Source organism: Anser cygnoides, chromosome 3 (assembly GCF_040182565.1).
Source record: "Anser cygnoides isolate HZ-2024a breed goose chromosome 3, Taihu_goose_T2T_genome, whole genome shotgun sequence".
Taxonomy (NCBI): domain Eukaryota; kingdom Metazoa; phylum Chordata; class Aves; order Anseriformes; family Anatidae; genus Anser; species Anser cygnoides.
The window spans coordinates 46,826,576-46,897,468 of record NC_089875.1 but is presented as its reverse complement, the minus strand read 5'-3'; the positions used below and the strand labels follow the sequence as shown (position 1 = coordinate 46,897,468).

Here is a 70,893-nt window from a genome sequence, read left to right as displayed (position 1 = left end):
GCAGTATTTGCGTTTCCCCACGGTGGCTTAGATATACATGAGTTTAGGCAGCCATTGAGAAATTTCAAAACTTAAAGATATGTAAACTACAAAGTATCCTCTATCAGTGGGACTAGAAGCTGAGAATTTATTTGTTTACACAAAAACCTCAGGATTGTGCAAGTGTTAAGAATAGTGGCTGGATGAGGGCAGAGGGTAAAGATCTGTAGAAGAGATACTTACAGCTCCCTTAAGCTGAGCCTGTGTTGAGCCTTGAGACTGTTTTAAACCATGCCACAATATGCACAGGCTATTTCCCAAGTGGGAATTCAGTATGAATCTAGTTGTTCGTGGTAGCTTTTGAGGGAATCAGGGCTGTAATGAGACTGTTTGGTATGTAATGGTGCAGGCTGTAACTTAGCTGTCAGCCATGCAGAGTCCCTCTGTAGAGACAAAAACCCAGGCAGGAAGGCTCATCTATTTCTTGTCCTTTGCATTTCTCATGGAGAACCACAAGAGAGCATTGACTTTAGGGGCTGAAAGCATTCAGGGCTTGGTTCTGCAATGAGTGGAGCTTAAGCCTGTGTTTTGGGTTGCAAACATCCTTTTACACTTTACGTGTCAAGGTCCTGATATGGGATTTTAATTAATTATACTTTTAAATTTTCTGCCTTTCTATTTAAGCTTAGGGTGTAGGTGCAGAATTCCAATGGAGTTCAACTTTTGCTAAGACAGAGCTCCTTGGCAGCATGTGGAGTATCTTAAACCTCAGAAAAACAGATAAAATATTGCAGCCTAAGTAGTTTGCTGAAATTACAATTTGAAATGGGTAGAAGTCCTTTCATTTCAGCATTTAAACAGAAGTACATCTCTCCTAAAGATGTAATCTATGAAGCATGTCAAAGGTTTTTGACATTTGAAATTATAGCTCTTGTACTGAAGAGAGGCTGTCAATTTGTAGCTTTGTATTTTTTCTCCCTGTAAATGTGAGTAATTTCTCTTAGCCCTCAGTACATCACCAGTATATTGTTGTTTGTGGAACTGCTTGGATTTAGTAGATGAGAATCAATAAATGAACCATTTACTGACTGTGAAATTGACTTTTATAATTGAGAGACTGCTGAAAATGTATGTATACGTGAGGAAAGCAAAAATCAAGTTACATTATATTGTATGTTTGTTGCAGGACTGAAAGAAAAGTTGATCCTTTTGGATAAAAGCCCCAGAATCGCATAAAATTTTGTTGGAAGAGATCACTGGGTGTCACCTGCTCCAGCCTTCCACCCCAACAAGTGCTGTCACCAGCACTAAGTCAGATCAGCTATGAATTTGTTTAGATCAAGTCCTGAAAAACTTTCAAAGAACGAGACCACACAACCTTTCTGGTAACCTGTTCCTGTGCTGTTTAAAGCATAATTAATTAAAAGCCCTTATCAGGGTCTTGACTTGCAAAGAGTAAAAGAATGCTTGCAACACTACCCTCCCAGTAGGAAAATGTTTTCCTTTCTATAATGCAAAAGTAATTATTCATGTTTTCTACTTGTCAATTTTCAGTTTTATGCAAATATTTTTCCTCTTAGGAGGAAAAAAAGTCCCACCTGCACAGACTTCAGAGTAATAGGGGAAATCTTCTTTCCAATGTCACATATCAGGCACCTCAGCTACTCAACTCAATTAATCAGCTGGGGTCTCTAAATGCCTTGCTAATGGAGAAACAGTGGCACTTTTAGGTGGAGATCCAGAGGGACCACGCTACTTACAGCTGTCCAAAATGCTATTTCATCACTTAAGGTGGTGTAATTCTCTATCAAGTCAGCTGGAACTTTACTTAAGGTAAAGTCAAGTCAGGATGTTTTCTGCTCATTGTGTGCAACAGCTTGGAATATTTTTGAAATGAGCTAAAAAATATGATAGGATGCCTGGAACAATGTAACCTGGGCTGAAGTTAATGTTCCCATACCATGGACCACTGCAATATTTAGCTCCTGTGAAATAATGCTGGGTAGTGGGAGTTTCCTGTGGATGGTTTTGTTGATGAATCAATCCTACTCCTAAGGCAGGAAGCCCTGTTGCTGAGGCTTTTCCCAGAAACACACATACATGAGAAACATGTTCAGCTGCTAGGTGCATATAGAGAAGGCTTGCTGTTTCTCATACTTCTTGGGTACCTTACATAGCCTTTAACAGTAAGTAGTAGACAGGCTTCATAGAGAAAGAAGTGGATGGTCTACGGAATCCATTTAGAAATTTATGACAAGTAGGTGGTAATATAAGCACTTGTTAGAAATGACTGTAGGGCAAAATTAGGCTTATAGTCACAAGTCTTGCCTTAGTCTTCATTTTAAGCTTATACTTTTGAGTCTTTTTTCAGGTAATGGGCTGGTGCATATCACTGGGCTTAAGAAGCTCATTATTTGGAGGACTGGGAATTCAGATTTAGATCTAGGGTTAGGATATTTGCTATGGCAAAAGCCTGTTGTCAGTTTGTCGTGGGTTTTGTATGCTTTTCCTGTAGAGTTGCCTCGGTCTTTTTTTCTTGAGTGGAGCATTCTCATGCTCCAAATGCTATGGGATTTTATGAACTTCCTTTAAGAATTCAGAAGCACTTCTTAACTTGCTGCTCAGGTTTGATGCACTCTTCCAGTCTGGTTGAACAATTTCCGTTTGATCAGTTCTCAGGTATTGAACTTATTTGACCTCCTGCCTCAGTTACTTCGCTGGACTTGCTCAGCATACTAATTTTCCTCAGTGATTCTTCCATATTTATTCAGAGGCTGAGATTCTCACCTATGTCATGGCCAATCTTTCTTTTATCCTGCTTATCGTATCATCTTCCCCCTCCAGTCTGTGAACCATGAGTTGATAAAGAGAGAAGCTGAACATAGCAGTTATAGGTGACCTGCCAGCTTGTTCCTGGAAACCTGTTCCTCCAGCATCTGACTCCGTTTAACTAAGCCTGGACATGGTGAATTATCAAAGGGAGTTCTGCCTCTGACTTTCTGCTTTTCCCTAAGAACATTCTGTGAAAACCTATTTAGTATCATGAGGCATATAAAATGACAAACAAAGCTGTCTTCCAAAGGCTCAAAGGCTTGCCCTTAGAAGCGTGTTAGCAGAGGCCTCATGAAAATGGAAGCCAGACGTCACATTAAATGCTGCAAAGTCAGTGTGAAGATCCATATGGGTCAAAGCAGCTTCAAAAGGATGGGGGGAGGGGGGTGTTGTTAATGCATAGGTACTGTGTCATGGCATTCTGTTCGTATGTACTTACTACTTTTAGCAACACAGCAAAATTCTTTATAAACTGAACTTGTCCAATCAAGTGATCTAATTTTGATCTTAGGTAAGCTATTGAGTTTAAAAAACAATGCTGTAATCTGATGATTTGGTAACATGAAATACTACTTTGTTCATGTGTGGCTGCTAAAATTGAACTGTGTTTAGAAATGAGGCAATCAGATAACATTTTTTGATTCTGTTGCTCCCAAGGCAGAAAGTGGATTTTAATTAAAAACAACAACCAAAAAAAAAACAACAAAAAAAAAAAACACTACCTTTTATATTGGAAAGAGGGATGGAAATTCGCAAGTCTTAGGACAAGTAATTAAATGCATGGGTGGAAAGAGCTGGCTTAGTAGAACAAACTATCGGAAATAATGGTTATTAGAAAATCACTTAATAGACCTGCATATTGGAGCATGCAAAGAAGTACTAACAGTACTACGTGTCATGACATATCAGTGTTGAATTAAGAGTAGAGAAGTTACTGATGTTGGTTTAAAAAAAAAAAAACACTTCATGCAGAAAAACGGGATTTAATTGTTGTTTATTTAAGCATAATTTAACTCTTCTCATCAGGAGGACCAAATTTCAGAAACCTCTGACCAGGTCTGCTTAGCATTGTGCACTGAGGTGAACCTCAGAAAAGCAATCTTGTCTGCATTGAAAGCATACTCAGGCTCCCTGTAATCCACACTTTGACAGGAAGCATGTTGAAGTACGTCTCTCTTCCTCCTTGGCATACGACAGTTATCCTCTTGTCCCCTTGTTTTCTGCACCGTGCAGTCTTTCAGATGTTACCATGCGTGGGCACCACATAGCCACCTTCCAGGAGAGCTGCAGGGAATTGCTGCAGAGGAATAGAGAACTTCAACACTCAAAGGAGCGTTAAATGCCCAGCGCTAAAGGACATAATTTATTGTATGACTACTTCTGCTTATCCTTGTTTTCCCACAAAATAGTGAGTGAATGCTCACAGATAATTGCACCCATCCATACTCAAGATCTACTTTACTCAAATTTCCTAGTCAAGCAGACACCTAGAATTACTTTATAAGCAAATAAAATACAAATGATCTCTTCATCCCACATATAAATATATTAAAGCCTTCTGGGAAATATACAATGTGATATTTCTCTTATGCTTACTCAGATGCCCTCAGTGTGAATTTTTACTAATTACCTAGAAAGTCCACGTGCACAAACCTGCACAACATATTTGGTGTGTTTTTGATATGGAGTCCAGTATATCTAGTGAGTTTGAATTAAGTGGGTTGAACATCAATCACCAAACACACAGAGCTGTGCATGGCACTTTCTCTCTGTTCCTCTTAAAAGCAAATTGACAGGAAGCTTTGTTGCTGGCAGATGAGCTCTTACCGTCTGAGCAGAGGCACTATTGTTAGCATGAAATCATAGAGATTCCAGTAAGTTCATAAGAGGAGAGAAATCTAGGACTGTTTCAGTCTCAAAGGTCAAATATGTACTGATGTAAACCTATGTACTTTCACTAAAGTCAATGACTCTAGGCCCATTCACAATAGCTGAGCATTACTGCCTGTATGTAATTAATCTGTGTTTTTGTGTGTGTTTTCTTTTTTATTCTGCGTGACTTGGCACCCATTGAAAGGCAAAGTACATTAATAGGACTGTATGAATTGCCTGTAAAGGCAGACCTATCTTCTCAGAAGCTTCTGCCTTGCTGACGAGTGTGTAGGAGTACCATGTTGTTAGCCTAACCAAAATGATTCTTAGAGTAAACAGATCTCTCCTCTTATATTGGCCAGGGAAACACGGGATAAGAGAAACAACATATTATGAACCCCCCATTATTTTTTTACTGCTGTGGAATTTAAGCAGATCCTCAGAAGAAAATAAGGCTTTATAACGCTCAATGCATCACTTCTAGGAGAGGAGACATAGAGTTGGTCCCTGTTGCATGTTTTTCTACTTCGTATTTACCAGTACATCAGATAAAGTACAAGATCCAGTGCCCAGTCTGCCTGTTTCCTCTTAACCCAGTGAGTGGATACCTGCATCGCTGGATTACAACTTGTGCCTTGTTTCCTGCCTAACGAATCTTCCAGTCTTTTTGTAAAGTGGGAGAGGCAGAGGTGGATCGTATAACACGTACAGCCCATAGGCTAGCAGGTTGGGCACCCTGCTTGCAGGAGGTGAGAGAAATGTGCATGAATCTCTTATGAAAGAAGAAAGAATTTAATCTGTTTCTGGCAGACAGTCCTACAGAGTTGTATTTGGTACATCTTGAGATACTTGGGTAAAGTCCTATCTCTGAGGAGACAGGTGCTACAGGAAGCATTCCCTAGCCTCTTATTGCTAAGTATAGGTGTAATCTACTAACTGCAGCCATCTGGGAAGTGATGCTATTTGAAGAACTTCAAGACTCTCTAGCTCTGGAAGATGCTGTGTAAAATGAAGCACTATCCTGGTTTACATGGACTGTGCTCAATCATCCATAAACTTCATTGGCTGTTGCATGACCCTTAGGTTTTAAAGGTTCCTGGCAGCCCTTTATGTATGGATTATTTGGAATCCTCAATGAGAGCTTCTTCTCTTTTGTTTGACTACTTCAGATTTAAGTGCTGAGCTATCCTATATTTGAGTGTTGTGAACTGGAATTACCGTTTCCTTCCTAAAAACCTTAACGAGCTGAATTAGAAGAATACTGAAGTCATCACAAAGAAAAAACAAAACACAAACCCCTCCTTTGGAGACATCACATGCAATCCCAGTCAACACTGCTGAAGAAAGAGGCAAGATTGGGGGTGGGGGAGGAAAGAGGGTCTGGTAGATAGGAAGAGACGTGGAGAGCTAAACAAAGGATCAGAAGCAATATGCTTGCTATCTACAAATAAACATGCTACAAAAAGAGATTTATGTAGGTTAAAGGACAAAGATAGTGCAAGATCAAATAGCTGTGAAGTAGCCAGAGTTAAATAGAGCTGCATGAAAGAAAGCTGACAAACTGTCAGAAGAATGAGATTCTGGGGTCCCTATCAGAAAAAAGTGACCTGAGGGAAACCTAATTAAATTAAAAAAAAAAAAAAGTATCAATTTATGAAAGTGACAAATGACACCTCTCAGTCTGAAATCAGTAACCCAGGATGTCCTGTTTAGTCCCATGTCCTATGTTTATCTTTCAGTAAAAGGGTTGGTTTTTGTTAACTTTCTAGGAGGTTTATTTCCTCCTGTGCTGGAAATGGGTTACAAAATATGCATTCTGGTTGTTGTTCCAGGTGCAAACTAAAATATTTAGGTTCAGTTTATTCTATTCGCAGAGGAGTGCATGTTCATGCAGGAGGACACTGTTCTAGCAGCTGATGAGCTGGAGGAGAGGCTGTACTGCTTTCAGCCCCAGGCTGTTTGAAATGATTTTTTCACTGTCCTCTATTCCCTGTGCTCATGAAAGCACAAAGACAGTACTACCAGTTCTAAATATTCTAAATTATAACTAGAATAGTTGCTGTAACAGATAACATCCTCATTTTGTGTTCAAGATATCAAGATAGTAAGAATTTCAAGAACCAGAACTGTAAGTTGTCATTTGCCACCTGGTTTTAGAGATAAAAGCTTCATTTTTTATAGTTACAAGAATAACAGCTAACTGTCATTTTTTAAATGAGAGCTGAGATCCTTGTACATGATTCTAGAAACTGGGACTTCACAAAAATACCAAATAACATGTGAGAGAGAGAAGCCTTCCTCAGACAAGTATTTATTTTTCCAGATAAAAAACATACAGCAAAACAACCTCTCCAGAAAGTATGCTAGTGGCATGGGTATTTTTATAACCCATCCTTCCTAGCAATAGGTCTGGAGGAACAAGCAGCAACAAGGAAGTGCAATGTGAGAGGAATACCAGTTTGTTGTGGGAGCAGAGATCTGGGAGAGCAGAAGGGAGAGAAGCTTCTTCTGCATAGTCATCACTCCTGGAGTTACCCAGATTTGGCTTTTCCCAGACAGGCAGAAGAGAAGGGACTGTCCTTGAAGCTAAACACCTGACTCCTGGAAGTAGCAGCAGGAAGCAAAGAACTTTTTAGGAACTACCTATGACTTTAAATACTTGTTTTAGGAAACCAGGCACAACTACCACCAGTGCGGCCTGCAAATGAGCATTTGTACTTGAGAGCAAGCCAGGCCAGGCTGACACTCCCCAGCTTCTTGCAGCTCTAGAAGAAGCTACAAAAGAAACCCCCAGATCCAAACATCATGTTCCAGTTACCAAAAATCAGGCTGGCACTCTTGGCCATGTCCAAACAATTGAGGAGGCTGAACACAAAGTTATGTGGTCAATTAGTCAAACATAACATTGCAAGACTTCTTGACCTTTCAAAACTGGAATGAATTTGCCAAGCAGGAAAGTGTAGGAATGAAGCAGAACAAGTAATTCAGAAACCCTCTGGGTGTAATCTGCCAATGCCTTGCACCTTCAGCTTCATTTCTGGCCTCTTAGCAGAGTAATTTGTGAGTGTCAGCAGATTGCCAGCAGTGAGAGCAGAATCCTGCACAACCTGCTCTGTCACTTCTGCTTGTGTGAATTAGAAGAATGGTGTTTTATCCCCATTTTATGCTGAGAAATGTGTGTCTCCCAGTGTATCTCTGACAAGTGCTTGCTCCAGCTGGGTTATTAAATGAATGTTCACTGCAGGACTGATGCAGAGAAGTAAGGACATAAGGACAGTACAGACTGGTTCAGGCTGAGGGCCTCTCTGCCTCAATATTTGGTTTTTGACTATGCCGTAAGCAAAGGCATGGGGAGGAATCAGGTTGGTGCAAGAGCATGTGCTACTTCTCTCATGTAGTCTTCCAATATCTAGTTTTCATATAACTAGTTTCCAATATCTAGTTTTCTATTTTTTTCTTGTTTTTCTAGTTTTCTTTTCAGGTTAGTTTCCTGAATTTGATGTGGTGCAGCTCTTTGGCAGCCTTCAGCTGATCTCTTCTTCAAGTACTATGGGGTTTGCTCCCAAAACTGTATCAACATAATGATGTTATTTTTTTCTGTTTCACTCTATTTTTTTCCTAATTAATACTAATATCCGTTTTACTTTTCTGACTACTACCTCAACACACAGCCATGTGTTCATCCAACTGTTGTAACCACAGGACCTCACTGTCAAGTACGTTACCAGCTTAAAGCCCAGCTTTTTGTATGTGGAACCATGATCTGACATGTACCATGTAAGGAAAAATATGTGTGGTAGAAATCTCATGTATGGGTGGCACAACTTTTTACCATCAAGTCCTTTGAAGCCCCCTGGTCCTCCTTCAAGCTTTCCCATAGTACTGAATACATGGTTGAAAAATGGGACAAATGAAAGGGCTGAAGACTCTATGGAAGAAGAATGAAATGCAGAGGATCTTTGGTCTGGCCCACATCTCTGGCTGTTGCTGTGTGCTGGCAGCATGTCCAGCAATGGCAGGAAGCCTCTGTACTTATACCTGAACTCTTCCTGGCCTGCGCGTGACACCCTGCCCCACACCTGCCTGAAGCTGCCAATACATCTGGCCCCCAAGTAGCAATGGCTCCTGAGGCCTGTATTTTTTTTTTCTCACCTTGACCTGTATGTCCCTCTGCAATAACTGTTGCTGTTTCCTCTGGAGATAGTCGCCGTGGCCAGGTTCCCTGTGGCAATTTGGAAGCAGCAGTGCAGGCCCGGCGGCATGGGGCCTACTGGTATACCCAGGCCTGTCACAGGTTGAAGGTTTTAAGAAAGGAACGAGATGAAAGCCCAAGAATAAACCAGGCTGTCAGTCATACAAGTGTCTCCGAGGGCTTCAGAGCAAACAGCAAATTGTTATTGTTGGTCCTCCTCCACTGGTGCCATATGAGTTTTGGTTTGCCCATGGAGCAGGTGATGTTCTCCCCTGGAGCCAAACCTTGCCTGGCAAGTGAGCAGGCTGCCTGCATTTTTGTTGCTGATTGTTATTTATTTTATTTTTTTAATAGATTTCAAGTGAATCTAGCAGAATTGGCAATTAGTTTGTGTACCATCAGCATTCTCAGGATGTTAGTGCTGAAAAGCAAAATGCAGACCAATTACTGCTACATTGTCTCTGTGAAATGTTCTGCTGCACAGACAGCTTACACATAATTCACCCAAACAGCTATTTCTCCAGTCAGCCTTTTCATCTACCTATACCACTTCATGGAGGAAGGGGATAAAAGCTGCTGCCCTTTTGCTTCCTGGAAGGATTTTGCAACCAAGAGTCTGGACTGGAAACACAGATATTAATCAGCTCCCAAACACCACCCCAAAGGGTAAATCTTTGCATTCAGATATTGGCTAAAGTAGGCATAAACTGCTACCTCAGTTAGCTCTTCAAGTAGCAGCAAGAAGTGCCCTTTTGGACACTGCTCTAAGTGACAAGCAGTCATCTTTAAATTTGGGGGAAAAAAAAGGAAAAAAAGAAAAAAAGAAAAAAAAAAGAGCCACTTGAAGCTGATTTCCTTGCTGTGTCACAGGTTATGGACAAAATTCCACTCAGTTACCCTTCTGCCAGTAGGGGAATACATAAAAACTTCACCAGTCATGAGCATTACAGTAATACAGTACTATTACTGTGCATATGTATATATGTAATGTGCAGTGTATGTATATATGAGTGTAAAAACTGTGATATATGAATATGTATATCCATACATATATACTACAGCATGTGGTAGTACTGCTGCAGGATTACACTGCGCACTGGTTTTCCCCAGTTTGCACTGTTGCCGGGGTTTTGCGGAGGTAGGGGTTTTGCTGACAGTTCCACAGTGCTGGCGGGGAAGGGAGGGCAGAAATCCTCAGGCCTTTTGTTCCAGCTACATGAATTGCCTAATTTGCCTTTCATGAAAAGAAGATGAGGAGTAAGGCTGTACTCATTTACACTCAGTACAAAGACTGCCACCCAGTGCCCTTTGAGGGCAACGGGAGTCTTTCCAAGTGAACCAAAACTGGAGTTTTTTCTGTAGTTTCAGTAGTTTCAGCACAGCTAACAGAGCTGTGAAGAACAAAGAAGAACAAAGGACACCATGCATTTTTGGAATAGCATGGGAAGGTCTATGCTGAGCTGCAGACAAGCCCTGTGCTTGTCTGGAACCACACTTATTAATGTTCCTCAAATTTGGGGATTTTCTAAAGACTGCTAATCCCCCATGCCAGATCAGAGTAGTGACTCAGTAGGGAGTCCACTACTTGGTGTGTTATCAGCAGTGGTATGAAAGACACCGTGATCAGGAGTGGGAGGAGTGGGGTTGTGTCTGGAGGAAGCCTCTTCCGTCCCACTGTCAGCTCTTCTCTGAATTCCCCAAACCTAGGAAACTTGGCTATACAATTCACAGTACTGGGACATCATGCTTGCAGTTTTCCAGAGAAAAATAAAATATAAAATAAAATTAAATAGTAATGCAAAACCTGGAGATGGATTTATATTGAAAAAACATGCCTGGACAGTAATGAGGGAAGATTTGAGCTGGATGCTTAGACTGGCACCTACCTTGAAGGAGCACAATGAATATTAGATCATGACTCAGTGAAAACTTGCATCTAAATGCGCATGTGAACTTTGTGGCTTGAATTTTTCTCTGCAATAAATCAGTTTTATTTAAGTAATACACTTGTCTTCTACTTAGGCATTCAGTGGAAGGGACAGTGACAGGATGCCCTGGGACAGGCCTTTTTTAGTTGTCTGGAAAAAATATTATTGCTTACATATCCATTAAAGCAATAATTCCACATTAAGCATGTAAAAGCTCAATGATCTGTGTCCTTCTGTGTATTTACTGACCATATCTTTGCTGTGATGGCTCACTACTGACACTGCACCTTTTGCACTGAGGATAGGTGAGTATGAGTGGAGCATCCAATGCTGAGGTCGGCACCATTACTGGAAAACATCCAGCCTTTCTGGACCTGCTGCCGTTCACACGCTGCACTGACATTTTGCAGCTCCTAATATTTTGCTGCCCTGGGCAACCACCTATTATGCGGTTTTGTTGCAAAGCCATTCTACCATGGAAACACTTCCAGCCCACCAGCAACTGCAGTTTCATTAGGTCATTACAGAGATGTTAAAACACAGATTGCAGATGTATGCATTGCAACATGAAGCATGAAATAAGTACCGCTTTGCTTTGAGATTAGACTGCCATCGGTCTTGTTTATGCCAGTGGAGTCTGGCATAAGTTCCTTTGTATCATTTGAGAATTTGTGTATGCAACAACAGGTAGATCCGTATACCTGAACCCAAACTTTAATAATTGGTTATTTTCACGAAAAACAGCGGTAAGTGCTGCACAAGGCAACACAGTGCTGCCCAGAAGACCAGGGTGAGCATGCTGCATGAACTGCTGCCCTCGTGATGCCGGGAATAGGGAGTGATGTGCACGAGCTGTCACCGCATGGCTGGTGGGGACACAGCGGCATTGTTTCATCAGGCTGAAAGTCTTTGTCATGAGCCATAACGGAAGGATGACAAAGATTTGTCCCTCTGCTTTTTCATGCAGCGTGTGGCCCTTTAAAGCCATCCTTTGTGACCTCAGTGACTCAACATGAGGGACATCAGCAAAAGGGAAAGGAAATGCCAGAGCGTGACACAATTGTTTCCAGGCAAGCAGGTTCCTGGTGGAGAGCCAGGTGCTGATACCCGGACTCACACGTAAGTCGTGGAGCTGCTCGGGGTCAGGAGCTGTGCGCGGGGCCTGTGGCAAAAGCCGGCCTCTCCACATGCAAACTGAGATAGTCCGTGCATTTCTGTGAGCAGTGGTCTGGTGTTCCACTTGTGTGCAGGATATACAGTGCATCTGGAATAATTAATTTCTAAGCCTATTGTTGCTTTCTTGTGGATCAGAAGTTTGCTGCTTCTAAGGCCGGCTGACTGTATTCAATATCTCTTCCTGTTTAACTTTGTTATTCCGGCCTCCTGCCTTTTTTTAGGACCTGTCTTTTCATTTTTCCCTTGAACTAGAGAATTTGCCTAAAGTATGGATGAGTCATGGATACCGTATTTCCTCTTCTCTGCAGCACATTCACATTTTTGAGCAATTACAGCTGACAGTGATCAGCTATACTTCCAAAATATCCTTTTCAGGGAGGAAAAGGGAGGAATGGTGATGCTGAAATCGGCCTGAAAGGTAAACGACTAAAAGAGAGAGAGAGAAATAAGAGACAGAGAGTCTTAGAAGGGCAGCCAGACGTGGGCACTTACTGTGCAGCATTTTATGGCAGTGCTTCAACTGATAACGTTCCTGTAATCAGAGACACTCTGTCATACCTGTCAGCAGCCATCAGGCATACCACAGGCAGCTCTAAATACAAATATCAGAAGCAAAAAGGATAAGTAACCGGAAGGCCTATTCATTTTCCCTGCTCACAGCAAGACATATTCTGAAGGGTGGGAAGGTTAGTTTATAACAGAGGATGTAAAAGATGCTGCCAACTCTGCATTGTCCCATCAAAGCCATACAGCTTCAGCTCCGAATTGTGGCTCTTACCTCAAGGACTTTAGTAATAATAATTAATTATCATCATTGGATTCATTATAATTAATTACAATTAATTGTTAATTATGCCAATCCATATTTTTAAAGCCTTTCATTTTTCTTTCAGAGGTCAACTTTCCCATCTTGTCTTGTGTCCCAGGCTGTTTCCTTAAGTAGGTCTAGTGGTTTTGCTTCTCGTTTCTGTGGGGTTTTTTCTTTTTCTTTCTTTATTTAAAAGGTGTAGCAAATATTCCCTTCATAAAGAAATCTGCTATTGAGGTTATTAAGGGCTAAAGTTTACAGGGCAACTATAACCACTTTCTTTTCACCCCTAAATTGTAAGGCTGTATGGGGTTGATAACAGAAGTCCTTTGAGTATCAGAGAGAAAATCAGGCTTGTCATAGGCAGTCATTGACAAGAGAGGCTAATTCCAACTGTCTCTTGCCACATATCAGAGTACCTTACATAAGAGCCCATCAAGCACTCATCTGTAATAGAGAGTATTTGTGTAACGATCACCGATGCCACACTACAGTCAGCTAGAGCCCTAGAAACGGTCATCCTGACATTCAGTCATGACTGGAAGAAGATCATGTTGCAGTCCCACTACACACAGCAAGTTCTTCCAGCAAATCTTTTGTAACTTTAGCACAAGGTGGGCTCCATAGCTGCTGTTTTGAAGAAGCATGTGTGGGAAGGAGTCTGCTCTAAGCATCTACCTCTGGAAGAGTTCTCGGCACAGCTGAAGAGTGCAGCTAGGAAGCTGAAATCTGCATAACTGTCCTGCTTCCTGGTTATTGCTTCATTCCTGATGTACTGCATCATCTTTCCTGACAGTAAACAGTGCTGTCAGTTTTTCTGTCTACTTCCAGGGAGTGTATAGGACAGACAGGACAGGAGAGTGCCAGCGCTCAGGTGCTGTATTTTGGGAGGCTGGTCCTCTGGAAGTCTGCTTGGTGAGGGACTCTCTGGGAAGGACAGGACAGTAGCTGAGGGTGAGGTACTCATTAGCCATAAAAAGTCCCTCTATTTATGTGCTTACTCGTCTGAAGGTCTACTGATAAATCTCAGAATATTGGATGGGAAACTGACTATTTATTGTGTGTTTTTCTTGATATAGCTAGAGCCTTACTTCCCAAATCTGTGTTGGATGAAACATTTCACTCCAGTTAGTGACCTGTCCTTCACTTCCTCAAGGACTGTCTTCACCCTCTTACAGCTGAGGGGAAAGCACAACCCCTTCTTCTCTCCACATCTCTTTAAGACATTCCCATGATGAGAGGCACTAATGTAATTGTAGGTGGTTGGCCTTCCAGCCCTCCATTTATGTGTAAGGGGCAAGCTAGTTTACTATGACTTTTAATATGATTTATAGGATTTAAGGTTAATATGATTTATAAGATTTGATTTATATGATATGATTTAATATGATTTAATAGATTAATATGATCAAAATGGGTAGAGTTACCCAAACAGTGTTCAAATGGGGTTTTGCTATGTGTGTGAACACAAGTGGTCCCCAAAGACACCCAAAGAAGTCGTTTGTGCTTTACCAACAACAGATGGTAGGCTATTTGAAGGAAGGTCGAAGGATCTCAATGAAGAGATGAGACTGATGCTTCCGAACTACTGGTCTAGAAAGACCCCAGTAAAGATATGTTTATTTACACTTCACAGAGGTCTGAGAATACCATTTATTAGAAGACTGAGATACCAGTTATTGATAATTAATCCTTTCTTCAACATTTTTTACAACCATTTCCTTTAGTGACAGTAACCATTATAGGCAGCATGCACAGAAGAGGTCCCCACCTTTGTTTAAAACATCACAAACTTTAATGCCTTTTTAGAGACAGCACCATGGTCCATTTATGCTAGCTGAAGATCTGTCACTTCAACTTAAATTATTTGAAACTGCATTTAGAGAAAAAGCTATATCTGTTTGAAGTAGTTTAGCATTTATAAACGTAAGAGCTGGAAAGGATATCAGAATTGCTTGTTAAACCTCACCTAGGGGAAACAGGGATAATTCTGATGACCCTGCCCACAGGAACAGCTGCTGATAAATAGGGGATCAGCAGATAGTGAGGGTTAAGGTTAGTAAAAGGCAAAGCATGGAGCTCTGACCAGAGAGTCCCTGAAAAGAGACTGGCTGGAGGGATGAGTAGGCTGCAAAAAGAGTTCTCTTTTTCAGGTGAGTTCCTCATGAGGGAGTCTTGGGGAGGGGATGAACCTAAGGCTAGTGTTAGGATTAGGGCTGGGTGAGAGACAAAGCCTAGAGCTCCATCTGGCATAGAGCTGCAAAGGGTCTGCCAAAAGATGGTGTAAGTTGCAAAAACAGTTCTCCAAGGGGATCTTGTTCAGGGGAGGCATGACTGGGGGAATAGGGCTTTGGCTTAGTTATGGTCAATACTTGTGGTAAGGGTTAGGACAGGAGACAGGTAAAGCCTTAAACCCCATCTGGCATGGGGCTGCTGTGCAGTAGCCCAAAGGATGGTGAAGGATGAAAAGAGATTTCTCCACAGAGCTTGTTTACACTTGTGTCATAGCATAAGGATCAGCTGAGGCCAAGGCCAGGGCCTAGGGTTAGTGAGGAACAAAGTCTACAGCTGCATCAGGTGTGAGGCTGCAGACAGCTGCCACAGCATGGTATAGACTACAAAACCTTCTCCCCTAAAAGTTTTTTATTGTGTACTCTGGATAAGTTTCTTGGCATAGGGCTTCTGTGGCCTAGGCAAATATCATGGGAGAACACAGAGAGAAAGCCTAGAGTGGCAGGGGTGTGAGATTGCAAAGGGGCTGCCTAAGGCTGGTGTAGGCTGCAGTAGTTCTCCCTGGAGATTTTTCTGTGATTCTTGGGTAGGAGTCCTGAGCTAAGGCTTATTCATACTCAGTTTAGGAGAAATCTTAAGGTTAGTGCACCAGTAGTGATGGTGGTACAGGCATTTAAAATCAGCTCAATGCTTCTGACTTTGAAGAGCCAGATGTCTGGGTGCTTCTCTGGGCATGGAGTAGCCAACTCCAACTCTCTGCCCAGGCACTGTATTCTGATAGCTCTTCTTCATATGAAAGTATGAGGGGTCTGACCACTGAAACTCACTGCCATAAAATCTATTCTAGAGTCAGCAAAAATGAAAGCACAAGTATACTGTGATACCCGGCTGCCATTTTTTCAACCACCTCTTCCCATTACTCTTGTTGAAGGCGGCTTTTGGAAATACAATAGCAGCCAGTGTTTTCTCTACACTACTTTTGCTTCTTGACAATGCTGTTGATGTAATGTTAGGAATTTTGAAGAAGATAAATTGAAAGTAGACAAGAGCAATCAGTATTTTAAACTAAGTTAATCCAAGAGGACCTACTAGAGCCAATTATTGTTGTCATGCCAGAGTAAGTTAATATAAATCACTGGGGTTACAGATAGGGCAAGCAGTATGAGAGAAGAAAGTTGCCTAGGACTCTCCTGTTCACAAAGTCTTTGTCATCTTTTTGGACCATGTGTCTGTTGCCTTCGTTGTCTCACTTGCCTTAGTGCTGTGAAACCTATGAAGTGCTGGGATGTGAAAGAGAGGATTCTGCTAGTTTGAGATGTGGAGCTGGAGTAAAGGCTCATGCAATGCAGCAAGGTTCAAGGTAGGGATGCTCACATCCAGCATGTAGGAATGCCAAATTCCCAGGTATAATTATGGAGGTGTTTGGGGTTGACTTTTGGGTATCTGATTTTTCTGAATCTGCTGGTATCTTTTGGAGCATTGATTGTATTGAGGTGTTAACTTACAGCGTAGTCACTTCTTGCACCAGTGGTGCAGTGATATTCTTCAACTGTTGGCCAGATATATAATAGCATTCTCTATAAAGTAGTCTGAAGGGATAACCATTTGGCTCCTTTCACTAGGCCTAACATTTCCCACACTTAAATATGAGCCTGTCTCTGTGTATATGCAAACCTGAGAGAATTTCTGGTGGTAAAATACATTGAAGGTGAACTTGGGTACTAGTGAACAGTAGTTCACTGTTGAATTACAAGAACTAATTTTTTTGGAACAACTTATAAAATGTTAGATTTTGTTTGCAGTGTACTTTGAAATAACTTCAAAACCTTTCAATGGAAAAAAAAAAATCTGGTATTCACTTCAGGTTGTCTCTCAAGAAATGACCAGAGTCTACCTTAGAGCTTTGAGACCTGTTAAAAAAAACTTCATCAAAATCAGTGTATCTTGGTGAAATATTTTGGCTTTGACTTAATCAGTACTGTTATGGAATTGCTTTTAACTGAAAATGTCCGTATTAGTTTGGCACATCAGTAGAGACGTCTTTAAGATGCCCATTTACACTGTGTATTTGTTTTTACGAGTTTAGAGATTATGATGCTCAAACACTTTAACGCTCCAGATTCAAAGACTTTTTGAACTTCCTGCTCTGCACCGTTTCTATTCTTTCCTTTCAAGTGAAAAGTTAAAACTGTGTTTAACAAACGTACATCTGAAATTGGGAGATCTCCCTACAGGCTGCAGAGGTTGGCTTACGCAGGAAATGTTGTTTCCAGTAATTGAATATGGTGATATAATTTATAGCTGCTCAGCCACAAGTTTGAACAAATCAGACATAATGCTACTGATTAATTGGATTTCTTGTTTATCACAGTACCACAATCTTTAGGCAAAAGATGATAGCTCCCATTTTATTTAAAGCTTTCCAGAAGGCAAAAGGCTTCTGAGAATTGAATTCCTGGCTTCTCACATTGCTGCCAGTCAATGGGATGTCCTTCACACTGCAGAATTTGTAATGGCTTGCACAGCACCATATGCCCCACTGCTGAATCAGCCTGCATGCAGTGTATGCATGTGCATGCACATGAGCATTTGCACACACATCCATGACAACCTTTTGGTGATCTTCTCTTTTTGAAAGAAATAAAAAATATTTTTTTCAGTGTGAAGTGGGGAAGCAGCTCCTAGATTATTACAGTTGTTCTATTTGTAGGTGATTTGTGATTCATTTTTTTTTTTTACCCACAACATTTAAGGCCTTCAAAAAAATAATTGCCGTGCTTGTGTTGCTTGTTCTGAAACAAGTGTGGTTGGCTCCAGTGAAGCAGAACAATGCTATGATAATCTATTATTGTTACTTTCTACATTTTAAGGTACTAGCCTTGTGTTTAGCACTGAATGAAACACAAGAGATAGTGCACAGCCTATTGACTGTCTCTGAGCTCACTGCTCAAAGGCTGGGACAGAAGTAGGTTATTTGTTCAGTTCCTGCTGAGCATTGTAGCTCCATCCCAATGTCATAGGTACAGATGTTAAGGCCATTACTGGATTTGTCAAGCCCTTTGTCATATAGCTTATGGAGAAGGGAAATGACAACCTGGTCTGGGACCTAAGAAATTAAGCTGAGAAGTGAGAATTCTGGAATTTTTTCCTTTTATAAAGAAAGTGTGTGAGTGTCCTGGTACATGGTTTTGTAATCCCCAAATACAAAGCATTGTTAAAAAGCTAAACAGGAAAGCTTGATTTTCATGCAAAACCAAAGTAACACAAAGTCTGTGCAGATGCTGAGGGCTAGGTGGGCTGTCTTGCCATGAACGAGGAGGCTTCCCTGTAGCCTCTCAGTGACTTCTCATGCTGGTGGAGCAAGTGTGTGCGCAGTGCCAGGAGCGCACAGGTCTCACTATGAGACTTGGTAGCCTGCTCCTCCCCATGGTGTGGCTGTCATGGAGGATCCCAGGAGAGGTGAGGACTCTCTGGTTTGCTCGCAGGGAGCAACTGTTCTCAAGACTAAGCTACAGTGCCATAAATTAACCTGGTGATATCAGCCTGTTCTCTAAGCAGGGAGGGAAGAGATAAGGAAAAAAGATGGGTCTGTGGAAAGGTTTGTGTGAAGAAGGTGGAACTCAGTTCCATAATGGAAATAAACTAAGATGTTTACCATCCCCTATGACACTTCTCTTTGCTCCTTTCCTGTTCAGGCAGGGCTTTTTGAAGTCTGTGGGGAGTCTTGCCACTGCTTTCACAGGATTTTGGATCAGGACCATCCAACTGTCTGTGCTGCTGACATATATCTGGACCTTACCTGTTGCTTTCAAGAAATGCGGTGCTGTGGCCTAGGACTGGCTGCTCAGGAGCATCGGTTTCCCCTAAAGGCTTGGAAAGCACATAACGTGTTGTAGCTGCACAGCTGTGGTACAAATGATAATGCACGGTGAAGTGAATGGGTAAACCCAGCAGCCCAGCATTTATGTGCATGTGTTGGGTTTGAGTTTATTTCAGCACAGGGATCTGTGCAGAGGAAGTGGCAATGACACAGTCCTCTGGAAACTGGATCCCAGGCAGGAGCAGCCCATCCTGCTGAGCAAGGGCTGCTCTGATGTGTGAGCAGAGGCATGCCCCAGCCTTGCCCCATCGTGGTACAGGTCCCTTTTCAGCATGCAACAGCTTTAGTATGTGGCTGTGCTCTCTGTAGAGCAGACAATTGGGTGGTTTTGTACGGTATGGGGAGCAGGTTGAAGTTGCTAGCTTAGAGATCACAACTCTCCAGCAAAAAGAAACATTATAAGACCTTTATGATTATAAGTACATAGATGTATAAGTACAAACAGGCCTTTATGATTATAAGTACTGGGGAAGGGTTGGGGGGAAGAGTATTAGAATCATATTAATTCTTGTTCATGAGAAAAAAAATAAAAATAACAAGTGAGTTTTTGTTAATGGCTAAAAAAAGTGAGATCGATGGCTATCTAAATGTGGAATCGGACAGCACTTTAATACCCTCAAACTTATAAGTGAGCCTTTGTCTTTCCTTAAAGTCAACTAAGGTGCTGGGTGTGCCAGCTGGGTGTTGCTGACCTTCTGCTCCAGCCTGTCTGGTGTTGAAGTATGCTGCTACAGTTTCTGCAAATTGCTTGTTCTGGCTTTGCAACATTCCTAGTTTAGAATTTTTCATGCTGATGTTTCTGTGTGTCCTTTCTCAGATACTCTTTCTGGGGATTTTACTGGATTCTCCTGGGTTCAGGCCAGTCCAGCAGCCACTGAAGTAAAAAGACTATTTCTCTTTGGATGGACTCACAGTTCTGACAAAGCTCACAACTGGTGAAACCTGCTTTGACATCACAGAATAGTTGAGGTTGGAAGGGACCTATGGAGGTCCCCTGGCCCAACCCTACTCCTTAAGCAGGGCCACCCAGAACAGGCTGCCCAGGGCCATGTCCAGGCAGCTTTTGAAGATCTCCTAGGAGGAGACCCCACAGCAACCTCTCTGGGCAACCTGTGCCAGTGCTTAGTCACCCGCACAGTAAAGAAGTGTTCCTAGATGTTCAGAGGCAATGTCTTGTGTTCCAGTTTGTGCCTACTGCCTCTTGTCCTGGCACTGGGCACCACTGAAAACAGTCTGGCTCCATCCTACTTGCACCCTCCTTTCAGGTATTCAGACGCACTGATAAGATTTCCTCTGAGCTCCTCTTCCACAGGCTGAGCAGTCCTGGCGCTCTCAGCCTCTCCTCGTAGGAGAGATGCTCCAGTCCTGTGACCATCTTGGTAGTCCTGCTGTTAGACTCTTCCCAGTATGTCCATGTCTCTTGTACTGGGGGGCCTGAAAGTGGTCACTTCTTAGTGCTTCAGAGTGATGAATATGGAACTGTTGTTGGAGTACTGAGCTTATAGCGAGTTGAGCAGAACACACTTTTGTCTCGCTATGTAAGAAGTGAAAGAACAAACAGAAGCATTCTAAGGTTAATGCTGTGCTCTGAGGCATGCTAAGAGCAGCACTGGACTGGGAGGACAAGAGAAACCTTTGCCTCCAGAGAGGAGAGTCTCCTTTTCCCTGAAAAGGCTCTGCTTCTGAGGAAAACCACGTGTAGAATAGGGACTGAATTGCTTAAATGGTTATGAGATAGCTGCATGCATTTCTCAGTCTTCTTCAGTGCTCACTGAGGCTGTTTGTTTTGAAGAACTGTGAGGGTCACCTCTGACCTCCGGAGGGCTGTAAGCAGACTGAACACTGGTGTGTCATCCGGGATGGCACATACTTCAGAAGTGAAGGAAAATACTGTTACAGCCTCCACTCACTCTCACAGGAAGCTTAACATGCAACAGAAGCGTGTTGAATGTCCACTGAGGGATTTCTACAGAGGTGGTCACAGCTCCACTGGGAAGCATGATATGAGAGCAATGAATGTGCATTAGGCACGGCACTCAAGTAATGCAGGTGGGTAGCTGTGTTAAGGAGCAATATTTCCATCAACGCTCATACATCGCTGTGTACAGGGTGTATAGCCATTCAGGCTCCTCTTTAAGTAGCACATGGCTTGGCTTGTGAGCCAAAAGGTTGTGGCAGAAAGGGGAAAAAATTGCAGTTGTGTTTTGGTGTAATATCTACCTAGCGGTTTTAAGGTTTTTATCTATGTACTATCTGAGCACAGAGCTTCCAACCGTGGCCCTATGAATTATTGTCTCTCACAAGGTGTGGTTATGTTTTACAAGCAACCTTGTGCTGGCTGGCTGAAATATGAGCCCACAGCATTTAGACCAATAATACTGTACAAGTTGTAGTGTTTTCCTTAGACTCCTGGGTATCGGTTAGCTGCAAAGCTGCCAAAGGACATTCCACAGTCAAAGGAAATTGAGTGTAGGTGGGCAGCCCAGAGCCCAAGTGCATACTTTATAAGCTCTCAGTTGTTATACTTACGGGGTGAGTCACACAATAATCATCCTATTATCAAAATCACTGTTGGGTGTGTTGTTTTTTTTAACTCAAATTTCATGTAAGAGTTGCCAATATTTTCCAGAGGCTTAAATTTTGAAACTGGGAGAAAATGAAGCAAAGCAATCTAGCTGACACATCTATGTGTGCAAATACTTCTTTAGTTGTACAGTTTTTTTATTTTTAAGTGCCAAAAATATTTAAAAATAACTTCATATAATTAAAATAACTGAGGCTGAGGGACTCTGGCAGAAAAAAAGGATTTGGACATCCCTGTTGTCTGGTGGCAAATAGTCATTAAACAGCATTACACTGGTCTTCAGTGCTGGAGAACAAATGGCTTTCTAATGGGACAACATCACCAGCTGGGTGAGAAGGCAGTCACCTGCAGGAGGCATACATAAAATACTTATTGAACATATGCAAAATATTTTGCCCCCAGGGTTTGACCCAATCTGGTGTAAAATATATATATAAATAAAAAATATATATGTAAATATATGTAAATTTATAGATAATATAAAATGTTATATATATATACACACACATTGTTGTTATTCCTCAGTCAAACTCTCAAAGCAGAGAGCCTTTTCCAAAAGATCTCCTAGGGTAGGGCGCTATTTATGATGAATTCCTGATGCATTTTTGCCAAGTGCCTGGCCTGTGACAGCTGCCTCTGCTCTGTGCTGCCCTAGGCACCAATGTGTTTCTGTGGGGTTTGCTGATGCCACAAATGGGCCTGGAAAAAGCTCCTCAGAGACTTGGAAGGAGCTGTGTGGGCCTTGCACGTCCCCTTCTGCCTGAAACTTGTGCTGGTCCTTTTCCAGTGCCTGCTCTCCATGTTGTGCACAAGGAGGTCCCATCCCCTACAGTGAACAATCCCATGGCAAGGTTTCTGCCAAGGGATCCTCAGGTTTTCTATTTCCCCTGGGTTCATCTCCTGTGGTACTTCAGGTAGGGAAAGGGAGGAGGAATGCCTTGGTCGGGGATGTCTTCCAGCTCCTTCCCTCTCCTGTGACAGAAGAATTTTAACTTGGCCACTTAACTGAGGCCTTACCCAGCCCATTGCAGGCATGAGTCATGGGCCAGCACCAGCTGTCACTGCCTCCTCCGTCTGGGAGGAAATGGCTTGTAGTAAGAGAAGCAGAAACAGGAGGATAAAAGGCGTATCATCAATGACAGTCCTCTTGTTTCATTTGGTTACTTGTTGGATTAACCTGTTCTAAAAGCCATTAATATTCTGACAGCGTAAATGGGGAGAAACCTGTTTCATTTAAATGATGTTAGGACTTCATTCTCTACTGTGAAGCCATTCTTCCTGTTCTCTGCTTTGTCCTTCAAAAATATCCTGAAAAATCAAACCTCTTTACTCACATTGCATGGTCTCCATGTAGTCCTGCTGCTTTTTTTTCCTAAAGTACATGCCAGGGGAACAAAAAGGCTGTATAAATGCTATGTAACCCAAAGACAAATGAGAAAATAGGTGCCCTCCCCACCCACGCATCCAGCTCCGTGTGTAGAAGCCCTGACCCAGAGGTGTCAGGCAGTGACTTGGTAACTTCGCTGCTGGAGCCAAGGGTCTTGCAGCACCTGCAACACTAATGCTGAGGAATGGTGAGCTGAAAGCTTTTTTCTTCTTCTGAAGATAAAAACCATTTCCAATAAGAGTAAGGTGGTACTTCTTAAGAAAGAAGTGATTTCTGTCTTTTTGTTGTGCACATAGGCAGCACAGCAGGCCTTGGCTATGCATCAGGGTCCCTTAAGGGCTACCAATATTGGCTCAGCAACATCAAATCCATACCTGTGTGCCTTCTAAGCCTGTCCCCGCTTCGTTTTCTTCTAGTGTTCAGGGGGCTTATCAGCAGCCAGGAACTATTTTTGGAATAAAATGCCCTTCGCTTTTTGTAGCTCAGCCTCCCTTCTTCCTGTGGAAGCTGAAGTGTGCCAGGTGCTGCACAGCACAGGTGTCCTTTGGATGCTGCCTTTGGCATTGAGGGTCTTCCAGCCCCATGCGGTCACAGAGCATTTCCTGACATTGTGAACAGGAACAGCTATTTGTTTCATCATCTTCCACCTAAACCACCTTTTCCCACTGCTACTGCAAATTATGTTGTTCTTCCAGAGGCTTCATTTCAGTGGTTCAGTGACCCGTGTATAAACTATCCTTTGTACCAAAATGCTTAAATGACTGCTTTGTGATCTGAAATAAGCAGTGACACAAAAATGCTAAACATTATCGGTTGTTGTTATTATTTCCTTCCTGTGGATCAGGAATGAATGAAACAGTTGTGATAAACAGGACCATGTTGCTCATGCCTTTTACTGCTAACTAATCTGAATCTCAGATGGGCATTTTTTCCCTTGCAGGAAAGATTGCTACCTGTCTGGCCAATTTGTGGCTTAAGTATTGCATTGTGTTTGTTACCTGTCCCCGTGGATTAAATCTGATGTGCTGTTTGCCAGCCCTCCACACCCAGCACTGTGCCTTGTTTTACATGCTGTATCCAAGCAGTGCTTTAAGTCATTACGTTTAGGGTTTGCCTGCCTCGCAGAGCCTAGCAAAGATGAATCAGCCTCTCCATACTACTGAAACTAATAAAAGCCTTTTCATTAACACGAATGGAAATTCAGTATTCTTCTGGTATGCTGCTGCAGATCCTGGATTCCTGCTGATTTTCAGGAGGACCAAATGGCAAAAAGCCTCCCCAGAGTCAGGCGAAAGCAGGCACCTAACTTCTGTTGAAATGCACTGGAGTGAGACACATAATAGCTTTTGAAGGTCCTGTCCTTAGACTTGCTTCATTTCAGGGATTTGATGTGAAAGGTGCTATAGATGTGCAGCTCAGTACTATAAAAGTAGGAAGATAAATGTAATTGTTGTACATAGCCAGCTCAGCAGCTTCTGTTGTCCAATACCGTGTATCCAAGAGTGACCAAAACAACTCACCTCAAAGAAAGGTGCAAAAAAACCCACTGAACCAAGTTTAGGTTGTTAATGAATAATTGCTGCCAGCAATACCTTCTTCCTATATTTAATAGCTGACTAGTGCACTGAAACTTGTAGATGTACGCATCTTCTAAAACTCCCCTGCTGATTTGGAGGATGAATGTTTCTGGTCCTGGATGTTTTCTCCATAAGTGACTAATCTTTTCTCCCTGAGATGTTTATGTGGCCATGAAGTTGTGCCACTGAAACATATCCTGTTTTAAAAAAAAAAAAATCTGCTCGTGCAAAGCACAGATGTATCCCCCTGATCATGAAGTGATCTGTGCTGGCAGAGCCCAGCAAGCCAAGTGAGGGCTGTGGGATGGGGAGTGGAGAAGTTCTTAGAGAACCGTGCTCCAGTTTCAGTCTTCCATGAAGTGACTCCTAAAAGCAGTGAACAGAGATGATTATTTTAAGAATTTCAAAAGACCCTTTATCTGTGTCCCTTTGAATAAATGTGATGTAGTTGTGTGTTGTTCCCCCCCCTTCCCACTTCCTGTAGTAATAATTGTGGGCTCCTTCTGCAGTTCTTGCTGAGCATGTTCACCCTCCTCCAGATGAAGCTTACCTTTTAGTTCAGCTTGCACTAGAGATTATGCAGTGTAGCTAAACCCCAGTTTTTGCCTGTTTTTGTGGCACACTGATTATTAGGCAAGGTGAATGATGTTGTCTCTATGTGTAGAAGAATGTGGTGTCAGTGCTGTCTCATTTACAGTTTGTATCTCATTACAGAGGTCCAAGTTTCCCCTTGTTGCTTATTAGCTTTTCTGGTAGTATTGTCTCCTCATCTTTCAAGATACAAGAGTCACCTCTGCAGAGCAAAGGCTCTCAGAAGGTGGATTGTTTTGCTGAAGAAAAGGCACACACAAAGTTTTGCACTTAATGAACAGGCTCTGAAAAGCTGCATTTAAATCAGCACTTGGAGGCTGAAGGGGTAGGGAAAAAGATAAAAAATATTTTCATCAGTGGCAAAAGAAGTTATATAAGGACAGCAGGATGCAATGCTGTAAACACAGAGCTAAAATGCTTAGATTTTCTTGTAGCTCAGTTCCAGATTGTGACACACTAGGACACCTTTTGGAGAGGTCTTATTTTGTTGTTGAATGCAGGTGTGACACAGCTGAGATGAGGTATGGCTGTTTCCACCTCACATGGCAGACACGTGGGGCTGTGTCTAGTGGGAGAGACACTTGTCGTAGGGTAATGGGGTGAGGGAGGCCCTTACACTCACGTACCAAGCAACTGATGGCTAGGATTAGGACTTGTTATTTCTCCTTCTCACTGTGATATCTGTAGTCTCCCTGTCAGTAGCCTCATAACATTCCCCTGCTAAAAAATATTGGTGGTTCTTTCCCATGCCATCCCTGCCTGCACACAGCTCTTCAATGTCCCCAAAGTCCCATTTCTAGAAGCTGCACTGCCCAGCATCAAGTTGTTTTCCATCAGACATGAGGAAGCTATTTTATATATCAAAGTTTCCCAATTTTCTTCTGCATTGAGACAGTCTTGGCCAACTCTTCTTGTATTCTCCAGTACTTGCTCTCTTTCAGGCAGCTTCCTACAGCCTCCCATAGCTCAGATATGCTAGAGCAACCCTGAACTAGCAAATGGCAGCACCTGCATAGCCAGCATCCACACAAAGGCAGAGTCCTTTAATATAACGGCCACAAGAGTAAGTAGATGGACAAGTGTTTTCACCAATTTGGAATGATGCTACTTAGATATCCACGAACATCTTGAAGAGCATCCTCATCACATCTTTGCTCATCTGTTGTGCATTGCTTAGTGATGAGGAACTAGGGCAAGTTGTCATTGCCAAGAGTGGTGCTTCATTCATGTTGCAAAACAACTGCCGTGGAGATGAGTAAGGAAATCTGTTCAAAATGCCTTTTCTATTGGCTGTGGAGAAAGGGAAGAGGCAAAGAAGAAACCTGTGCAAACAATGATATATTTTAACATGCTGGTAATTAAAGTAGAGAGAAGACAAATTAAAATGACTACTGTAATGTACATATGATAAATATTTTTTTAAGTTCTAAATAATTTTTCAAGGTTAAATGAATATATTTTTTCCCTTCTTTTTTTCTTTATAAAGGCTTTTGTCTCTTGCATTTAAATCTTCTCCCAATGTTGTACAAAGCCAGTGTAATTCCTGCATTTAGGAAGAAGGTTCATTGGACCCAACATTTAGGGTGAAGTGTTCATTCTTCTCACTGGACTTACATCTATGTTTCTTGGTCCACTGAAGCAGATGCACTGCAAATAGAGAACATGCTCCCATTTCTCCTTTTGTTTCTAACCAAATGGGCTGGAGCTGAGAGCTGTGTAAAGTGGCAGTGGACTTTGAATTCCCAGTGCCCTTGTCAAGGTGGATTTATATTAGAATAACAGCCAAGCTGTGCATCTCTGGTCTCCCACTGTAAGTCCTGTTGAGATAAAGAAAAGGGGCCACTTCAGCGATTAAAATTGGAAGACATCTCAAAAATAAGTAACATCCCCATGGCTCCCAGCCCCAGAGGCTCCATATGGACTCTCCCAGCTGGGCATTTGTGGCGTTTTGGCTCTAATTCAAGAGGCACAACTGCTACTCACATGTGTGTGCCTAGGTTTCCATTCCTGCCCCATCCCCCCGTGCCCACAAGCCATCCCAGTATCCATATCCATGCAGTTTTAACACTGGCTCGCTGCAGATGAAAGATGGCCACCAGCACCAGCAGCTCAATATAATTCCCTAATAAAACATCCACTGGTATTGGCAAGAAAGCCCCTAAGGAATGAATATATCTTCTGGAAAGACAATTAAAAGAGATGGTTGGGGTAATTGTGCTTGATTGAAAGGAGGCATACTTTTTCTAGCAGAAAAATAAGCACTTAAAAATGTTCGGCCAGCCGAGGACAATTATCCAGCCGGTGATGCACAAGCACAGAGGGCAGCTAATCCATTTTAAATTGCTCTCCCAGTCAGGAGAGTGACTGGGAAATGGAACTAGGCTGGCTTATGGTCTGGGTGCAGGCGGGAAGGTTTCTGTGATACCTGGACCGGGTTTGCCATGCACAGCTGCTCTCTTCCTCACTGTGACTTCCCACCACATGCACTCAGTAGCAAGGTGTTTCTCCTGCCTTACAAACTCTACAGCAGTAGCCTGGGCCTGGGAGTGAAGAAGGGAATTATTCACTCCATCCCTAGGTGCTGCCCGTAACAGGCAAGGTGCTTTTGAGGTCTATAGCTGACCATGTTGCCTTGTTAGGGGAGCCCTTACCTACCAACTGCTGCCTGGCAGCACTGGCCTCACCAGGAGAAGCTGGTCCTCCTGTCACAGAAAGTGCACAGGCGTGACTGAAGTGCACGTGGAATGCAGCAGCAGAAGAAAACAAAGCCATTTCTCTGGCCTTTTCCCCTACTGATAGATTTTGCAACTCAGTATTTAAAATATATTTTTTTTCTTCCCTTTGGTGCACTGGGATGATGAAACGAGAGTAAGCTGGTATGTGAGTGACACAAAAAGGGCAGTTTTCTAAATATATTTGGAAGTCTTCAGAACCAGCCCATGCTGGGATTTGCCAGCATCACAACCCAAAACACCAATTTAGATTTCCTTTAACTTATGCAAGTAAAACGCTTCAAACTTGCTTATATGTTACAAAAGAGGGAAGGGAAGAGGAGCTGGAGCACTGGCACGCTTCCCACCACCCCCTTTCCCTGTAGCTGTGAAGATATGAATTCAGATGCTCATTTGTACCAGCACAATAAAGAGAGAAGCTTCCCGGTTTTGTCTGGTTTAAGGAGAATTACAAACCACCCAAGCACAGCGATAGGGTAACAAATGCAAGCATTACCTCATCGCCACACAGCGTTATTGGCTGGAGATAGCTGGAGGTGGGGTGTTATTGCCTACCCGCTTGGTGAGTGCCGGATTTTCTCATTATCTCTCTCTCTCTCTTTCAAACCAGCTGACCCTTTTAATGGATGTCATCTACAGGGACAGCCTTCCTTTGTGGAAGCGTCGTATACAACCGGGGAGGAACAGCACAAATGTGATCATAAAGAGATTAAATGGGATCAATAGAAACTATTTAAAAATGAGTAACTCTTTAAATGTAATAAACAATTTTGTATTCGATACGGCGATTTTAACCATCCTTTTAAAACTGCCATTAAATCCCACAGAACAGCTCTAAAAATGATATCATTAGAATCCATAAGGCTTCTTGATTTTTATTTTGCTAAGTCTCTGTGTGCTTCCTAAGGCCAAATCATGTAATTTTTTTTCAGGACCACCCTCTGTCGCTGGCTTTCAGAAAAGTCATCACTGATTGCAAAGAGCATGAAAAGCATGGTGATGACAATATCGCTTACCTCTTGTGAGGATCTGGCTTCTCACAGCTGCTGAGAACGTATTGCCCTGTTGGGAGACACCAGGGAATTACAATTTCAATGCTAAGGTAAATCCCACAATACTTTCTGGGGTAGAAGGCAACAGCAGTGTAAGTCACCTGCTCCTGTGATGTCTGGACAGAAGTGGCAGAATTGAGACCGGAGGTGTTGTGTGAATCCAAGCGACGCTTTTGCCCCTGGCCTTGTTTTTTTTCTCTTAGATCCCATTCCTGTGAAATACCCTTTGGCATAAAAATAATTCGATGTAAATTAAGAAAGGATCTCAAGGTTTATCTCTTGGTGAATAACATGGCCAGGTGCAGACCCGTTTCCAAGACCCTCTTCAGCATCTGTGCCATACAAAGCTGTATGCCATGTGTTCTGCGAATGGCCTTTAATCCTTATTTCCTTTATGGCAGATATTAATAGGGGACTGAATTCTCTCCTCCTTTGTCTCTCTGATGTTGTTTTCTTTGTTTCCTTTTAGGAGCAGCACAAGGGGATAGAGAGCAGACAAACTGCATTATCCTGGTAATTAACTATCTCAGCAATATAGTGGAACCATGTCAGTGGTAATGCTGTGTAACAATTTGCATACATTAGTTTTCATGTCCCAAGAAAGCAATTTCTGTAGCATTTAAGAGGAAAATAATGTGGGGGGGGGAAGGAGGGGGGAGGGCTGGACTGAGGTAAATTATTTTTTTAATTCATAATAGGATTCAAATAAAGAGAATGAATCCAGTCCTGAAAGTGCTTGGAGCATTGTTAACGTAGCTGCAATTATTCCTGAAGCAGTTAGCTGTCCGTGTTCATCCAGTTTGGAAAGATACCCAGCTCATTTAGGACCCATTGAGCTGTGGGTAAGGAATATCAGAGCTGCATGCACCATGCACGTGCAGCACTTGTGATGCTGCATGGGCACTGCCCCCTGCCTTGCTGCCTGGCTTGTGGGGTTCCATTCCTAAAATGCAAAGATCTCTGAGCAAAAGCAAGGTCCCCCAAAACCTGTCATCATACCAGATGATCATGTAGTGGCAGTATTTCCACTGGGGTGTCAGAGGCTTTGGCAGTGACCATTCATTCCTATTATTTTTCAGCCCTATTCTTCTTTGGTCAAAGGCACTCCTCAGTGATGCCAAGCTATGGATGCCTTCGAGCCCAATTTGGTTGAAGCAGACAGGGATGGTGCAATAGTCTGTGGTCTGGCAGTGGGGAAGGGGGGGACCCTGAGCTGGTTTCTGGTCAGTGGGAACCTGCAAGGTCAGTGTTAGTTTTACAGAACATCTCTCCAGCTTCATCTCCATGTGACCTGTCAGCATGTGGTCCTTAAATTCTCTTCCTGTTCTTTTTGATGATTTACTCTGTGACTTTGGGAAAATTACTTACTATCTGTGTGCCTGAATTTTCCCATCCATAACTTGGGTGTATTAATTAAACAACTTCCTCAGAGGGATGTTGTAAGGTTTAATGAATTCATGCTTGCAAAGTAATTTAAGATTTCAGATGAAAATTGCTAGAGAAGTGCAAAGCACATTATAATTAAAACAGAGAGGATACAAAATAGTAATAATCAAAAGTCTCTGAAGCTGTTGATCACAGTAAAGGGAGAATATTTATATTTGAAGCTGCTAATAAAAACATCAATCACTGTGTTACAAAGTAAAGTTTTTATAGCTAAACAGCATTAGTTAGTACTCTGCTATTTATTATTCCACTTACTATTTCCATCTCCATTGTCTTCACACAGAAGGAAAAATCTATTATTTTAAACTGATTTACTCTGGATTTATATCAAAAGGAGATAGCATTGTGCCCAAAATATGTCAGACGAGTGTAAAGCCCTGGCATGTTCATTCATATGTCTGTCTTTACTGCAGCAGAAGTCGATAAGATCGCACACCTGAGTGAGTGCAGAAGGGCTGTGAAATTGGGACCTTGGTATGCAGAAGCAAGGGAAGGAAAAATAGTCCTATCACCACAAACAGTGAAGTCCATGCAGAGTACCAAATCCTTAGAAATGATTGACACTCTGAATAGACAGAAATTGTGTAACTCATGCCAAAGACTTTTCAACTATCATAGGTTTCATTATGTAACATGGAAAACACAGGGATTTGTGTGGCCTTACGTGGCTCCATAAAATGAAAGATAGCTTTGCCCATGTCCTGTTGAAAGGTGAGGAGAGGAAAGCAACAGCTTGTGAGGTATTTTAGAGAAAGCTGTTGGAGAAGTAGCGGAGAGAAACCACAGGAGAATGTGCAAGAACAGATTTTCTCTTCTGTTCATCACAACACAATCCTTGCAAGTCTTAAACCATAATCCAAAAATCCAAAAACTTTTGGATCCTGGAAGCAAGCCCAAGACTGATTTAAGGTTTTATCCCAGTTGGTTCAATTGCATTTGTGTAAGCTATATAAACCACGGACCTCCCTGTGCACCCTACAAAGCCCATGTCTTCCACAACTAGAGAGGCAGCAGCTCTCTTGGTGGGGAGGGGACCTGCCAGGAGGTTGGTGCAGGCCTTCATCCTTGGGAGGAGGTGTAGGAGCTGAACTACCTTACTGACAGGGACAAGTCCTCAGACAATTGAAATGGTCATTGATTTATGTGCTTACAGCTCATACCAAATGAAGGGTTGTGCAGGCTTTAAAATAAAGATGGCTTGCCTGTTTCAGGACAACTTATACATGTCCCATCCTCAAAGGTCACTGATGATCTGGGGGAAAAGATATAAGAGAGAATTTTCACTATTTGGAAATTTTGACTATTTTAGAATTGGAATTTTGGTTTCCTAGGCACAGCTTTGAAACTTGATTCTCACATGGGTAAAAAATTACATCTCTAATGTCCCTCTAGGAATCTGTTTTCATGGAGATATGTTTTGTTGCTTCTGAGATTACATCGATCTGAATGCTATATAGGAAACTGGGCGTTTTTCCTGGAGTGGAGAAATCTCACAAGCCCCCTATTCTGTGTGTTGCAAACCTGAAGGGCCCCTGGCCTCTGAGCTTTGAGACCTCAAAGCTCTCTGGCCTCAGCTTCTTCTTTTGCAGCTGAAGAGCTCATACAGTGCTGGTCTTGGGGCATCAAACATACAGAGCCTGATTCCTATAAGCTGATTCCTGGTTCATCCTCAGACAATGAACCCTCAGAAAAGGAGATTACATAGAGTGGCCAGTATAGGGAGGAGAGTATATAGCTCTTAACATCCTCAGACATTGTGATTTGATGAAGTATATGTTTATAGGGATTTAATGGGAAATGACAAAGGAAGGGATAATCTGTCTCTATTGAAAGACAAAAGGGGAAATGTGGGAAGTATTCCAGCTCTCTGCCACAAAAATACCTTAATGCATAAGTCATCTGAGTCACTGCAACATGCTCTGGCAGTTCTGATGCCAAATCTGTGACTGAAATACCAAGGAAAGGCAGGTGTCAATAGTCTTTCTAGTAATGAGTGATATCTCAAACATATTCTTTGAAAGAGCCCATTTTATGTTAGATAACTAGGGGTCCAACTGTTTACAGACCTACAGTCTGAGTCCACTGTCACACTGGGGAGTGTGTGGATGGTGGCTGCATTTCTAGAGTGGTGCTACTCATCTGTAGTGTTGTGAAAGCAAATGTGTGGGTGCTTTCACTCAGAATAACTTCACAGAAATAAGAAGTTTCCTTAGTGCTGTGGGCAGATGTGACCCAGCTGTGGATCTAGGACTGTGTTACATGAAGTAGTTCATGCCTTTAACCAGATGGTCTGGTCTGGATGAAGGGAGAAGTAATTTTCCTATTAAATCTGTTCCTGCCTTGGGTGTTTCTGATATTCAACACTCAGATTCCTTCTCTCTTCCTTTTTTTTTTTTTTTTAGTATGATGTGTGTGGCAACTGAATATCAACCCTCACTTGAATTTCTCCAAGTATATTACAAAGGTGAGAAGATATTCCTTCCCTATTCTCACAAAAGTGAGAGGTATTAAGCCAGGACAGACATACTAGAGTTGGCTGAAGAGAGGGCTGGAAAAGGTGGGAATAGGATCCCCATGTTCACTGTGTCTAAGGATGTCCCAAGCTCAGGAGAGCAGATGAAGGGTGGCAAATGAGCTGGAGACAGTGATGTAATCAGCTTGTTTCCCTGTTACCTATTGGAAGCCCCTTCTGTGCCAAAGGAAGGAAATTTGGAAAGAAATATGTTTATCATTTCAGCTTATCAATAAAGCACTTAATTATATTTAATTAATAATAATAATAAAAAAACAATTATTTAAAAAAAAAAAACCATGAAATATCCTGTTTTTGACTTCCTCCCCCTTAGTGGCCACTAAATTCATCATGGTATCTGTGTACTGATTTCGGTAACTTCTGCTTGGCCAATAAAAATTTGATCCTGGTTTAAGGATGTCAGAGATGGAGTCACCATTGCTGTTGGTATTTTACTGCATGAGTTAATCTCTCTTACTGTAGGGGGTGGGGATGAGCCCAGTAAGGTAAAGGAGAAGAAATAAGGTTTGTTTATATCTTTGAAAATATGTAATTTAGTCTAGAGGTTTATTAGACGCTTGTTTATCCCTGGAAAATCATTTATATGTATGTACTTTGTCAAGTCACTTCTGTATATTTGCCCTTTTCTTGAATTCCCTGTTCTAAGCAGGATGAGCTGCTTAATTCTCCTACTGTAGCACATTTTCTCTGGCCTATGGAAAATACTTCTTCATTGTTTCTGATTATCTTTCAATTTTAAGTATCTTTATCACAACTTAGATAACAGATTTGTCTGTGGTGTTCCAGCATTGATCTTGCCAGTCTCACATACGCTGATAAAATTGTTCATCTGCTCACTCCTCCTCTGTTTAGATACTGCTCTCTTCTTGTAGTGTCAAGAACCATGGAAATGAAAGTGAAATTTCTTTTTTTTTTTCTAACTCCAAATATAGCTAATTGTTTGGAATTACATGGTGTGGATTTATCATAGTAGTTATCATAGTAGAAAATGAAAATATAATACTTGATAGGTAAAGAAAATAAGATGAGAGTCTGAAAATAGTCACCTGTTCTAGAATAGCCGCGAGATAGCGCATTTCCCATATCTCTAAACTTATTCTTAGGCTGGCTTTTTACTGGATGAACTCATAGTGTACTTCTCTCAACACTTTCTTACTTAAGGGAAGTCTAAGTGAAGTCTGGATAAGATACAATGTGCCCCTACTGCAGGGTACCAGTCCGCTCTGTGCTTTCTGTGTCTCCATCTTCATTGGGATTTATGCTTACATGCGTGTCACTTCACTGCTGCTGGTTGTTCCAGTTATCCAATCTCTCATCTTTTCACTGATCTGTAGAGAACATGGGTGGAGCTTTTCACTTGGAGGAGATGTTGAGCCATGAATATGTCTTTATTGCTAATCTTATGGTGACTTCATATGTAACTAAATACTATTATTTTAATACACTGACCATGACCCACTCACTTATATTACTTTTCTAAGTGTGAATAACAAAGGACTCCGATTTAGGATTAGAAACAACACCTACAAGCAGATGTTTGGAGACATATTTTCAAAAGTTGGATTTCCTCAGTCTGAAAATGAGACCAGCCAAATTGATATTGGTCAGCCAAATTTCCAGTAGAAATTCTGGAGAACCCTTGGGATCCTAGCGACTTTTTTGAGATACTCAAAGAGAAGTAGAGGTCTTTTCAAAATCTAGTCAATAAACCCCAGAGATAATGAAGCAGAGGATTTCTTAACTTGATTAAAAATGGGGAAAAACAAAGCCAATTTATGAAAAAACATCAAAACAAGACAAAATTCTAGAGTCTGATATTGAGTGCATAACCAATTATAACTGCTAACATTTTTAACAGACCAGTGGATTTGCTGTAATAGGCCAGTGGATTCTCTCTTCTCCCACTGTAATCAATGCAAAAGACCCTGGGGAAAAGCAGAATTGGGATCCTCTTAATTACCCATTTATAAACATATGTATATTTTTTAATGGTTGTCAAGGCTGGGCAAAACACAATTTCAATAAAAATCAAATTGATCACAGAGTTCCAACCATCTTTCCTTGCCCCTGGTTCTACTGAATCTTTGTGGACTCCCTAGCTCTTATTTCTTTACAGCATGAGAAAGAGGGCTGTGAGCCAAACAGACTATTATTTATTACAATCTGTAGTGGGAGTGATGGCAGCTGTTGATGGTAGTTTTTCATTAACAGTTAAGTAAAGCCAATAAATGTTGTAATGCACTGTGCAATGGCAGATGGTGAGCTACAGCAAGAGATTCTACCTCAACCAGTGCTCCGTGCTCATCTCTACTTTGAAATACCATCAAAATAGAAAAGAGTTTTAAAGAGGACCACCTGTTCAGCTGCCTTATCCCCACATAACTTTCATATGTCTGGAAATGCAATCCAAATGCAAACAGCTAGGACAAAACAAACTGCTTGCCACCAAAAGAAGGTAGAGAATAACCCATTCCACTGACAGTTTGGCTATAACTTACAGTGCAGTTTCTGACCTATCTTTGGCTCTTTTTCTTTGCAAAATTGAGTTAGTGGTCAGGCCCGGAATAAAGCACCAGCCTGTGCTGATATTTGAAATTTTACAGCTTTCTTCTCCAAAGTAGTGTAGATTAGGGTAGAAATACTCATTCCATATTGTTCTTTGTACCCGATGGCTTTTCTCATGAAAACTTGCTCACATTCCCGGTGAGGTAACTTTATGCTCAGATTGTATCATAGGCAAAAAGGTGACCACACACGGAAAAGCGTGCACCTGACTGTTTGACATGGAATAATCTGAAGGAAAAAGCAATATTTGGTTCTTGAATTATAGGGATATTAGCATCTTGGAAAAATTACTTTTTGTATCAATATCTGTTCCTACAAGGTCTATGGTTACTGGTAGAAAGTTCTTGCTGGTACCAGCAACTGCATTATTTTGGATATTGTCAAGATGACCCAAGTACAGGATCTCGAGGGATGTTGTAAGTGGTTTCCCAGGCATTTCATAGAGTGTTGTGTATCTAATGATGTTAATGCACTTCTGGCATTGTCATTTTCTTTAATGAAGAGAAAAGAACATAAATAATGGGTTTGACCAGGGTAATAAACATTTAAGTGGTTCCTGAGTCTGCTGTTGGTCCCTGTTGTATTCTGAGTCAGGTGCAAGAGAAAACACAGTGCACGTATAATGCCTCCCTGCCAGTAAATGGGTTATTTGGTGCCTGGAGCATCAGTGGAGTTTCTGTATGTTATTGCTGTTATATAGTGAGAATGATGCAGCACTGTATTTCCAAGTGAATGCACAAACTTCATGAGTCATAGCTGTGCTCTGAAGGGAGGGACACAAACTCATTTTTGGTTTATCTGTATTGCATTGCCTGGAAAGATAAACCAATGCAATCAAAAATAGAAAACCAAAGTCTCTTAAGTGGATACACTGATATCCGTATGAAAAAGTATGTTAGTGAAAAAAGGTATGTTAGATTACTGTACTTTAATCCTAGTCCTCCAAGATAGCTCCAACTGTGGCTGGTAATAGCAGGTTTATTTCCCAGGGCCTGGCTGCCTCACTGCTATTGTTTGCTTGCCATTTATAGAAAAGATCACTATAATAAGCAGTCCAAGCAAAAGGCATTGCATAGGCTCTCTGCCAGGAAAGCAGAGGTGCTAAAGTGATGGGGTGACCCTCTCCTCTGCCTCCACATCTTGGTCATTGGCTGCTCAGCACATAATGGCCAGAGCCTGCTAATGTAGAGAGACCTTGAACTTGTCACTGTGAGGGAAGCTGATGGGGAGATGCAGCACCCTGATAATTTTTGCCTAGGTCATGTGTCTGCTCTTGAGGAAACTGATGTGAGAGCTGAAAGGAGTACACGAGTGTCCCCTTTTCATTCTGAACCTGGACCACCAAACGTATCTCCGATTGCCCAGCTCCAGGTGATGGGAAATAAACACTACTAGGTTGGCAGCAGCTCAGCTGCAAGCAACGGCTAAGGCAAAAGTGTGCAGTGGCTTGAGAGGCAAATTCAGAGTCCTTCCTCTCTGGATCTAGAAGACGGACTTTCTGCAGTGGCTTCTGTGACCATTAAATGGAAATTATGGCACTTTGTGTACTTATAAAATGGTGATTTTCCATGGCTGTTAGGAAAACTTCTATATCAAAGCTTTCAGTGATGACATTTCTAACATGAAATAATGGAAACAAATCAGCATTTTCTCGTTAGGGGAACCTGTGAAAAACTTCATGGATTCAGATTGGACCTGCACGATCTACAGAGAACACACTGATCTAGTTTTGACTCTGTTAGACACAGATCTTAAATGTCTGAGAAAAACATGCAGAGGCAAAGCCTTATGTTCACATGACGCTGTGGCCTGTTACAAAATGAAGCGACATCAGTGTCATGGAAACTTTATTATTGCTCCCAGCTGATGAAACTCTCTTTATCACCAGCAATCTTTACATAGTTCTTTTCACAAAAAGAACATAAACGATGTTTATTGTTTTCTATTGGGCAATTCAATGAACAAAACCAGACGAGTTTTCCATGGAGGAGACTGCAAGGAGTGTTTTTTTCCCAAGTGGTTGCAGCAACACTGGGATCAGAACGGTGCCTGCTTTTTCATGTAGTTACCAGCAAAATGTCTACCATCTCAAATCAGAAGGGACCTCACACAGATGCTTAAAACATTTGAAAACATCTGAAGCCAGCAGATACCATGGTCTCTGCAAGGGCATGGGAGGAGCCATGCCCACAAGAGCCTGTTTCAGAGCTTGAATGTTTACCGAGCGCCCCTGTGCAATTCCTCTTCCACAGCTTTTGGTTTGGCCTGGGGAGACGGGAGGGGTAGGGGGTGTCTTTTTGTTTTGTTTCCTCAGCTGGGGACTTTCCTCAGTGTGTCATTTTCTTCTGTCATCTTAAGTCTCCAATCAGAGGCAATTATGATAGCACATTATGTAAATATTAAAGACAATTGCAGAGCTTTAATTAAAGCCAACTTTGTTTCTTCTCCCCCTCCCCTCCTCACTCCTCTCGATTTAGTCAGGAACACAATAAACTTAATCAGCTGCCCCAAATTATGCATGCATTAGCCCGTGAGATTCAGCAAGGCTGGGCTTCTCAAGGACAAAGAAATATACTGAGCTCCAGCATCTCACTTTGTTTTCTCCAGCCATCTTTTGTGGTGTGTCATGGGAAAAATTCTAATGAGGCTCTCCCTGCTGCTGCAGAAATTCCTGTCAGATGCAAGCCGGTGGCTCTCTCTGCTCTTTATTTCCCAAATATGAGTTTTCTGTTATCCCGTCCTTCTGTGAGGAAGGAAAGTGGCGCTGCCAAAAAATGGGGATTGGGATAGACTGGACTGGCACTGGCTAATCGCCATCTATAACAGTTTCTTTTTTCTGGAATTAATTTTCCTCCCTTCTCACAAAACTTTGAGCTTTTTGGCAAGGCAGCACACTGAAAAATGTGTGTTAGTTTATATCTGCAGAATAGTTTCTGTGCATCAACTTTCACTGTGCATGGATTTGATTGTGCTGATTACGTAGGGTGCTTCTTTTTTAAACCCACTATAAAGCAGATGCTGTGACATAAAGTGTTCTGGGGAAATTTCTGGCACACTGGAGACTCAGAAGAATTTGCTAACCCTCCCTCCCTGTAACTCTTCCAGCAAGCAAAGCTGCTCAAATTAGCAGAGCGTCAGGAGGGAGATACCCCTTGTCCTCCTGACTTATCTCCAGGAGGGGAGGTGCAGGCTGGCCGCTCTCTCCTTTTCCATTATTCATGAACGTCACCAAGCCCGGCCATCATTTTAAGCATGTGCTGCGTGATGGTGGCAGGGAGCTGCTTCGACCAAATGGATGTGGGTGTTCTTGTTTGCTCATCAACTGAATAATAGCTTGCTGCTGTTTGCATTAGGCAAGGAAGCCCTGAAAATGCAACCTTCTGGAAATATTTGTGCTTATTTATGTCAGTGCGGCAGTCTCGATTCAAGAAGGCAAAATAAAAGTAGCAGTTTCTCCTGGTCTCTGGCTGGCTTGCTTGCCAGAGTGCCAAGTGTAGCTTAATAATGCACAGGCTGAGTGTGTGCCCTCTCTGGGAGAAGCCTGAGAGGAAATGAGGCCATAATCTGAAGCATGGCATTGTCCCATCTACCAAACCAGCGTCCTTGCTTAATTTCTCCAGACCAAAGTCAGATATTTACAGATCAACATAGAATTGGTTTGCCATGACAGGAATGAAATCTATGCAACTTAACACCTTTCCTGAGATATTATCCACCGTTTATTTAGAAAATAAATACCTTCAGTTTGATTTGACATTTACGTGCTGCTGCTGTGAGCCCCCTGCCCTTGGACGAGGCAGGTGGAAACACTGCTCTGGTGCGGGGCCAGGAACTACCCTGGTCCTTGCAATGGACCACATCAGGAAGAGACTTGGCTCCCGAACAGCTCAAGGGGGACTGGAAAACACCTTTCTTTGCAATCTCATGTCAGCCAAGGTGAATTCAGAAGGGTTCCCCAGGCAAAGCTGAGAATTTATTACCCTGTCACAACTATGTCCTATTTAGGATGTGTTTTCACTGCAGGAAGGTGTTAATTTTACTGTAGATTAGCTTACTTTGGTTTGCCGAGGTCAGTTAGGTGTCTGGCATGTCCCACCTGTTTGGGACACAATGCTTCCTTTATTTACCTACCTAAGTAAAATCTACAGGTGCCCATGCCCTATAGGGATTTTAAATGATGTAAATATGGCTGACCATTTATTTCCTCCAAGACTGTTTTTCTAGTGAAGACACAATCTTAGCTTTTTTAATGCTTCATTTAAGTGAGAATATACTCAGGATATACCAATTGCTAAAAGTTATTATTTCGGCTGTAGTATAGTGCATTTTAGCTGTTTTTTAAGACCCATATTTCTGAACCCATAAAATCTCCGTTTATTTGGATACATGTTCTTCCTTTCCTATAATATACGAAGGTATATCACACTTCTCAGCAGAAAATTTTGGCAAGTGAGAACAAGCAGGGAAGTAAATTTTCAGCTAGAAAATAAATAAATAAATAAATAAATAAATAAAGGTCTTTATTATTAGTGAGACAAAGCTGATATTTAAACATATGGTCAGTAGGAAAGTTTGTGTTCCTTTACCTGATAAGTTACTTTTCCCCTCTCAAGCCTGGAACAAATAAAGAGCACAACAGCGACTAAGTCTTTTGACAATCTCATCTCCAGGTTTTAAGGATCTGCCATTCAGCCTTTACATTTAATCTTCTATTTCAGAGGAAAGATATCCTTTGGTCTACCTGGCTATTTTATTTTTATGGAGCAATCTTCAGAATTCAGTTGTAAAGAAGAAAAAGATAGTCTTGCTCAATAATAAAGTTGCAAACGTTCTGCCTTTTACGTCTTGGCAATGCCTGCTTGCCTGTTCTGTAATGTATTAAACTGTTATTTGTTTGGGGTTTTAATGCTCAGCTCTCACTAGCAGGACTAATGCAAGGAAAACTCAAAGGATTTGACTTTGCTGTGATAAGCCAAAGTCTCCACCAAAGGAAATGAAATGCATTTCCTGAATCTCTGGACAAAAGTTACCACAATAGCTTTAGTGAAGTTTTGTTAAAGAGGCTTATTAAAATAACACAGTGAGGAATTGCTCAGTGTACTGCTGCACAGTTAGAGGGTAGAAGTCCTCTGCACGTTTCCAAACAGCTGGTTTGTTGAGTAAGTCTTCATTATCTCAGGTGAAGCTAATAGGAAGCTGTTAGTTGCTTCATAGGGAAAATGCAAAGGCACTGTGGGCATTAAGGCAGACAGTGGTCTGAGCTCATAAGGCTACAGAGAAGGAAAAAAAGCATTCTGTTATGTACATATGAAAGGAAGAAGGAAAATAAGCTGGTACATGACAGCTGAAACCCCCAGACCAGTTGAGAGGAAGGACGAAGATAATGTAGAAAAAAAGCAGGGTAGATGCTAGGTCTGCCTCGTCGTGCTGTGTTGCGCGGTGTCACTGAACGGCCACCGGTGAAGCATCAGTTACAAGCCCAATGAGGTGCGTAGGCAGTTAATATTTGCTTTGATGTAAGGTTTATGAAATGAGGTAACAATCATAAAACATTGTAACTTGCAGCAGAGCCTTCCTAGGTGGAAGGAATAGGCTAGCAGGAGGAAGGTAAAAGAGGCGTAACAACATTATTGCAGGGATCACAGGGATTAGGCTAGCTGGAGAGGGAAGGTGGAGAGAAAAGAGAAAGAAAAGGTGTCTGAGGCATTCAAGTAGTTCTTGTTACATCCTAACATCAAGCCATTTTGAAACTAGGGCCAGATGCCCATTTTATCCTCAAAGCACTTGACCTTACTGCAACACAATGGTGAGAAAAACAGGTAAAGTAAGTGGCACAGTCAGGGAGAGGAGGAATTGTCTTGCTTTTGAATTTTCATTAAAAAAAAAGGGGGGGGGCGGGCAGGAAGCATATCATTTGAAGCATCACTTGAAAATAATAAAAAAAAAAGGCAAAGGAAGAAAGGATGTTGCTTCAAAAAAGAAAGAAATTTGTGTTGGAGGCTACATCAGATGCTGGGGTCTCTGACTTCAAGACAGTAGAAGAGATGGACTGGCCAGGAGCCAGGTGAGATGACTTGAATGAAAGGCACATTTCCATTGAACTCATAGTTGAGTATTGCCAAAACATCATCAAAATCCAGCTGTCTCTGCAGAACATACTGGATTTGGAGAACAAGCAAATTTTAACAGCTCTGCTTCCCCCACTCCCCATCCCCTGGTTAGAGCTAGGTTTTAAACTAAAACCTCTCCCTCAGTTATCTTATGCTCCATCTCAACTCTTTCCCTCTCAGGACTGCAAATACAACTCCATCATCTTCACTCTAATGATAATATTGCAAATAGTATCAAGCTGCCAACCATGGTGAAGCACAGCCTGAACAGCCTCCCTTTTCAGTCAGCAGGAACCTGGAGTAGCCAGATCCAGTCTGCCTTCAATTAAAGATGTTTTGGTCCTTTTGGGCTGTTCATTTATATGGACAAAGAAAAAAAACCTGTGATCTGATTCAGAGTTTCAACTTCTTTCTACTTCCAGGCTTCTCTGTCTCTGAGATATACAGGCAAATTTTAATGGTCTGTCAGATACATGTGGAGAAGATGTAAAACTTGCAGGTTTTGAAGTACCTTTTTGGGGGTCCTGTTGCAATTATACATTTTGGGAAGCATGCATGTTTTAGCTCTTCAGTTTCCTTCTTAGGCCACAACCCTCCCCCCCCCCCCCTTTTTTTTTTCTTTCTCCATTCCTTCATTTGTCAGTGATGTAAGAACTAGGACTAAAATAAGGGGGCTTTGCACAGCATATCCTGAGTCTGACTTGTTTATATTTGATTTCTACAGATAGGATACAGAGGTACAAACATGTGGACTGTGATCCACTTGCAGGTGGACTTATAAAATGAACCTAAGGATCAATGGCATTCAGACTTGAAAGAGCACCCCTGGATGACAACAGATGATGATTTCTAGGGGAAAATAAACAATGTGAGTACTCAAATATGTCTATATTTTATATTTTAAAAATACAAATGATCTTTGTGAAAGGAAGGTTTGACATACACTTGTAGGAAAGAAAGAATTGAGAAGAGATTAGCTGTCTTGACACTTTAGTACTGCTTCTGTTAGGGTACTACAGCTATGGACTTTGCAGACCTCAAAGAGTGTCTTTCCATATCCAGAGACTTTCATCATTGGTAAGCTTTTTATGTTTCTGGCTCACACATACAGTATATCTATGATGAGTAAATTAGCTGAACAGTTGGCTCATCAATATTTACATAGGAGGCCTTTATAAATAACCCATCAGATTTCCACACACGTTTGCTAAACTTACAGTTGTGACATCCAACACAAGCCCCAAGAGCTTGCCTTTAGAGACAGTTGACGGAGAGGTTTGTACATCATGTGGAAGAAAAACCACCCAATCTTTATCAGTGTTGTAAAATCTGCCTTCAGAATTACTCCATTGTGTCACTGCTGTGTTGCATTGTTTTCAATTGTCATTTGGCTGTTTGGGACAAATGAGAACAAGCAAGTCAATGAAAAGCCTCCCTGGGTTGCAATGTTGTCAGTAAAAATGAGAAAATTGGCTTCTGTTATCACAGAACACCCCAAACAAATACATGAGTTGTTTATCATTGTAGAGAATAATTAGCATGTTGAATTTATTTTGTGATTTTACATAAACCGATAAGGAGCTCTTTTCCAAATGATTTGCAGGTGATTGTGATCTGTTAGTATCAATCTCCGTTTTTCTTAATAGGAATCATTTATCCAATATTGGAATGTTTCCCCTGGAAGAGGGAATGCATAGGGCAGCACAAGTGTAAACACCGAGTGGTTGATTTGAAGGCTTTGTGCTGCGTGTAACCAAGCCTTGCTTGTTAGAGTGTTTTCGGTGATGCTGAGATGAATCTTTCTGTGTACTTGCAAGTGTGGTGTACCACCTTTGCTGCCTCTGTCCCAGGGCTGAAGCCCATGGGCTAATACTTGATGACTGCAGTAGCACCTCCTGCTGTGTGCAAAGCTGATCAACCTCGTCTGCCCTTCCTGTTGATTTCTGTTTGCAGCCTGCTGAGGAATTCAAATACTGTTGTATTGAGTGGAAGTGGCGTGGAGTGGGGAAGGAAAGAACTCCTCAAGAGTAGCTCTCGCCCAGTGAAACCCATCTTGCCAGACTCTCTGCTAATGGAGAGGGGGGACATTTTTTATGAGTACTTCTCTGAAAACCAAACATCAGACTCTCAGGAGAGTGCCCTGAGGGAGGCTCTTGGAAGGCCTTCATGTCTGGTGGAGTCAGAGCAACGTGACAAGTGCTTGTCTCAACTCACCAAACCTTCACAGTAGTGGTGTTTGGGGTTGTGTTTGTTTTTTTTTTTTTAAGCATCACAACCAAAGGGGGCTTTTAAGAGGGATTAAAACTCTGTAGATGTTCACAGGGAATTCGTCAAAGGGAACAACCTGAAGAGGAAAGAAACACATAGTCTCAATGTTTCTGAGATGTGTCGCGGTGGCTCACAGAGCAGAGGCTGTCACGGAGGTGTCATGTGAAGCTGTGGCAACCTCATGGCCTGCCACTGGAAAGGGGCCTGCAGTGTGGGGGAAGGAGGAATCGAGTCTCCTGACAGGAAGGATCCTCAGGAAGGGGCGAGCTTCCCCGCAATTTGTCTGTCAGTGATCTTTGATGAAGTGAAATTAATGATAACTTTGATATTTTCAGGAATTCATCTTGCCCCTGGCAGCGTATCCACTGCTAGCAGAGCCTTCTCTCAGAGCAGATATTGTAAACAACAAACAAGGTTGGCTTGTTCGGTGCTGTGTCTTGCTGAGGACTTACCCCTTCAGAGGAAAGGATCACAGGCAAAACTGAACTTCCGTCTGAAGTAGCTTTGATCACTGCTGATAGCTATGATGTTAAAAGTTGCTTGCCCTAGATTGGGAGCAGCCAACCTTCTAGAGCCTGACAGGCAAGAAAATAACATGTAAAGTCAGAGAATCGGGGTTTTTATAAACTACCTGATTTAGCCTCTGGCAGGTATTTTTAGCATGAAGAATAAAACAGAAATACTATGCAGTTTCAAATGTATCTGACTTATTCTTTCACCATTTTTTTCCCGTCTGGATGGCTACCTGGGCAACCTACTCTAGGAAACCTGCTTTAGCAGGGGGGTTGGACCCAATGATCCCTTCAGGTCCCTTCCAACCCCTACAATTCTGTGATTTTAATAAATGTCCAAACCTATCTTTAGTACATTATATTTGTTCTTCTAAGTAGCATAGCTATGGCTTTTTAGTGAAAATATCCACAACAGTAATTATGACATTTTGCAGACAGCTCTGGCCTCAGTGTATCCCTACTAGCAAATAAACCAGACCAGGGCTCCTCTAGTCCTGAGGGCAAGTTGCACAGCTTGCAGTCACTTAGGTAGGCTGTCTTGCTCCTAGGGCCGAGTAACCTCATCAGTACTGCCTATTGTGAAAAGTCCCTGGCCTGTGCTATGCCCCGAAACATGCCTTGATATTGTCTGGGTCAGTTGGCACAGGCCAGAAGTGTGCCAATAAGCACACCAGCAGTGAAACAACACAGACACTCACATGCCAGTGATTGGATCTGTGCCCTGGCCCACTTCAGTTTGCTGCTATGGTTGTAGACACCGTGACTTACGGTGCTGTTTATATCCTGCTGTAATTTTCTAGGGAGGTGGCTTGTGTTCTGCTTTTGCAACAAAATCTGCAGATTTTGCAACATGCAGCACCTTCCTGTGGCGTGCTCCTGCTAAATAAAAGAGTTCACAGGGAAGTTATACTGCCTTGGCTAGCTGGGGAAAACCAGTGGTCTCCTCCTCCAGTGGTGTTGTGGTGTGAGTGGCCCTGCCCCGCCACAGCAGAGGAATGTCTTGACTGGCCCCTCCTGTCCCACTAGCCAAGCAAGCTTGGGATGCAGTCAAGCAACCTGTGGGCTGATCTGACCGCAGATCCCTCCAGCCTGTTGCAGGGGTACTGTGCAGGCCCTTCTTGCCCTCGCTGAGGGGTGCCCAGCCCCTGCACAGGGCCAGGCACCCTCCGTTCCCTCCCCCGCTGATGGCCAGGTCTCTGCATGGAACAGCAACTGGCAGGCCTTGCTCTTCGTCCTCTGCCTTACAGAGTCCTTCTGAGTATTTTGAGAGAGGCAGCATCTCCCCAGTGCTTCAGATGCTCCTTTCCCCTTGCATGCTTCCCCAGATGCTGTGCAGTGGGTGCTGCATGCTAGCTGTTGCTCTGCATGGCCCAGTCACCCCACCAACTGGTCCCAGCATGGACCGGTGGGCTGGGCAGGTGGATGCCAAAAAGGACACCCAAAGTACCAAAGAACTGGGCAGCTCAGGAGATGGACTTAAACCAGGCACAGTTTTAGACTGACTCATATCTGCTCCTTCAGTGCCGTATAATGTGAAGTGGGGTACAGAAAGCCAAAAAGTAGCAGACTCTCCTCCTGCAGTGGACTTTCTCTCGCTGTGTTAATCTAACATAACCACTGCCTCCTTTCACACTACTTTCTTCGTGTTCTTTAGAAACTGCCTGGTAAGGCCTAAGGAACAGCTCAGGGGTGTCCTAAGGGACTGATTAGGCACAGTGCGCTTCAGGAGGCTTAGCTGTTAACTCCAACCCTGTCCACTGCGGGGGGCGAGCCCCCTTGGCAGCCGTGCTTGGATAGCGTTGCAGCAGCAGCCGTCCTCTAGCCTCCGGGAACAGATGCACACAAGGGGCTGAAGGATGAGTTTAGCAACGACTGCAAAACAAACTGTTTTTTTTTAGGAGCCGCAGCCACGCTCTGTGGCTTAGTGCCACCGAAGAGGATGTGATTTGCAGGGCTGTTTGAGCAGGTACAGACCACATTCTCTACCAGCTTGCATCTGTATCTCTCTAATGGGTTGGGGAGAAAAGGTACTTCTGCTTTCAATCAAGTTAAAAAACTCTCGTACTGTGCTGGCTGAAGCAGACAAGAGGATACAGATGCAGACTTGTCTCTGTCTTTTCTGTGTGCTGTACAAATATTGAGCACGTTCTATGAGAAACGTACAACATCAAGACCAATATGCAGGATTTGTTTTCATTTCTTTTCAAAGGACTATTAATAGTAAATCAAACATCAATTTAACATAAATGGAGTGTGGGTGCCAGCTCTCCCTTTATAGCACAGCATCCACATGCCTTCAGTCAGCTTGATTATTGCAATGGCAGCATTGCAGCCTGAAAGAAAGCCTTCAGCAGCATTTTGAAGGTGGAAAATCCTGTATAACCTTGATTATTGCTGAGCTATTTGGAGTTCACAGAAGACTTAAATTCAGTGGAAAAACAAAAACCTTTCTGTTGTCCACTGAGACTTGATTGTTTGATAGCAAAAACAAGCCTGGCAAAGAACCAGGGAAGTGAGAAATTCCAGTTAAAGAGCTTAGGCCTGATGACTGTGCCCTCTCCCCCTCCCCTTTTCTTTTTCCAAGAAACAAAAGCCCACGTCCTTGTCAGAAGACATCAATGCGTCTTGCTCAGGGCCGATTAGAAGGCCTGCTGTGGGAAACCCTGACTAAATTACTGAATGAAGTCTTGCATGTGCTCCTTGTAGGCTTCTCATAACTCGCTGACACATCTCCCTCCCATACCAAACCGCTGCTCCACACAGCTACTGAAATGCCACCGGCACAGGTGGTACCTTCAAGCCGAAGGGACAAAAGACAACTAGCAAAACAGAGGGGAAAGCAAAAGGTCTTTTGATGAGGTCTTGGATTTCAGGTTTTCAGCACTTTCATAGGAAGTTGACTGCTGATTATCATCGTGGTTTTGGATCACTTCTCTTTTTTATACTAAGTGAAGATGTAATGTTCGAAAGTCTTAAGCGTCACTGAAGAATGACCTCTTCATTCCTGGGCCTCCAAGTCATATTTAGCACTTGATGGAGATGGTTTAATTATAAAACTAGTAACTCTCTCTCAAGGATAGAGATCGAGGAGTCCAGAAATGATGGTGATCTGTTTTTGAAGACATTTATTTTTGGTGCACTTGAATCTTAATTATGAGTTACATTTAAGCTATTCTATGTTCAACTTTTCCCTTCCTTTGAAAACAAGAGTGGTTATTTGGAAAAGAGCATCCTCTTGGCTACTTTTTAAGATCTTTATTTTAATGATAAACTCTTGAAATATCGGGAAGCAAGGAAAGATGGTCTAATATCAAGACAATGCTGCTTGAAAAGCTTTTAAACCCACATTCCTCTGTCCACAAATTTTATTTACTCCACTAAGGAGGAAATATGTAAGAGAAGAAAAAGTCTTCATGAGGGTATAAGTGTGCATATGTACCAACCCACCCTGTGGGCTTTGAAGAAGTAATTAAAAATAGATTCCCTGTCTCAGAGCTTGGCTCCTTATCCCCATTCTGCACGTCCATTCCCTTGTGCCAGCACAACTGCTTATGTGGCCATCTGGAGAGCAGATCCACGTGAAGACAAACCTGGGGAGAAAAAATTTTCAGCCAGATCCATTTCCCACTCTCAGCTGCTGAGCGAGCTTGTGATGGCTTAGAGCACTCATCATCGTGCTTGCAACATAATTATGCAGTTATACAGCCAGCAGGGCAGGGAAACCTGGCGGTGAGGACGTGGCTGCTGCTGGGGTGGTGCATGAAGCAGAGGTGGTGGGCAGACAGCTGGAGGTGACGTTGTCTCAAACTTCTGTGCCAAGTTTTGCCACAGGGTGTTTTAAGGAGTCCTGATATATAGGGTATAGTATAAGACTCAACCACAGAAACATCAAATACGTGTGAAAAATAGAAGAAAAGTTGACTAGAGGAAAATGTTAGCAGGAACTCATAATTCACATGACTTTTTGAGTGACTTCCTTATCTTTTGAGATATACTCTAAAGTGCTGGGTTTTTCCTCTCTGCACTGGGGCTAGCACTGTTTTTATTCAGTATTATAAATGATGTAATTTTTCTCTCCTGTGCAGGCAGAATACAATCCTTTTCCCTGGAACAAGCTCAGTTTTCCCCTTGCTAGATGGGTTATTTCAGCTACTGTGATATATACTTCATGGGTTTCATTCTCCTTTAAAATTTGTGGGACTGAGATTGGTTTGTTATTCACATATAATATAAGCTGACAGGAGCCGTAATACAGGAGCATGATTACACAGAATAATTCATAGTTTTTTTCTTCTAGGCAAACAGATGCAGTTGGAAAGTATCTCTGTTTGCAAGGATGACTGTCTTTGTTCAGTATATAGCAAGAGCGAACTGTCAGAGAGTTTTAGCAAAGCAAGGGTGCAGACAGCTGCTCTGGTCATTTCCAGACTCCAGATATACAGCAGAAATGCCCATTTTTGTCCTGCTGTATATATTAAGAATTATATGTTGTTATAGGGGAGAGCCACATGCTAGAAATAGGAAAATATTACTTAGAGGAATGAACAAAGGAAGGAGATACTGGCTTTAAACCCTGGTTTTGTGGTCTCCTTTTCTTTCTCACTCTAAAACCAAGGATAAAAATATCTATTCTCAGAAGGGATTAGGAGAATCAAATATTTTATAAAGCTTATTCAAAATGAGTCTAGGGAAAAAAAATCTACAAAAACAAACCAAGAACCACAAAATCATACCTTTTCAGAAAAAAAAAAAAAAAGGCTAGATTCAGTTTTACTGAAACTAGATACTAAAACATGTTAAATGATGATGGTAGTTTTTTTTGGGGGGGGAGGGCAGAGGAGGGGTTGTTTAGTTTTGGTTTTGGGTGGGAGGAGTGGTGGAGGAGAGATTTTTATAATGAAGTCTGCATACTTATTTTCGCTAGTGTCAAAATGTTCCTACTTTCCACTTTGAAATGCTTCTTTGTTCTAAAGTTTATCTGATCTTAATTTTTCCAAGAGGTAAAATAAGTAAGTACATTTTTTTTTGTCTAACCATTCATCTGAAAATACAGTTATATTCACAGCTCTGTTTGAAATTATGAAATGCAAATCCATCCTTCCCCACAGGGGCTGTGTGCTCAGAATCCTTCTGCCCTTCCACAGAGCTGTTCTTGCGTCAGCAGGAAAGCAGCCTGTTGAAGCACAGGGAAAGCCTTTCCAGTGGTGACCATTAACATCACGTGTACTAGGGGAATGCTGAAACTTGCTGGCTACATTCGGTACAAAAGCACTGCTTGTGGAAATTAAGTATGGATTTCCCATATCAATGCTGTGGGTCCATTTATTCACTTGCAACTTGTCCAGTGGCTTGATAATTATTTTTGTCTATGCGGTGATCTCATATTCTCATTGCTGCCAAATAAAAAGTGAAAAGTGTCTGAACTTTTGCTTGTAAAAAACGGGGTTGATGAGTTTTCCATCTAGGTTTTGTAGATGTTCATTCCCTCCTGAACTGTCACTTCAAATTCTCACAGTTACTGCTGAAAAGGACATTTCTGAAACACTTGTAAAACGTTCTTGTTCACTTTTCTTTTAAATGGCATCTCCACATATTCCTCTTAGTAGCTTAGTAGACTTGTATGAGTCACTTTATGTTGAAGTACCCGCCTGGATTTGGATGGACTCTTAGACCTAGGTCCTCTAGAGTTTTTCATGGATTAAAGCAAAACAGAACATGTTTGTTTGTTTGTTTCATAAAAAGGTGTTGAACCCATGCTTCTTTTATAGCATCTGGGACTGGGGAAGAAGATGCAGTCAATCAGTGCTCACACATCACCTTCCGTTCCCTGGCTGGGGAATCCTGCAGAGCACTGAGAACACCTGGAAATGCTCCTCGGGGCAGAAGAAAGAGAGACAGGAGGGAGGGAGCAGGAGGAAGATTGGACTCCTTGGGCACCCACACCTGGACTGCTGCTCTCCTTGGTTTCCCTCTTCAGAGGTGGAAAGAAATAGCCCAGAAGAAAAGCTGCCAGAAGGACACTGGGAAAGGAGAACTTGCTAATGGACCTCTAAAAAGGAAATTACAGTTTTGACCTGAGATAACAATGGAGGAGTTGTATCAAGAAGGTGTACATGTCAGCTGTATTATGCCATTTATCCCAGCCTCTTCTCCTGGTTGATATAATTAACTTTTACTGCAGATTCAAGAAGATGAGAGGAAAACCACTGCATATGGTGAATCCTCAGCTAAGAGCAAGGATTAAATGAAGTTCAGTAAACTACTTAGCAATGAATGCTATGACACTTCATTGGGAGCAAAATACGGGTGGAACAGGCAAGGGCTGGGCACATTATCATTTCTGGCATTAGGTTAATTGCATTGCTGATACTCTGTGAACTGCTGACAGAGCAGGAGTGGCTCATTGCTGGACTCTGCCCTTGTTGATGCCAGAGGGGAAAGTCTAGTTCCCACCTCTTTAAAAGCCTTGCTGAGTGAAGGGGATCATGAACAAACGGTTGGGAAAATAAGAAGAGGCTCATAAGAGCATATGGGGGGAGATTCTTTATCGACTGAGCTCTGGGAGTCGAGCAGGATACTCAAAAGTGTGGGCGAAAGGGGAGGAAACAAATCCCTTTCTACACTAAGAGGAAGTGTCCTTTAGATGCTCATGTACTACTGTGGGGCTCGGCTGTAATGCCACATCCACCACCTTGCACCAGAGCTACAGTGATTCCCATTGTACTGGGTTCACCCTCACATGCAGTTTGGGATGGCAGTGGCTGCCAAGCACAGGCTACCAGAGGTGCATGCCCAATCTGTGAGATAGGTAGGGCATTTCAAATGCTGCTAGCAAGCATGTGGTGGTGCCTTGTTCCTTCACCAAGACAACTCTGTCTCCCCTTGGAAAATCAGCCATCAGGTACTTGCAGGGTAGTGAAGCCTCCACAGAGTAACACATGAGCTGAAGAGAGATTTTACCCCATCTTGTCAATCACCCAGAGAATTAGAAGGCAGCTTTGCTTTCCCTGATGCTCAGCCAAGGATTGGCATCGTTTTATTTCAGCTAACACTGCTTCATTTTGTTACCGTGCCAAGTAACTGAAATATGAACACCTCTGGGCAGTGGTGCGAGAAACAGGAGTTCCTATTGTGGAAAGCGGTGATCAGTTATACAGACAGAGAAACTGGGACTTGAACCCTTTAGTTCCCGAGTTCCAGTGATCTCCACAGGTTGGACAAAAAAAAGAAAATCCTAGCGTGTTTAACAGCAGCCTGGCCCAGGCCCTCTATGCAGCCAGTTTGCAGATGGTAATGGGACTTGATTACAACAAGCTGTGGTGGGGAAAAAAATTGTGAACAACCTGCTTGCCAGAGATGAAGAGCAACTGGTGAAAAGGGCAGGTGTTACTTCCAAATTTCAGATGGAGCAAGAAGTACCGCTCGGCTGCTGGTGAGCACAGGCACGAAACACGAGGTAGAACCAAGTGCTCCATGGAGGGGTCAGTCCATGGAAGTCCGAACCACCAAGGCAAAGGGAGAAGTGAATGACTCAAGCTCCTTGGAAATTTGGAGGGATTTGGGCTTGGGCCATAACCAAATGCCTTGCACTTTGGACTGTTCGGATTCCAACCTGGATCTGAGCTACGCGGCTCAGGCCTTTTCCAAGAAAGGGATCTATTTTACATACCACATAAAATCATGTTCACCTGATTTAGTGTCTTAGAAAATAGTTCTCCTTCAAAGTATGTTTTTATGGAGTTAGTTTTATGGGCTGATGTTTATGGATATCGTCTTATAAAATATACATACAGTAATGCCTTGTAGGGTATTAAAGTTTTTTTCTACAGACACATTAATGATGTCAAAGACTAGATCTGTCTCCAGCTCTGCTGAACACAGGAGTGAAACCTGCTTACAGTCAAGAAAAGAGTAAAGTGTTTTGGCATGAGAGTCTTACAGAGATCACCTGAGACCAGCTGTAAAGTGACAGGCAATAGCCCCGTAAGTGAAAATGGCATATCCTCCCTCTCTCTCCTGAAAAAGCAGAATTACCTGCTTTGAAATACAGACGTGCACTCTCAGAAACAATGCGTCCTTTGCCAGCAAGATAAGAATCAATTCAATTTGTCAGATGACAAGGTGATCCTTTTGCATTCCTCTTCGGTTTTAAATCATAGCTGGTGTTTAAAGCCAGCTATATTTACCTCTCTATGGAAGTAACTCTGAAATGTAGAGATTAAGAAGGCTGACAGTATTGATCCAGCTAATTGCGTACTAATTCAGAGGAGAGGACAACAGGATTATGCTGTAAGAAGAAGAGAAAGTCTAGAAAAAGGAGTAAGATCCAATCTGGATTATTTTTTTTTTTAATTTTATTTGAGGATGTGAGAAAATTGAATCACAGAAGACCTGTAAATCCTGTTACATCTTGCATATAAGCAGTTCAACATGAACAAGATCAAGAAAACATCATTGTGTTCATACAGTGTCCTGAATATCCATTATTCAGCACCTTGAAATGCCATTTATGAGAGTATAAAGTAAGTATAAAATACTACAGAGTCAAAAAGTAGTAATCTGGGTACTTTCCGCCAACCCCAAAAGTAGTCTCTGTACAATATGGAAAACACTGCAGAGTAAGTCCTGGTGAAATTAAGTAGTTTGTCACTCAGCAGTCACTATTATACTGGGAACAGAATTTTCAATGATTAAACACCATATTTTAGCCATAAAAGTGTTCCTTTAACATCTTCCCATCTTGGCAAAGGAGGGGAGAAGAAAAGAACAGCCTAGGGCTGCACGTATAATTACTTGTGGAGTCTGGTGAGACTGTGGGGGATCTGGCTTTCTAGCTACACTGAAATGCAGGGGCAGTACTAGTTTATTAATGGTTTATTAATAACACATTTATTAATTTGGCAGGAACCAGAAACGTCATGACAAACTCAAATATTTGTGTGGACTCTAAGAATTTGAGATGGTTCGAGTGCAGAGATCTTGCTTCAGCCCTGTGTAAAGGAGCACTTTAACACAGAAAGCTGAAACCTAGTGCCTGAATTTTGATTAATTTGTGGGTTTGCTTTAATTATTCACACCCTTCCTCTTGAAAACCACAGTCCATGTACACATGTTGAAACAGAGCACCAATTTGTGATGATTTTCCTCTCCAGCAACAATTTATTGACTTACCTTGAATTACAGAATTTTAAAACAGCTGACTGTGAAGTTATAGGAGAGTAAATACTGTATTGCACAATGAGGTGAAAAGTAACTGGAAAAAATCCCACTCTTGGCCTTTGCTGAATGGTACTGAAGATGAGAGTTTGTTCTTGAAAAGTGCAGCTGGTGTTTGACATGTTACACAAGGCAACTGGAAGGTCAGCATGCACTTTGAGTTGAGGTACAGGTGCTACATTTTTCTTTTCTTGACCTTCCCTGCATTTCGTCTGGCTTAATCCCTACCTCAAGAGACTCGTATAGCAGCATAATCACTTAAATTATGCCCACCCACAAGTGACCACAGGGAAAACTTTCTATTGCTTTTACTGGGGAGTAAGAGAAGAGATTATTTTAAACAAGAAAAGAGAGGGAGAGAATGAGAGAAAGACATGCCTATGTTTTTTCTAGATTGGCATTGGTGTATCCTCCAGGCAGTTAATTCAATAGCCAAGTGTATTTGGGTACGTATAGCTGATAGTAGAAAAAAAGACTGCGCAGTCTTCAGGCTTCACTGTACAGAAAAAAAAAAAAAAAAAAAAAAAGTTGTGTCACATTTTTAAAGCCTGGCATTTGAAATACATCTTGCATGCAATTTGCACCAGCTACTGCCATAAATAACACTTCTCCCCTAGAAACTTCTTGTAGCTAAAGTTGGAACCCCAAACTTTCAGCTATTTCCTTTGCTTCTCTTTGCTCCGACCTTCAGAGCCTTACAAAGGATGTCTTCAGGAAACTTGTTTTTTCCTCTGAAACACTTTGTCAGAATGAAATCTTCCATCTAGCTCTAAGAGTCAAGGCAGCTTTCGCCAGTATAGTTACTGCATTGCTCATCTAATGGACTGCTGTGTAAGTGGAACGATATTCTAAAATACTGGGCATTTCCTGTTTTACAAGTGAAGTGTGTTAGACACCACTCACTGTATTTCCCAACTGTTGGTTTCTTTTATAATGATAATAGCAGGTTTAGAAAAGTTATTTGCAGATACTATTTTTTTTTTTCTGTCAGAGTCTTGCTCTGGCATTACCAATTTGGAAAGAAACTGCAGCCTAAAAAGCAATCATTTGCAATGACATTGGAACGTACAGAGAATTTTAAAAGGTGCCTTTATTGGAGATTACTATGTAAAAAGGAAAAAAAAAAAGGAATGAAAACAACAAAAAAAAAAAAGGCTGAAATGAAAAGCCACTTACCTTTTAAAGTTTCACAACAAATGCGTCCTTGACAAATGTGTGGAGGGTAACTACAGAAGGAAAAGTTACCTTAGCAAAGCAAGAACCAAGCTGCTTTAAATGAGCTGCAGCACTGCACTGCAGGCACTTGTGAGTAGAGTGGGGGAATGGTGTTTAGGGACAGCCATTCCTCATGGGCGAGTTCTCCTTGTGGTCCTCCGTAGAGCTAAGACCTTAAAAATAAGTGGAAAGGCATCTGGGAAGATGTGTCAGCCCAATAACCATCTCTGGTTCAAAATCCTGATTGCTATCCCCTGGCCAGGGCAGCCTTTTTGGAGCTGCACAATCAGAGAATGGGGTTGCAGGACCAGAGAACCACTACAAGGTTTCAAGTGTGAATATGAGGCTTCATGAAGATATGCCTTGCACGCAGGTAATTTCCTAAAGAACGATCATCTTTGGGAACACCTATTTCATGCAGTGTCATGTTGAATGACAATCCCACAGATGCTGGAGCAAGAGGGGGAATAGAAAGGAAGGACAAACTGTGTCTGCCCACCTCACTTAGAGGGAAGCTGGGAAGGGACGTCTTGGGTAACCCTCCTCTGTGGGGTCAGGAACAGGACTGGTTCTGCACACCTTTTTTACCAGTCAAACCAGCTAGATCATTATTCTCTACCTCCCTGTTTTATTTTGAGACTTACCAGGTAACAGATGAAAGTCAAAGCAAAGAGAAGTGTACTGGGGTTTTCTCAGTCCAGCCCCTTTTGCTTCCCTTCTCTCAAGATTTTTGTATTCCTATTTTATTTTAGAATAAAGTTTATAGAGTTGGCTCAAAACTGCAATCAGCTAGCAGAGCACAGCACGAAAACTATCCCAGAGGGCCTCCAAAGGCCAATGTTGCATCCAGGAAAGTGCCAAAAAGCCTTGGAACAATGGCCACGAGCAGCTGCAGTGGATTTCTGCAGCCTCAGTATTTCTCTAGAGATGAAGAGAAGCTGAAAGAGAAGTAACTATTACTGTGACCTTGCTTATGGCTCAGATGTCACGGGATCCTAATTTTTATTTAAGAGGGACCAACTTCATTCAGGTTTTAATTGGAAGAGACTGTGATGCAATGGAGCAGAAATTAACCCACAGAATGTATAATTGATCTCATTTCCAAAGGTTCTTACTGCTGGTCCCTTAGGCCGTGAGCACACCCCAGTCTGTGTTCAGGATAAGAAATACTTGATTTCTCTTGTCTCTCATCAAATTAGACTAGCACAGCCAGTACTTAACTGATGGCCATTCCCCAGAAAACCGTGTGTGGTCCCTGCTTCAGCTCAGCAAAAAACTCAGGTATTCTCAGGCAAAAAAAAAAAAAAAAAAAAGAGGTTATCTGAGTCCCAGGCTCATAGCTCCCCATTTTCTTAAGGCAGATTTTTCCCTTCTCTTATTTTCCCAAGTGTAGTTTGAAATATAGAGTCAAGCCTTTACAAAGCAGCCCAGCAGTGTACAGCAAGGTGACAAACTGGCCACGTACCTCCCTGCTTCATCCATTTCTCTCTAGCAGCACAGCTCTTGTATGCCACCAGCCCAGCCTGTGTCATCCCATAATTGTTTTCTTCCTAGACAAGCTTTCTTGCTGTTTCCTCTGCGCTCTTCGCTCATCAATGCTGATCAGTCAATTAGATGTTCAGCGAAGCTACCCACCTTTCATTTGACTTCACTCCTCTATAGGCAGTGTTCTTGCTTGTAAAAATCACTAAGTGGTCCAAACTGATGTTTGAGACAGCCCGTAAACACGTCCTCAGTAGTGATCCATGAGGGGTGCTTCTGCTTCTGCACAGACTAATGAATGCACATACTGAGACAGATGTATTTTATCACATCAGTCTTTACACCACTTCCTCTGGGATAAATTTTATAGAAGCAGTAGGGTTTTTACAGCATCTGAAAAGACTCAGGTGCTGAAAGGTAGATTTATACACACTGGTTTTACAAATGTCTTGTGCAATCAGTGGTCAGTGGAGTTCAAAATAACCTCTTCAAAGGATTTTGCCCTTTTAACTGCAGGAATATAAGTTAAGTCCTAACAACTGCAGAAATAAAATACACTACATGGCATGAATATAGAGTGGAAAAAAAAATGTATTTCATAGTTGGTTGATCATTCTTGTAAACTTACTTCAACTCTTCTTTCAAAAGAGGTCTATAGAGATAATCAAAGCTTGTAGGTTCTAATTCTGATTCTTTGTATTAAATGGTGTTATTCTGATAGTGATCACAGATAGGTGACTCTTAACATAAGCCACTAATGTAATTTCATCTTTTGCAGTTATTCCTAGCTTTCTCAAACATATTCTTTTGTCAGTCTCTAAATAATGGAAATTTCTTGAGCCTGACCTATTTTCCATCCAGAAAGTACAGACACTGAGATGGATTACCACTTAAGCCATGGCCACTTAAATTACATGGAAGTATAATTAATTACTAGCTTTAATGCCCTTTGTACTGTCAGGGCAATGAAGAGTTAGCCTTTCCGGAATTAAACCAGCCAAATTCCTTCTACTTTTCCTGCACAGATGAAGTACATGGGAGGTAAATCTCTGAAACTGATAACAAAATTTAGTCCAAGACCTGAGTAATCATTGACTAACCTGAGAGAAGCACAGCAGGCTGTCGATGTCTGAAGGTCTGATTTACTTTCTGTGCTGGTATAATGTTATGCTTTTAACAGATTTGTTCCTGATTTATACTGCTGTAACCAAGAGGAAAGTCTATTTCCAAAGCAAAAGGAAAGTTTGTCATGACAAATAATGAGCAAGATTTTCAAAATTCTCTAAACCATTAATTAACTCACAACTTTAAAATAGAATACTCCCTACATTGTGTTTTCTAGGACTTCCTCCAATATTATCTTATTCTCTTACTATCTTATTATCTCCAATATTAGTCTCCCACAAAAAGCCTTTGTTTGCTCCCATGAGCAACTGCCCTACCATCCTAAAGATCACATTGCCTGCAAGATCACCTGTCTGCTCTCTTCAAGATGCTCCTCTTTCTCTTTTCTTTGCATTTGGGAAGCCCTAGCCAGAACTGCAGAAGTGGCCCAGGAAGACCAGTCAGACCCCAAGAAAATGAGGAAGAAAAAGAACCCGTTGCCAAGGCTCTAGAAAGCAACTTGTTGGGGCATGGGCTGGCCACGCATGGGGAGCGCACTGCATGGAAACCAGGTGTCCCCTGTCCTGATTAACAGCTTCTTGTATTTCTGAGAGGCTGCGTCCCCCACTTGGTTTCTACATTGCACTTGTGTTGTTGGACAGGGATATAACTGTTGGGTGCACACCCAAGGAAGCTTCATGCCCCTGGCACACGTGAGGGTTTGGTGTTGGTCCTTCCAGTACTATTTCACCAGAAGGCTGGAGACAATGTGTGCTTCAGGTACAACATGTCTTGTAATCTCTAGAGTAGATTCTGTTTGACTGAGGTGTTTTCAGGCTCTTACACCAAATTCTGCTCTCATTTACACATCTGCTCCTCTGATATTAATCTTGCTCCTACGGTACTTTCAGAAGTCTGACTTTCATCTGCCTATTGCTAATTTATCAGTATATAGTGCAAGCAAAACCTCGCTTGTTCTTCCAGTTAAGACCTTCCTAAGGCATTTTCATCTCTGTGGCTCCACCCTTTGGGACAAAGTTTCTTCTTCCTCAATTATTGCTCTTGAATCTGCCTAGGTAACAGTGTTGAGGGAAAGAAGGAGACGTCTGGCAGAGTTAACCACAGCTTAGTTTTATGTGCCATTAAGAGACATGTCCATCCTGTAGAGTTTTGATGGCTGTAGCTACTCTTTCTATGGATCCCCACACCCAGATAGAGCGCTTCAAGCAATGCAAGTCTTTGCTCATGTTCAGTCTATTTCTACAAACATATGTGGGATAAAAGATCCTCAGCTGCAACTATCAAAGAGCTTCAGACAGTCCAGTGACTTCTTCCACAAAGATTTGCTTTTCATACTGCTCCTGAAAACTCTCCTTCTTCAGGGCTGAAATTCTGGTCTTCTAAGAGCCAGTTAAGCACTTTGCCACTGACTTCAGCAGGGGACAGATCTTTGCCCAGATGTTTTGCCTTTGCTTTAACATCTTCCTGCACTCCTGGGCTCCTAGTACCATTTTGTTCCCTTCCCCATCACACACTTCATTCCTTTTTTCTCCACGATTGACAAACAACTATTTCTGGCAAGCATCGGAAGCAGCAGAGGATGCTTGCTAATATCCTTGCCAGATGACGTTTCCCTACAAGTGGGCCAGTGTCGTGACTAGCGCAAGCGTTCAGAGGGGTACTGTGCCCTTATTCATTACAACAATCAGGCTCTCAAAATCCCTCACATAAAATAGCTGGCAAGAGCATCCTGTTATCTCTCTCTTTTGACTGGGTTAGCTGGTACAGGCTACTCTGCTCATGCACTCTGCGCACTGGATACAGCTATGTGAAGATTTCAATTTAGTTTTTCAATTGCTTTTTCTGCTAGGTTTAATCTAATTGCTGTCAGGATGCATAGCTGATTCTTCGAGTGGTAATGGAAAGACCTAGGAAATGCTTTTGAGTTTTTAAATCTCCTTAGGACAGCTCCTTCCCCTTCCAGAAAAATTTGCCAAGCTTCTAAAACTTATAAAAATAATTGGTCAGTGTGGGAGATAACCTAGACTGTAATACTAATGTGCTAAAATTCAATCACTGTGCACACTATGGCATCACTTCAATAGATACAGCTTAGCAAGCATTAGATTTACAGCCACGTTTTTTTGCCAGCTTGGTCTGCAGAGTTAAATTCTTCAGCAGTCCTCAGGACTTTCTTGGATTATTCTCTACCAGATAGATATCAACTGCCTGCCTTTCCAATCCTAAGAGCCTCCCACATGCAGTCCTTTACTCTGGCTATCTGTCTTTGCCTCCTTTGGCATTTGGATCTTAGCTCCTGTTTTCATTTTCCCTGAAAGTTTTGGCTTGATCAATGTTTGAAAGACAGAGAAAAAAAAAATCAGGAAAATGTCCTAGAAAATCTATTGGTGGACTTTCAGATGACTTAACCTAATAGTTAGCCTAGGCCCAAGAGTTGCAGAACCAGGAGTCATTTTTGAGGACTGACAGCTCCTGATTAACATCTCTCATGAATGCTGCTTCTCAAAAGATAAGGAATAATAGGGTTGGCTGCTACTTAGCATGTATAATACTTTGGTGTCTTCAAACTGGTGGTCCAAATACTTTGTCTGCTGACTCTGTTTCAGTCTCTGTTCCTTGTTTTGGCAGGACTAATGATATAGTATGGGGTAAGGCATGGAATAGATCAGACTAAGATTACTGTTATCATACCCAGTTTGTTTCTCTTTCCTGGGTCGGTATGGCAAGTCTATCTATTTTGATACAAAGAGCAATTATGCTGATACTGGGAGCTCCTAGTTGGACTACCTCAGCACCTCCCCGGGCACCAGCTATAACCATTTCAGGTGATTAGAGAGTGTAATGGTTATAATTAAGCACACTACTCTTAGTAGTTAATTTCTATACCTGGCAGAGCTTTGGACTGTGCCATTTTAGGAGTCAGAGCACGTTCCGTACTTCTGGCAGGAGTTAGCAATAAATCTCCAAGGAAACCTCCTGGTCCCATAGAACATAAAAATCTCAGACTGGTCACGGGCAGTTGACATGCATAAAGGCACGACGCCGATGCTATGACCACAAATTGAGACCTAACATGATGAAATCAGGGAAGTGCAACTTGAAAGGGAAGATAACAGTTTCCAATATGTAAGCATGAAAGGGTGCCTTAAAGAGTGATTAATGTGGCATCCCATTAGCTTTAAGTACGGCAGAACATCTGGCATATTTCCCCCCTTGACTGCAAATTTCTGAGAGCTGGTGTTATGTCATCTTACAGTATTAATTTATCCCCATCTCTATAAATCATCTCAGCAATTGTTGTTCATATGAAAGTAATTATATAAATGCACTTGATTAAATTAGCTTTCATCTAGCACAGGTTTTTTATATGGGCATTTCCCTTCCAAAAATAACTCAGAGGAACTGATGTGTTAGGTTTGTGCCATATGACTGAGATTAGAGTCCTTTGGCACTGCTAAGCCAGTGCATTTCAGCACACCTAGAGCCCGAATGCTATGCCTGAGGGGGTCCATGGGGCTCCACTCACACAGGAACCTGGGCAAAACTTTGTCCATAGAGCTGACAAATCTACTGAATTTTTAACAGAATTCTGGAAGCTGGCATTAGTCATTGAAGTTTTGCTGGGTTTTATTACCCTTGGAGTTTTCATCTTAAAGGTCTATCAGAGAATGATAAAGACCAGACTGCATGGCACTGTGACCTTGGGTTCTCTCTTCTGTTGCCACGTCTTGGGTGCTTTAACACTGAGCAGATTGGATACGAGAATAAGAGGATAAACTCAGAGTGATTAGGGATTTGTCCCGTGACTTCAGCACTGTTGGTGCCTCTTGAATGCTTTAAAAGCCCTCATGAATTATGGACATAATCGTGCATGCCAACACACACGTTTGAAATGTTAATTTTTTTGGTGTCTCACAGTTGATGAAACAAAACAAAATAACCCGCAACCTCCAGGAAGGTAGCAACGTGAATGAGGTTCTTAATGACTTTCCCCAGCTCCTGCCCCTTCAAATGTTGAGCAGACCTTTACCTGATGGCAGCCACCATGGGGCAAGGGGTGGCTCCCAGTCCTCACTACCTTCTTCTGGCCATGCTCAGCATTTAGCCCTGGGTATTGCACTACTGTTTTTCACTGTGGAGCATTACAGAATAAGCTTCTAGAAAATGGCCATCATTTAACATGTGGCCCTCTCTCCCCACACACATATTGAAGAGCAAAAGAAGGAAATGCCTTTTATACAAAACTGTTCACATATTACTCCTAACCACCCACTCTCCTTTCTTCAGCACCAGCTGTTTTGATGTGGCATGCTGACCCTACCTCACTTGGGTGCCAGACAAATCTCAGTGTGCGAGAGTTTAGATTCAAGCAGTTTGCCCGAGGGATTATGAGGTGTGAGTTGGAGAGGCAATAAACATATCAAACCTAGGATATATTGTCACCAGTCCCTCACTCCTGCACATGCTAAAACAAGAGTAGCAGGAGGCAGGAGAGTGGGGAAGGCAGAAGGGAAACACCTATCCCATGGAGCCACTCTCTGGCCTTGGCACTGTGGTGCAACCAGAAAGCTGGGAAATACACCACAGATAGTGGTAGCCCATCTGGGGACTCTGTCCTGTGCCCTGCCTGCTCTTATTCTGTGTCTAAGCTCCTCATCCATAAAGTGAGGAAAATGGTACTGAGTCATTTCCCAGCTGTGGTGTTAGTATATATGCATCTTGATGCATAAGGGTATATGCATCTCAAACCTGTCTTGAGCTCTGGGTACTAGTTAACTATATTCATTAATATTAACTATATTCACTAAAGTGCACCCAGGCAGAATGACTCATTGTTCCTTTCTTTTCTTTTTCACTCAGCTGGAGTCAATGGAAATACCATTGTTTATGTTTGCCGTGTATCATAACACTTCAGATAACAATGCAACCTTTGGAATCCCTCAAATCCAAGTAGGCTTTGTAATTATTATTTATTTTTTTTGTGGTTGGTTGGTTGGTTGGTTAGTTTTTTGTTTGTTTTTCATTGAACAAGTTCTTGGCTTCAGAGGCGGAAGTATCCTCCCATTCTTGAGAGGGGTTTTCCTATTCTGTAAGTCATTTTATACAAATCAAGATCAACTATCAACAGCATAAATAAGCCCTGTTGAATTAGAGGAGATAAACGTTGATAATGAATTACATGCTTGGCTCCCCAGTCAACTTTTTAATCCCTGGGTCCTACAGAGCACATAACCCATACCCAACGAAAATACAGCACCAGCATCCCAAAAAATCACCAGAAATCCTGCTAATAGGATACCAGATTAATAGCAGGGAGCAAACATCATAAGAGGTTTGGCTTGGATAAGCATGCACAAGTTTGGCTATGTATCTGAAAGGTATCCAAATGACTGTAGCCTAAAAACCCTGTAATAATTGGCTTTGTAAGGTGGCTTGTCCTAACTTTTTGGTTTAGTTTGTCAAAAAGAGAAAAATGGGAAGTACTTCCATATTGGGAAAAGGCTCTATGAGGAGATAAGGTAGAATGTCTTGAGATGACCTCCAATTTGCCCCACACCCATTTATTTTTCAAAAATTACTTCTTCAGAAGAGATAGTGTGCTATAATAGCCTGTTAAGGGAAGGATTTTCACTTACTCCTAATTGTGTTTATTGTATTCAAGCACCTTCTATTAAAATACATTTTTAAGGCTACAAAGTCAACCACTCATATTAGGAAATGCCCTAATTAATATAATCTACACAGCTTCTATTCATCCCTTTCAAAGGTGACATTTTGTGGCAGTCCACCACTCCCTGATCTCATACAGCCCTGTGCACTCTCCCTGCCTTGGTGCTTGCAGAGGATGGATGGTGCCCATGTTGGAAGAAGCTGTGCCACACATTGCTGTCTTGGTGTTGCTCGGTGTGCAGTCCCCTGTCTTATTTACCACGCACAATTCTTTTCTTCATGAGCCTTCCTGGGGGTTACAGCTGGAAAAGAAGTTGCTTCACAGGCATCTCGAAACACTCTGTGACAGTAACTCTTAAAAGTGAGAAGCAATTTTACACATGAGGATGTGAGGCAAAAAGAGATTAGGGTGAAAGCTTGTTTCCCATGGACTACAATTGCAGCTTTAAGTGTTCAGCATTTCTGCCAGTCAGACTGAAGGGTTTTTAGGCAGAAATCAGAAAATGGAGAGTAAACAATCCCTAACCCTGTCAGAGCAGGCTTTTATGGACGTGAGAGAGGGTGTCTATTCCACTTTTCTCCGTGAAAAATGCAGATTTGGAACAGGAACATTCTTCAGCAAATTTGCATTGTTTTTGCTGTGCTGTTGATTTTGAATGTGAAAATCACCGTGTTGCTATTTTTTATTTCGAGCTGAAATATTGTTTTAAATTTATTTAGAAACATAAAGTAAATGTTAATCTTAAATGAAAAGATTTCATTATTCATTATGCCTGTTGGTGACCGTGAGTGCAAAGCCTGTTTTAAGGGACTAGCTCAGCAACAAGCTGAGGTCCCAGACCTGGGAGGGGTGGCATTTCTTCACAGTAGCCCTCAGCTGCCTTTAGCTTGTATTTCTCCCAGTCCCTTACCTCACTTGGAATGTCTTTTCCAGCTTTCTCAGCCTATGAGGCTATTCAGGTGGTATCTATCTGGGGCAATGAACATGCTGCTTGCTCAGCCAGGATCCTGCTCATCCAGATCAGGATGGATGAATCCCCCTGAAACTCTTCGTGGTCCCCTGCTGGCCCTTATCCTACATGTTGGTTCCCTGAAACCCAAAGCAGATGAAGAGCAGGAGCAGGGGCAGAGCAGCATCTTACCAACATCCTGCACAGGCCATGGCTGAAGCGTGCCCCAGAAGCACACACAGAAACCCTCAGCTTCTGTGGCCCCTGATATAACCAGGGACAAATTACCTGATCCTCCAGGCCAAAAAAAAAAAAAAAAGCATGATTTTAGCATAGGTGTAAGGAGCAGTTCCTGTTCCCCACTCCTTTGACAATGTGCTGATTACAGCATTTGCCTAAGCTGAGATTGCACTTGCACAAAACTGGCCTTTTAAGCTTCACAAACAGTTTAGGAGCATTGGGCAGAGCTTTACTACTCTCTACAGCAGAGGGCATTTTTGTTTTTGAGACTGCCTCGGTACCAGTATTTCATGCATTGAACGGTGAGACTAGGAAATAAACATGGGAGAGAAAGGGAAAGTTGCCAGGATGAGGCATTTTCATAAGACGTTGGAGGCTGAAGGTTTATACGTCTCGGAGCACCCTGTCCTTTGTTCCCAGACAAGCAAACTTCCAGGAGAAGGCTGGTTACACTCCCTTTGGCAAACCTCCCTTCTCCTCTCCTTCCCAGTCCCTCTGCAGGGGCCCCAGCTCTGTTACAATAGGTGAAGCATGTTGGCACTTACAGCAGGACGTTAATATGTGAAAACAAAACACAAAAAAAAAGGCAGACTTTGTTCGCAGGAATCAGTGCTGTTGGCAACGTGCACGCTCATTCAAGGCAGCTGCAAAACAAACCCCATTCCTGGTAGCTGTTGTTACTATGAGGATCTAAAAGCTCCTCAACCACCACAGACGGGAGCTGTTACTGGAAGACTTGTGCTAAAAAAACAACACAAGCTCACTCTACCAGCATTCGCAAAACTGCCTGCACAGCCTATTCCTAAATATAGTGCGGTCTTTTTCAGGATAAGCTCTGATTCACGATGTGAGCATAAAGCACTATGGATAATAATCAGAATAAACCGAATCCTTTTGCTTGAAAGATGTTACATGTGTTCTTGCTTCACGCAGAAGTGTTTTCTGAGTCGGGAAGCCCTGCAGCTCAGTGAAGGTGTGGTGAGTCCCAGCAGCCGGCCGCGCTGTCACAGCAGAGCTGCGAGGAAAGCAAGGCACATCCACCCCCGGTGTCGCTGTGTTTGCTGTGTCGGCTGACTGGTGGCGCTCCTGGGATGAACTTGCCCCAGGAAATTTAAACAGACTCCGTGCATGAGCCAGTATAGGAATGGATGCAATGGGGCCCAAACGCTGAACCCATTGCTGTCCTGAAAGCCATGCCAGCACAACAGAACATTGTCCTTCTCTGCAATTTCCAAGTACTGTACCTTAAAGAGAAGAACCAGCAATATAAAGTGTGTTTGTTTTCATACGCAAGTAACTGAATATTGTCTTTCCTTGACGTGTATAGAGAGGATATAATGCACAGCAATACAGCATGGTATTATGCCAGATAATTCACACTCAGGAAATGCTGTAGCTGTTTTCTCTTTCCTATATGATTTTGCATTGGGTTATTTCACTGCAAGCAGCCGAACAGATCTGCAAGCTGAGCAGGACGGGTTGGGGGAAGCAGAAAAGTGAGCGCTCATTAATAATGCCAGTAATGCCTCCATTAATGTCTGCCGCTGCCAATCTCCAAATGGGTGCAGCCATCACACATCTGACGGGCCGAGCGATGGCCAGTGCCATGCCACGGGAGCCGTCCTCAGCAAAGCAGTGAGGCACACGGCCTCCGTCTGAGGGGAATTAATGGCAAATTGACAGCAGCCAGGCAATATTGAAGCAGCAGCCGGAACAGCTGTTGCCGATGTTCTCCTGTTTGAATCCTTTCTGTCATCCTGCCTAAGCCACACAGAGGCTGCCAACTAATCCTGCACATGCAGAAAAACTGGCTGCTTTTTTTTTTTTTTTTTCCGCTGGCTTTTTTTTGTGGCGGGCTCTTTATCTTGAGCCATTGCCTCGTGTTTTTGAGGTTTGCTTTGATTAAGCTGGCAGTTGGATTTAATATCATCCTCCCCCGCCCCCGGTATCCTCTCTTTGGTCTCTTCATTTCAGGGATGGCAAAAGCTGTACACAATCCTTTGCCACAACAGAATTCAATGTTGCCCCCCCTCCCCCTCCCCCATTTCATGCGTCTGAAGCAGCACTGAAGTGGGAAGGGGAGAGAAGGTTTGGTCGAGCCATGCCAAACCTTTCTGCTCCTCACCCTGTGGCAGGACACACTGCCTTGGGGCAGGATACAGGTGCCTGATCCTAGCAGTGGAGCTTCACTTAACAATTCAGGGAAAAAGAAAAAAAAATATTTCATCAAGAGCAGATTAAAAAGTTTAATGAGTTACATGGGGACAATGTTTTATCAGGAGAAAAGAGGCAAGGGGCAATTCCAGCCATCCACCCACACGTTCCTTCATGCTTTCTCTGCCCAGGGAATTGTCTGGCTGTGCAGAAATCACTTTCACGAGGTCTATGTGCTCACTGGGCTGAAAAGAATTGCCCTCCTCACCACTTTCCTCAAAAGAGCAGGACTAGTGCTTTTCTCTCACTCTCAGGATGGGTAAATCCAGAATTACTCCACAGAAGGTAACTGAGCTCTATGGATATAGGGAAATAAGCTCTGGTAGTTCAACACTGATAATCACATCATCCTAGAAATTAATTCAGGAGCAAGGCTGACAACAGAGATCTAATCACTAAAGTGCAATGGATATGATGATGTACAACAGATACGAAAACGTCAGTAGCATAATGTACAATAGCCATTTTGATAGCAGGAGACGGAGTCTTGCATCCCACTGAAACCCCACCTGACATATAGAAGGCTTTATGACAACATTTAGTAGAAGCTGTATAGAGAGCTGAAAGTGGATTTTGGTTCCCTATAATGCAATATTCTGATTTTGGAGGTTAGCCTAACTATCTAGGCCTCCAAGTGTTTATGAAGCAACATAATTTCATACAGCATCTCTTGGAGTGAAGCTAATAATGTGAAAACTTTTCTATTATATTTTTGTTTATTGTTTGAGCTACGTTGCTCGTAGAGGGCCCACATCTGGGACAGGGCTCTGCCTTAGGCTGTACCAAAATGTGTGATGAATGAGCATCTTTGCACTCATAATCTTTATATCCAAAATGAGACTGTATTTTCAATTTATAGTTCACGACAGTGTATTGATATATTACTTTCCATCTCAAAGACTCTGTAAGCACTTCTCATTACATGGCGTAGTCACACTGCAGGGTAGAAGAGTGTAAGTGCTGAATATTTACAATACAATACAGTACAGCAGTGAAGAGATTTTAGCTCAAGACAGATGAGTAAATGTTTTACTTAGGGCGAGTGCTAAGGAAGGATGAGTGTCCACACAACCCAAACAAAAGCAGAGTGTTTAATGTCTTGCTTGAAAGATTCATGGGTAAAGCACCATAGAGTTTCTGACTTCATCCTACAAACATGGAAATTATCCTGCTTGGGTTTGAACATTAGCTGCTGCAGTCATGCATCTGGTTGGCCAGCACAGCCAAGGAGCATCCCATTCATCCATTTCCCCTGCCTCTGCCTGACTACATTACTTCTCTGCTAGCATTGCTGAAGTTAAGCAACTCTCAGCATTGCCAGTCCAAATCCCTGCTCAGTGGTTTACGTAACCGTGCTTGCAAAAATGGCTTAAAATGCTTTGTAAGCTGAACCTTTCAAGGTCTATTACGTAGCTCTCTGGTACTGTTCTATATTACAGAAAAACAGCTCTCCTTGCGACAGAAGCTGTCAGGTTTTTGCTGTTCTTATTCCCTATGTCTTGAAAACTGGAATGAATAAACCCTAAACAGACATTGTAGGTGCCACACACAACTGGTAAGCACAAAGAGCACTGCTGACACTAATGGCACTTTATTCTCAGTTGAGAAGGAAGCACAGATGCTGAGCAGAAATGCATTTGAGCTGAATGGATTGGTTTTTTAGCAGTAATGTTGCCCATTGAATCTGCAGTATTGGTTACAATGGTCTTTAGCAGAAGATGAGTTTGGCTTTATTGGTCTATTTCTCCCATTATGGAGCAAAAAAAAAAAAAATCTGTGTTCAGTGTTCCTTGGCATATTTCTCAGTGGCAAATTGGTAGAGTTTAGGCTCACATCTCCCATGGAGCTGGTGTGAGGCACTCCACTTCAGGCCATAAGCACCTGATGTGTATGATAAATTTGAAGATATGTGGCAATGTGCATGATGACTTGTGTAAACCTGCTCCCTTCCATCTCCTGCCCATCTTCTCTGCTGATCACAGCATTTTCCCTAGCAGAAATGCTAATAATGTTACTTCATCCAGATACATGTAAAATGTAAATAAAAGGTCTGTGAATTAGCAATTCCAAAGGACATGTATGATGAGCAGCCATCACTGACTTGACATTTACCATGCCTGCATATGGATTAAAAGTCAGTGAAATTTCTATGGGGTCAGCAGAGGGAAGTTAGGATGCTTTAAAAACGTTGCTTCCCTTCTCCTTCTTCTGCCGCCATAAGCACGTGTATGTGGGTTAGATTCCTCTGAGCTTCCCTTAAAGAATCAGAACATTTAATATCAGCACAAGAATTCCATGGGGACGAGCACATATTACATTCTGGGGCAGCAACTGACCCTTGAGCAGGAAAACCCCGTGGAGTTCAGAAAGCCTCTCTGTTTGGTTGACTTACAGCCCTAGAATGGAAGGAGACTGAATTACAATAATTGTACAGCCTATGAGGAGCAATGCTTTCTCAAATATCCATAACATCTTGCTCTGTGTTCATTTGTCTTTCTTCTCCAGACATGCAATCAAGGTGCACTACAAAAATAAAACAGAGCATGTCAGCTGCTCAAGCTGCTTTTTAATGTAACGACTGAATTTATTGCCTCTAATAATCTCCTTATTAACCATCAACACTGTATTGTATTCTCAATGATGTGGCAAAGGACAGCTGGTTTTCAAAGAGTTTGAAGAGTTAAAGGTGTGAGTAGAAAAAACAAGGTGAAAAGACCTGAAAGACCAGTAGTTGTACTTAGTTTAAACATAGTTTTCTTGCTTGTCTGCCTTCCCTTGACACGTTGGGCGTATTCTGTTGTAGCTGAGGTGTGCTTTTGAGTGACCTGGAGTAGCTCTGGTGGTCTTCTGAAAGAGTAAAGCATCAGAAGAGGGTGGAAGTTAAGGGCTATATGTGCAGAGCTACTAAAGCAGCAGAGTCATAAATCCCTGTCATCTTGCATAAGGATCACAACTATGGAGAAGGAGGTCCAGTGGCATGGCTGGGAGGAGGAACAGGAGGAGAAGGGTGTGCTAAAGCTTGACAGTGCAAGACAGATAACCACACTTCTCTTCATCCCCAGCCTTTTTTCTCTTCTGTCTCTTACTGAGGTACCTTCTTTTTGTTTTCTTCATATGCTGCTGCACCAAACTTAAGATACAATTCATGATCCCTGCCTATTTGCCTTGTGGATCAGCTCTTTGTTCTTGCTTATGCAAGTGCATGACCCCAGTACCGCATTTTCATCATTGAGACTTTGAAAAAGTGATGGTCATGGATATGCCATCCCTGGAAGTGTTCAAGGCCAGGTTGGATGGGGCTTTGAGAAACCTGACCCAGTGGAAGGAGTCCCTGCCCATGGCAGGGGGCTGGAACTTGATGGTCTTTAAGGTCCCTTCCCACCCAAATCATTCTGTGATTCTGTGATTCAGTGATCACGTCATTAGGGCTTCAGCTGGAATCAGCTCTGTCTTCCAACATGAGACCAGGTCATACACCCAGTGCGCCTGGGTGGGAATGGTTTACATCTCCCACTACAAATCTTAAAATCTGCCTATCTCTCCTTTTGTGTATCAGTTCAAAATTCATCATTTCTAACAAGAAACAGGCTCCTGCCTTAATATTCCCAAGGCTGAGCCATTCTTCTGGGTTTGTGGAACTCCAGTATTCATAGCCTCTCTTTGTTTGACATAAATTGTGCAGATTACAGCCAAAACTTGTGTTCGGGTCTATACTAAACCAGGTGCTATGCTACTGACTATGCTGGCTGAGGATGCCCTGACATATTTTTGTGATAAAAATGTCATAAACTGTGAATTTCTGCAACAGTAAGCACTGGGGTCAGTGAGCTTACCAAAAAGTATAACGTATAAAAAAACATGTTATCAAAAATGTCCCTACAAATAAAAAGAATCACATTCTATGAAGTAGTTGCATATTAAAAAAATAAAATAAAAATTAAATACCACTATTGCAGGTGCTATTTTTTTTTTCAAAAAACTTAATTTGAGCAGATAAGCTTGGCTTTGCTCTTACAGTGCATAGTTCAAGTACGATGTCCTATTGGACCAGCAGCCATGGGAGTACGAAGATTCCATTTTCTTTATTAGATGTGGGACAAAAAAGGCCAAAATAATATCCACTCTAGATGTGGCCATTGCTTTCCATGCAAAAGATAGGTGCACACATTCTTCTAACCCAGCCTGCCCAGTATATACTGCCATTGAGTCCTGACCTCAGCTCATGTGCCTGCATCCCCTGCTCTTTGAAACAACCTTGAGCTAAGCCTTTCCTCCTTTGAAGGAGTAATTAGCTCCCAACAGGGAGGAAGTCCATCCTGCAATACACTGTTGTTTTTTTGTTATTTTTTTTAGCAGGTACGGCTGTTTTTAATCTGATTGAAATACTGTGAAAGGCCCTTCACTCAAGCCATCAGAGAACTTCCTCACCAGGAGGTAAGTAAGGCAGCAAGTGCTCAACTACATGCTTCATAAAAAAAAAAAAAAAAAAAAAAAAAAAAAAAAAAAACTTTAAATCCTTTTGCTT

General features: G+C 42.3%; 1 long non-coding RNA gene across 3 annotated transcripts; it reads left to right on the top strand.

The window, feature by feature from the left end:
• Nucleotides 1–11,780: 11,780 nt before the first annotated feature.
• LOC106049243 (uncharacterized) lies at nt 11,781–52,107 on the top strand. Of its 3 annotated transcripts, none has more exons than XR_001214412.3 (6): nt 11,781–11,922; nt 28,703–28,872; nt 29,292–29,335; nt 32,671–32,732; nt 42,201–42,344; nt 50,025–52,107. It is a non-coding gene; the product is annotated as an uncharacterized lncRNA (long non-coding RNA). The 3 variants fall into 3 exon arrangements; XR_001214409.3 differs by lacking the exon at nt 50,025–52,107 and adding an exon at nt 44,080–44,333; XR_001214411.3 differs by lacking the exons at nt 32,671–32,732; nt 50,025–52,107 and adding an exon at nt 44,080–44,333.
• The last annotated feature ends 18,786 nt before the right edge of the window (nt 52,108–70,893 follow it).